Raw genomic sequence first — 58946 nt, 5'->3', positions numbered from 1 at the left:
TAAGGGTGCAGCAGCTTCACTCATCCCAAGTCCAGAAAGCCAGAAATCCCTTTTTTTAAAGGTCCCATCTGGAAAAGACCCTTATTAAAAAAAAACCCACACAACACAGTTTCCTAGGAAGTACAGAAGCTAACTGGGCCCGGCATCTGTTCCCCCTTATCCTGTGATCCAACAGGTATAACCCAGGAACGCTTCCCTGTGATCTCAACAGCTGGCACTCTGCACGTGAGCAAGGAATGCCCACAATCAACTGATCAGAGCCCCCTCCACAATTTCAAACATATGCAAGCGGTCCAGTTACTGAAGTTACTCACAAACACGGATTTCCTTCCCTGTCTCATTCTGGGCAAGTGCACCATTTTTTCTCCAGAAGAATAATTCCCCCTTTCCCCGCCCGGTGGCCTCGAGTATTGAAAATACCGGTTAAATTTAGATATAAAAACAGTTGTCACACAATCACACACATGCACGGAGATAGAATTCTGCCTTTCCTTCCCCTCGTTCGTATCAACTTCCTTTTTAAAACAAAAAAAAAACAACATTAATTTCCCAGGCACCTCACGAAAGCTGGCAGGATTCTGAAATCTGGCCGAAATGCAGAAATAAGCATTTTTGTTTGTTTGTGTGTTGTTGTTTTTTCAAAATGGGGATGGAAATAAAAAGCTGCTTGGAAAGACTGGGAAGAGATTTTGGGAGAAACTATTCTTTAAAAACAAAAACAAAATAAAACAAAACAGCCAACATTTAAAAAGAAAAAAAAAAGGAACAAGAACCCCACCCCCCACCCCCAATTTAAAAAGTTTGAATTTCAAACAGTGAATCACAAGGAACTAATCTTTTAATCCCTGTGGATGGGAATCAGACATAATTAGCCAAGCTGGAGACAAGCAGCGCCAAGAAGCAGAGAAGGGGTATTTACACAATGGGGAGGGGGCATCCAGAGGACATCCAGTGAAAGACTCCCAAACCCTTTGTTCTGTGAGAAGCCAAAAAAGACAAGGTTAATTCAATAAAGGGGGGAAAAAGAGAATAGGGGAAGAGGAAGAGAGGGAAAAAGAGGGAGGATCACTAGCAGAGAGAGAGCGCGAAGCTTTCAAACAAACGCCAAAATTCATTTGCCAAGCCAGAAACAAGAGACATCCATCCCACCCACCCCTCAACGCAGACCTTCTCCCCTTCCCCACGTTATGTACAGAGGCCGATCCGTTTATCAAAACCACAACCACCACAGGATGATGGGCTCTCCCTCTCCCACCCCCGAACCTGCACTTGACAAGTTTTATTCTTTTTTTAAAAAAAAAAGAAAAGAAAGAAAGCAAAATTTCAATGCTCCACATTAAAGCTACTTGGAAGCTGAAAACTGCCCTGCTAGCACAGATTTTTCCCTATATACATGTCAGGTGCTAACAGCCAGAAGACCTGGCAGAAACCCTGAGAGGTTTTTAAAGTTCCTTTCATTCCAGGCAAAAAAAAAAACCCAACTAAAAAATAAAAAATAGGAGAAGAGGAGGACGTAGATTCTATATATAGAGATGATCGAAAAGGGGGCCGGCTAAGTCTCGGGAGAGGAGAGGAAAGACAGCAATGGGCTTCAAACAGGGGCAAGGGGCTGGCTTGGTGGTACCTCAAGAGGGATGGTGCTTGAAATGTCGATGGGAGGGACGGCATGGGAAGTTGGCCTCCAGCCTGTGGCACCCAACATCTAACAGGCTACCCGGCAATTCACTGTCTGAAAATGCAGGCTGGATTTTAAACAAGGTGGAGAGGAGAAGGCTTAGCTTTTGCCCCGGGGGTATACCCAATGCCAAAGGATTCCTGGTGCCCATCTTGGGGAAAAAAAATGAGTGACAGGTTGACGACACGACCGATCTGGGTTTAAAAGATGATGGAGGGTGCTTAACCGCCCCCCCCTGCACCCCGTCTTCCTCGCATCGCCCCCCCCCCCAGGAGCCCTGCATCCCCCCCTCCCCAGCCCCAAAGATAAACTGCCAGCCCAGCCGCTCTACCATGTCTATTTTCCTATCCGATCATAGACAGCCTTTTAAGTGCTGCTGCTGCTCTCTCTCTCTTTTTTTATTTTCTTCCCCCCCACGCGAACCATCGGGGATTACAAAGGTCTAAACTAGGTTCCGAAATGCGGTGTGTTTTTTTTTCTTTTTCTTTTTATAGAATAAGACAATATTTTTTTTTTTCGGTTTTTTTTTTCCAACAAACTTTTAAAAAAAAATTTACAATTTTCGTTTCGGTTTTCAACCTCCCACCCCCTTGCCCACCCCCTNCCCCCCCCCCAATCTCCCTCTTTGTCGAGCCTGGCTGCTTGGCTGAAGGGTGGAGGCGGCTAACGGGGTTTCACCGGTACCCCTGGTATCCGTAGTAATTCCTGTAGTATCGGTCTCTGTCTTGATAGTAGTTCTGCCACTGAAAGAGACCAGGGGATGAGTTAAGCAGGGGGCTGGTGGAGGATGTCCCAAGTTCAGGAACAGTTTTCATTATCCATGGGCTGTCAGGCTTTTGAATAGGACATAATAATTTCATGCATGACAGACCCGTGAGGCAGGCGTGCTGTGCAATTAGCTCACAGGATGTTAATAAGTTGGGGGTTTGTAGTCACTGTGAGTTGTGGTGGGGAAGGCACGGAGGGAGGCTCAGCCAATCTCACTGTATACATGTTATACTTTGATAATAAAGGTCCATTCATTCATTCATTCATCATTCATTCATTCAGAGACCAACGCAAAAACAGCCAGCGAAACCAAGTAAATACAATCTCCAAAATAGATTATTTGACCAGACAATAAGAGCTCCTTGACTGCTATTTGGGGTGCTGAGGACTGGAGATCAAGAGGCCCCTCTACACGCAGTCCTCGACTTACAACCGTTCACTGAGTGACTTGTTCGAAGTTACAACGGCACTGGAAAAAAAACACTTGTTTTTCACACGACCGTTGCAGCATCCCCGATCAAAATCCAGACTTTTGGCAACTGACTCGTATTTACGACGGTTGCAGCAATCCCCTTTGATGACCTTCTGACAAGCAAAGTCAAAGGGGAAGGAAGCCAGATTCGCTTAACGACCGTGTTAGTGACTTAATGTTTGCAGTGATGCTCTTGACAACTGGGCCAATTGTAAAATGGGGCAAAGCTGGCTCAACCGCCATCTCGCTTAGCAATGGAAATTTTGGGTTCAACTGTGGTCGTTAAGTCGAGGACCGCCTATAGGAAGGGTAGTGGCACTTCCAGTTTTGGGCAAAATCACACCTGCATGGAAGGAGGGGGTTCGCTCCACAGCTGCAACGTCTGCTTAAGGACTGCCAGATCAAAAACATCGTAAAATATGTGACCGTCGTAACTTACGACCACGATGGGCAGGCTTCATTACGGCCGTACGTCAGGGATTACCGGTACTCTTTCTCTGGAAGTATAACTGACAGCCTCTTACCTCTCGGTTGTAGTCCCTGTAGTAGTCCCGGTATCTGTTGTAATCGTAATCACGTCCGTAGAAGCGACTGTAATCCCTGCCCCGGTAGCTGTCGTAGAAGTTGCGATAACCCTGTGTGTTAACAATGTTGTCGGTTAGAAGCATCAGTGCCCCAGGGCCATTGCTCAGAAGCTTCAATCTTAGACCGTGGCTTGTTCAAACCAGGGCCGGGCGTCCCCACCCTGAGTTTCACGGCGGCGCACTGGTTAGAAGGCAGTATTGCAGGCTAACTCACTGCCTACTGCCAGGAGTTCGATCCTGACCGGCTCAAGGTTGACTCAGTCTTTCATCTTTCTGAGGTCAGTAAAATGAGGAGACAGATTGTTGGGGGGCAAGAGGCTGACTCTGTAAACTGCTTAAACAGGGCTGTACAGCACTGTGTACAGCCCTGTGAAGCGGTATATAAGTCTAAGTCCTTCCTTCCCTCCCTCCCTCCCTCCCTCCCAGTGATTAGAATGCAATATTGCAGGCTAACTCTGCCCATAGCCAGGAATTCGATCTTGACTGGCTCAAGGTTGACTCAGCCAATTGTAATAGGCGCCTTGGGTGCGATTCAAACTGGAGCACCGTCGGCATTGACCAAGTCCCCCGTTGGTCAATTGCAAAAGGCAGCTTGACTGGGAAAAGCTGACATCCTGCCACAAGACCTTTCGGGCCATCCAACACCCCTATCTGACTCGGTCCTTAGGAAGGATTCGAGGGGTAGATCAAAAGGCCAGATCCAGTCTGAACGCCTGGCTGTGTGACGATCCACAAAATTCAAGGTGTACTCACGCCTCTGTTTCCAGGTTGCCCCCAGTACTGCTGCTGCCCGTAGGCCCGGTTGTTGTAGCCCCGGCGCTGGCCTCCGACTGGGAAAAAGCAGGAGAGAAAGCAAGTTAAGACCACAGGTGAAATCGATCTGGATTTTCTGATGTACCCGCAAGCCTGTCTCGCCCGCCTCCAGCCTCACCGTATCCCTGGCCGCGGTTGCGATTCTGGCGGTTGCGTTTGTTCCGGTTGTTGCGACGGTTCGTCCGTTTCTCGGAGGGTGGGAGGAGCTTCCGGGCCTCTTCCTTGTATTTAGTGACCAAAGGCTGGGCTTCTTCTTTCGCCAACTCTTGGAAGAGGACTTCGTCGATGTAGTCGCACTTGTCCGGAAGGGAGAAGTTGGCTAGGGGTAAAGGAATGCAGAAGACCAAAGAGATGAGGAGGCCCCAGCCTCAATTCCCCTGAATGAGTGGCCTCCCCCCCCACCCCCAAATCCGGACTTTGGAATGGAGCGTACCTTTCATTTCCAGCATCACCGATTCTGGCACGTTCTCCCCTTCGGCTTTCTCCCTCTGCTGCAGTCTGTCCGCCCAATCTTCCTCGCTGGGCACTAGCACCACCACTTTGCGAAGGAAGCCCTTGAAAGGCAGCAGTTTCCTCCGCTGGCCGGAATTGTAGACGTTGCACTGCGAGGGAGGGGAAAGGGAGCTTCAGAAAGGCCGAGGTGGAATCCCAGGGGAAAGCAACCGTGGTGTCTGGATTGCACCCCGAAGCCCTCCAGAGATGCCGGAGCATATCCTTCCGAGGTTGATAAAATGAGGACCCAGATTGTTGGGGGCAAGAGGCTGACTCTGTAAACTGGTTAGAGAGGGCTGGAACGCACTGTGAAGCGGTATATAAGTCTAAGTCCTAGTGCCACTTTCCTTCCTTCCTTCCTTCCTTCCTTCCTTCCTTTCCAGTGCTTAGAATGCAATATTGCAGGCCAACACTGCCCACAGCCAGGTGTTCGATCCTCACCGGCTCATGGTTGGCTCAAGTCTTTCATCCTTCCGAGGTCGATAAAATGAGGACCCAGATTGTTGGGGGCAAGAGGCTGACAACTGCTTAGAGAGGGCTGTAAAGCACTGTGAAGTGGTATATAAGTCTAAGTCCTAGTGCCACCTTCCTTTCCTTCCTTCCCAGTGCTTAGAATGCAATATTGCAGGCCAACACTGCCCACAGCCAGGAGTTCGATCCTGACCGGCTCAAGGTTGACTCAAGTCTTTCATCCTTCCAAGATCGGTAAAATGAGGGCCCAGATTGTTGGGGGCAATAGGCTGACTCTGTAAACTGCTTAGACAGGGCTGTAAAATGCTATGAAGCAGTATGTAAGTCTAAGTGCTATCTATCTATCTATCTATCTATCTATCTATCTATCTCTATCTATCTATCTATCTATCTATCTATCTATCTATCTATCTATCTATCTATCTATCTATCTATCTCTATCTATCTATCTATCTATCTATCTATCTATCTATCTATCTATCTACCTACCTACCTACCTTCCTTCCCAATGCTGAGAATGCAATATTGCAGGCCAACACTGCCCACAGCCAGCAGTTCAATCCTCACCGACTCAAGTCTTTCATCCTTTCGAGGTCGGTAAAATGAGGATCCAGATTGTTGGGGGCAAATATGCTTTTTGTCACCTTTGTTCTCTTCCTGGGACTAATCCATCTGAGGTCTCTGGGGTTTGGTTTTTTGTTTTTTTTAAAAGTATAAATACCTGATCGAGAATAAAATTCCTCCGTGTCCGGGGTGCGATCTGGACCAGCTTGCTCACGCAACGGGCAGCTTGCTGAAGCAGCGAATCACGAGCTTCGATAGGCAGTGGGTCCTCAACCGCAGGGCCATTTGTCTGTCGGGGGGGAAAAAAATTGGGGGGAGATCGGAAAGATTAAAAGGGAGGGAGGGAGGAAACCCCGACATTTGGGAAAAGGGGAGGGAGGGGGTCAATCAAGGGCAGCTCCTATCCAAAAGTTTTGGAAGCTATATATCACTGGACAGGATTGGTTATGAATTTGATGAAATCAGAGGCGTGAGGCCCACGGGATATCTCCCGTCAGTCTCCAAGAATGACGTACAAAGTAATTTCCTTTATTGTTCTCCCCCTATATACAGGTAGTCCTTGACTTACAACCTTTCAGTTAGTGACCATTCAAAGGTACACGGCACTGGAAAAAGTGACTTACGACCATTTTTCACATAGTTGGCAACTAGCAAGCATTTATGATGGTTACAGCGTCCCAGGGGTGATCCCCTTTTGCGCCCTTCTGACAAGCAAAATCAATTAATAACCGTCTGGCTAGCTTAACAGCTGATTCCCTTAACCGCTGTGGCAAAAGAAAAGTTTGTAAAATGGGGCAAAACTCAGTTAACAACTGTCCTGCTCAGCTATGGAATTCTGGGGCTCAACTGGGGTCGTAGGTTCTTGCAGCTGTTAGTTAGGGACACCCATTTTTTATTTTTTTTTACCTTCATTTGGTACAGGATGTTGTCGGTCCCCAAGATGTTGAAACGCTTCTCTTGATTCTCCTCGGTGTGCTTCTGGGCCCAAAATGTTTTCCCACATCCGGGCAGCCCAACCATCAGCACAACCTGGTTCAGGAACACGAGAGAGAGAGATAGTAAGCAAGGCCATCCAATCAAGGCCTGCGTAGGAAAGGAGCTGCCAAAATGCTATTAAGATTATAGGGGTGCCTTGAAATCCTTCTCTGTGCAAAGGTCCAGCTTGGCTGATGCAGCCTTGAGAAGAAGAAAAAAGATAAAAGGGAAACTAAGATACGGTAGCCAAAAATATTGGTAGCTTTTTGACCGGTCCATTAGGAGAGAGATGCACTCAAGAAGAGGAGAGCTTTGCACTGCTGAAAAACCTGTTGGCCCTGAAGGCCAATTAAAAACAATCGCAAGGTATCCCAAGGACTAGTAACATGATTGGCTTTAAAAAAACGTCTGCAGGGATTCCGGGGATAAAGCTATCAATGTCTGCTGGTCAAAATGACTTTTTCCTCAGAAGCAGTGAGCGGAAGCCTCAATTGTTCTGCTTCTATGGTCTTCCCAGGGGCACTGAGGACTAGTCACTGTGGGAATCAAAGGTCTAAAAAAACCAGGGCAGTTAGTTTAGAGAATCAGAGCGACTTAGAACTGTGGACTTCTTGGTGTTCTCTGAGCTTGGTTGTTTTCTTGCAGAAGCTTCATGACCAGACTAGGTAACATCATCACCCCAACAAGGCAGGCCACCTGTACATAAACAGAGAGTAAACCACACTCCCCTCTAGGCACTTGATCATGCTACCCAGTGGGGTCATGAAACGTCTGCTAGAAAACCACCAAGCTTGGAGAGCACCAGAGACCCCACAGTTAAACTCTCAGCTACCAATATTCTCTTCTATTGGTAGAATCTTAAAATTCCAAATGTATTTCTAATTGTCTCCTTTGAAAGGTATAGAGAACATACTCCACTCCCTTCTAGCCCTGATGATGTTACCTAGTTGGGTCATGAAACGTCTGCAAGGAAACCACCAAGCTCAGAGACCACCCAGGGCCCCACAGTCCTCCTTCTCCTCCTCTTCCCTTCTAGCCCTGATGATGTTACCTAGTTGGGTCATGAAATGTCTGCAAGTAAACCACCAAGCTCAGAGACCACCCAGGACCCCACACTCCTCCTTCTCCTCTTCCCTTCTAGCCCTGATGATGTTACCTAGTTGGGTCATGAAACGTCTGCAAGTAAACCACCAAGCTCGGAGCACACCAAGGACCCCACAGTTCAACTTTGAGCTACAAATATCGGTAGTCTTAGAACTTTTAGGAGACAAAAAAACAACAACAAAACCCAGTTTCTGGAGCTTGAGTTTTAAGACAAACCTCTGCCTTTTGGGAAACCAATTCCTTGCCACTGGTCAAACAGAGGGCACAGGGCAATGCTCACACCTACACGAAGGAGGGAGGACGCCCGAGGGCAGGGATCTTCACCCTTGGCAGCTTTAAGACTGGCAGACTTCAAATCCCAGAATTCTGGGCTTTTAATTCTGGGAGTTGAAGTCCACAAATCTTAAAAGTTGCCAAGTTTGGAGACCCCTGCCCAAGGAGAAAAAAATAATTCCAATTAGACTCAAGTGGGCAGTCCAGAGCCAGTATTGTCTTCCTGAGCTATTACTTCCACCAGACACATTTCCCTTAAAGGGCTACAGATTCTTACCCAGTGATAAAATACGCCAACGGATGCTAGGGATCGAATTTAAAAAGACACCTTTTCGCAGCTGCAGCGCAACACAACTGCCAGCTGATCCCCCCCCAAGACTGAAACGATCTAACAGGCTATTATGGGGTTTGTTTGTTTTTTTTTAAAAAAGGGGGAGCGAAACAAAGAGACTTAGCTACCTCACATTTTGCAGGCGCTTTGGGGGGTAGCGGGGTGCGCACGCGCTCCTCCGCAGGGATGGCGTGAATGAACAGGTAGTCCTCGGGAGCTGGGAAAAAGGGCTCCTCTTTCTGGCCGAAGTTCAGCTCCACGGCGCAGTTCTTGCACAGGACGTGGGGCAGGAGGGCCCGGTCGCCCAGCAGTTCTTTGCTGATTCGGAAGGCCACGCCCAGGTCCTCCCCATTCTTGGAGAAGGACAGCTCCACCTCTTCACTGTCGAAGTTCTGCAAGGCAGGGGGTGGGGGAGGGAGGGTTATCAGCCCTGCAAGTATTTGGGCTGTATTTTGGGGGGGGGGGGAGTCCTCGCCATTCAAGCAGCAAGCAGTGATGCTTTGCTGAAGGGTCAGCAAACCGATGGGGCTCTTTTCTAAGGAGATTAGAGCAAAGGCTGAAGATGGCACTTAAAACAGATGGCGGTCTCCTGAATGAGACCCGGATCAAGGAACAAAGGAGTTCGCTTGTGCGGCACCTGGTTCCCGCCCAAAACCAGGGTTTTCTCCAAAGACACCCTCCCCCCCCCGCCGCCATCGAGTCTTCTCTCACGGCACTTACGGCAAAGCAACCGATCACGTCATTCTCCCCAAAGGCCTGGCCAAATTCTTCAAACTGCCCATTTTCAGCCTTCAGCCCTCGTCCATCGTAGCCGTAAGAAAACTCATCCTCACCTAGAAGGCAGCAGCGCTTACTCAGGCAGTGCTGTGGGACATCCCCTTGCTGCCCCCCCCCACCCTCACCACCACCACCCCAGGATCAGGATCGGCTGAGCTGTCCCCCAAAGGCTACCTCGAAGGGCGACTTACCGAGCTGGGAACGAGAGAGATCGACAGACCATCCCACCCGGAGCAGCTGGGTCTCTGTGCAGCCTTCCTTGAGTTGCAGGTTTTGTGCCACCTAAGGGGGGGGGGGGAGGGAGGAAGGAGAAGAGCAAACCACCAGATGACAAACGGGCCGGGGGAAGGTGTGAATCTCCTTCCTGGCCAGTTTCCCCTTCTGCAGACTCGATTCTGATAAAGTTCTGTGTGAATAGCAGTTGAAACAACTGGACTTCCGAGCCAATTTATTCACAACGCAGATAATCGACTTGCAAACAAAGTTCAAAGTCACGGTGGCACTGAAACAAAGGGACTTACAAGCAGACTTATGACTGTTGCGGCGTTGCAACAGATGGCTGCAGCGTGCCGGGGTCGTGTGACCGCCCATTTGCAATCTTCCCAGCTGGCGTCCGACAAGCAAAGTCAATGGGGGAAGCCGGGTGTGCTTAATGACTGCATGATTCACTTAAGGACTGCAGTGATTGGCTTAACAGCTGCCAAATCGTAAAACCAGGTGCAGCAACTCACTTAACTAACAATCACCTTGCTTAGGAACGGAAATTCTGCTCGAGGACTACCTGTGCTAAACGTGCTGCTTGGTGCCCATCGTCTAAATCTTTCAAGCAATTATAAATCTACATTTTTTTTTTCCTAATGATTTTCGGCCCTTTTGCCCGGTGAAGATGGGCCCAGTTAGAGCTCAGCCCCGTAAATTCAATAGACTGCACCCCTCAATTGGCCCCGTCCCCACTTGTGGTGACCCAAAGGGTCTCACGTGGACCGCCAGCCTCCTCACCTTCACCTCGAAGCAGACTTTGCCTCCTTTCACCCCATGTGTGCCTCTCGCCCCAGACCAGAGATTGGGGAACTTCTCAGAAAACAGAGGCTGCCCTCCGTAGCGGTCCTTGGTGGCTTTGAAGTGAAGATCGCATGTGTCTGTGTGAGAAAGAGAAGCGAGGCACGATTAAAAGCGGAGTCTGCTAACTCCATGACGAACAAAAAAATAAAAGACTTGAGGCCTGCGATGGTTTTACTACATCGTTTTCCCTGCTGAATCAGAAGCGGGGGATTAAATATGGGAAAAAGCTAAGAGATTGTACAGCAAGAAGGAATCCCACTGGATTCACAGAATTATTCCTGAATAAAGAACAAGGCTGCAGGCTCCCCTTGTGACAGGGGTGTCAAACTCAATTTCATTGAGGGCCGCATCTGCATTGTGGTTGCCTTCAGGGGGCCGGGTGGGTGTGGCCAGGGTAGGTGCGGCCTACTGGGTGGGCGTGGATGGAATGGGTGTGGCCTACTGGGTGGGTGTGGCCAGCTCTACATCGTTCGCGTCAAGTGGGCCTGTAAGGGCCTGGGCAGGAGTGGGACAGATCTGAGGGTCTCTGGCAGAAGGGGGTGGGACCAGGGCAAGTGCCAAGGCATGGTCCACTGGAGGAGCCTCACTTTTCCTCTCAGGCCATGTGGGGGGGGCTTATAGAGCTAAGACTGAATGCATTTCAGCATAGATGGCCACCACAAAATTGTACATTGGCTCCCAGCCGGCCTGGGCCAAGACAGCGGGGGCCGTTCCCTCACTGTTTCCAGGATGGCTTCGCAGGCCACATGAAACCACTTTGCGGGCCGCATCCCGGGCCTTATGTTTGACATGTCTGCCTTATGAGCTGGACTACTGAAGGGAGGATTGGGTTATGACTTAGATTAGGGTTCTGCCTCGAAAGGACCATTAAATATAAAAACCACAGACGCATTCAGATTTCAATCCTCTTCTTCAGGCAACTGGTGCTGCCTTGATCGGCACCGAGAGTCGTCTGGTGGTCTGGAGTGATACATATTTCATCTCGCGGTTATGTTCACCTATGGCCCTAGAGAGGGGCGCACAGAATCGGTACGTACATGTGTCCAGCGTCACGAGAGTCTCGTCATCCTCTGCCTTAGCCTCCTCTTCTGGGGGGGGTGGAGACTTAGATCTGTGTCGAAAAGGACAACCGAGAAAGTCATCTTTAAAATTTGCCTTCCTGAAAAAGGTACAAGAAAGCAACCTCTGCTCTCCCCAATGGCGGCCTCTGTTCCTTGGAGTACAGGCAGCCCTCGACGTACGACCACAATTGAGCCCAAAATTCCTGTTGCTAAGCGAGGCGTTTGTTAAGTGGGGGCTGCCCCGTTTTACGACCTGTCTTGCCCCAGTTGTTAAGGGAATCTGGCTTCCCCCATGACTGGGCTTGTCAGAAGGTTGCAAAGAGTGTTTACATGTCTCTTGGGATACTGCAACCGTCATAAATAGGAGTCAGTTGCCAAGTGTCTGAATTTTGAGCGTGTGACCGTGGGGATGGTCATAGGTCCCTTTTCCCAGTGCCGTTGTAACTTCAAACGGTCACTAAATGAACTGTTGTAAGTCGAGGACTACTGGTTTCCCCTAGACCAGGGGTAGGCAACCTTGCCTCTTTTATGACTCGTGGACTTCAACTCCCAGAATTCCTGAGCCAGCCACGCTGAGGGAAAAGGGAGAGGTTTCCAAGCTGAGCCATGCTGGCTCAGGAATTCTGGGAGTTGAAGTCCATGAGTCATAAAAGAGCCAAGGTTGCCTACCCCTGCCCTAGACAAAGATAAGGAAGTTGCCCAGGGAGCTTCCATAACTAAAGTCAACTTGAACCCCGGTCTGCTCCAACATCCTAATCCAGTGTTTCTCAACCTTGACAATTTTAAGGCATGTGGACTTCAACTCCCAGAATTCCACAGCCAGCATTGCTGGCTGTGGAATTCTGGGAGTTGAAGTCCACATGCCTTAAAATTGTCACGGTTGAGAAACACTGTCCTAATCACTGTGACATCGTGTAGTCTGTGTTCCAATGAAAGGTGAGGGCCAGCCACTCACTCCCTGGCACCTCAGTCATTATCAAGGGCTGCAAACTTTTGATAATGTTGTTTTATTTGCTTCTAAGCCGCAGAAACCCGCCTTCCAAATTCTCCATTCCACTTCTGCTTCCCTCCTCTGGCGCATGGCAGATTAAATTCCCAGCCCAAACGATGATGATGCGTAGCTCACCGGCTGTTATAAGCCTCCTCTCGGAATTCAAAATAAGCACGCCCGTGCTCTTCCTTCTCATCTCTCTGTCTTTTGAGGCCGTGGCGTTCAGCATCCGGCCCAGCCTGCTTTTCCTTCTCATCCTCATTTGCTGGGAAGAGGCAGAAAAAAAAACCAAGCAGGCAGATTTTGTTTAAAAAAAAAACCAAACATATACAGAAAACACATAAGTCCTTTTGACTACTTCAAATATTAGACTATAAACCTCGCTTGGCGTTTAGCCTTTTGAGTAGCCCAAATCCCTTGGTGCCCAGAAAATAAATAATTATGATCAAACCTCACATCACACCCATCTACTTTAGGTACCTATCACTCAATGCAACTGCAGGAAATCAAAATGGCATGTTTCATTTTCCACTTTGGACTTCTAGTCTTTCTGTAATGCTCTCAGAGGGAAGCCCTTTTAACAAATGAATGATTGATATGTACGTTATCCCTGATTCATACTTTCTGGAAAAGCCTCCACATTTTAAAGATGAATGTGGATGCTTATATATTACAAAAGCTTTCTGAATGCAGAAAATCAATCTTGTGTAGCTTAAAATCCCCCAAAGACCTCGTCCCATATGTACAATCTAAACTTCAACAGGCCTGTGTAGTCAGCTATGCAATTCATTAGGTCATTAGTATGCTTCCTGCAGATAACTGTGAAATTTTATTTCAAATTCTCCAATTAACCAAGCCCTCACTGGGTCTGGGGAACTGACGATTTTACAAACTAAAGGAGAGCAATTTGCTAGAAAAAACTGATTAAATATTATATTTGGGACTTGCTATTTGCTAAATCAAGCACAAGAAGCACTTCAATTTTTTGCAAAGACATAGCGAGTATATCAGATTTGTACTGAAAACTGAATAAATCTCACAACATTGTTAGAATGTGACAATTAAAATATGCACTGCATTCCAAGATCAAATCTTACTGCCATATTTAAACGTTTATATTGCTCATATGACCATCACCTCGAAGCAAAAGGGAATAATAATACAGGAGAGTGCTGTTGAGAATATAAAGAAAATGTTCTGGGCTACAAAAGATTAAATACCCCAAAACATAAATTTCTTGCAGCTAGCAAAGAAGAACAGAGCAACTGTTCAGGCAACCATGCCCTCCTATCTACTAAGCACACAAATTGAAATAATAACAATTATTCTATAATTATAATTATTCACACAGTATCATCCACAACATTATTCAACTTATGCTGTAGATGGCACTCAACTTTATTTCAAACACATTATCGCCTTAAACTACTTTAGTTTTATTAATGCCTATGATGTTTATGAATGATTTCTGTGGATATTTAATTGTTTACATTGAGTTTTTGTTTTAACTTTATTGTACTCCCTCCAGAGTCTGCCAGCAATGAGGAAAATTATAGATTTTACTAATATACCTCAAATTCAGATAGTTTTAACCCACCCCATTACCTTCTTTGAGGTGGAATACTATGCCCCCTTTTAACCTAGATGAGAAAGCAAGCTAAAAGGAATTTATTTAGAGATTCTGGGAATCCCTAACGATGGGAGAGAACACAAGCTTGGGAATGGGGACCACATTTTGTGACAAAACAAAATCAGAACCACAGTCTGTGTTTCACAACATATTTTACACAAATCACTGCCGTGCATATCCTACCAAAGCAATTTTACAGTATGTTGCTGTAAAATAGAGCAGAATTCTGCTCTAAGGAGCCCAATCTAAGATTCAGCACAAAGAGAGAAAAAAAGAAAACTATACTATAGATTATTGTGCTACAACAGCTTTTAAGGGATACCCCCCCAAAAAAACTTGAGGCTGCCACAGCATTAATACATTTGTAGAGGAAGACTTCCGCAGAGCAAATGTCCCTATTTTCAAACACTGTTTCTATTTACAAAACAGTAGTTGGCAAAATCAGCCATTTTTTTCCTAGTCACCAACGAGAGTCTTCAATTTCAGTTGGCTCACCATAACCCTGATGATCTTTTGGCAAACTAGAGGAAGGGGTCATTTGGGGTCACTATTTTGCTGTGCGGATGCTGCAACGGTGGCCCTAAGTGTGAGGATCCATCCTAAGCCATTTTTTCAGCACCGTCATAATCTCAAAGGGTCACTAAACGAACAGCCATACCTTGAGGACTATCTCTAGTCTTCAAGAAAATACCCTTTGGCTGCTTCTAACCCATTTGCCCCTCTCTCTCTCTCTCAGTCCATCCCCACCTCTTGTCGTGGGGAAATAGAAGGAATTAGTCTTACCTATGTTTGCTGCCTTGAGTTACTTATAAAGTGATAAAAGGCAGGATAAAAAGCAAGCAAGCAAATTGCTGCCCAATTCTCTGCCTGCTCACTGCGGGAAGCCAAATAGGAAATAAATAAATATACAAACAGACAGGTAAATAAATAAATAAATAAATAAAACGGTATCTCAATTCTCTGCCTGCTCACTGCAAGAAACCAAAAATGAAATCAACAAACCAACAAACAGATACATAAAAATGGGAGCCCAATTCTTTGCCTGCTTACTGCCAGAAAGCATCTTCTAGGATTACCAAGGAGCCCCCAAGAGCCCCCCCCAACCATGTCATTACCATATTTCCAATGAAACAAGCCCCGCTCATTGCAAAAAAAGGGGGGCGCCTCCACCGCTCTAGCGAGGACCCCACCCACAACCAGCAGCAGCCAGGAGGGAGAAGAGAGCAAGGCACTAACAGGTTGTACTTAGGGTGGATAAAGGGGGCACCTGGTGGGGGGGGGGAGGCCGGTCTCTCTAATTAGAACACTTGATATATCAACCCATCGAGTGTGGCTGTAGTATTCTTTATGCCTTTTATTTCTCCATTTTATTGGCATTATTATTTTTATCATTATCATTGTTATTATGATTCATTGTACAATCAGCAAGATGTTCAAACTGGATTTGGCATTTTTATCCGCCTCTCTTTCCCAAGGACCTGAGATAGGCAGATGTGGATGTTTGATGGCATTACAAACATAATAGGATGTCAGCTTTATTTATTCTAATTTATTTATTACGATCCCACATCTGTTCAGCCTGGATTCTTCTTCATCATCATTGTATTATTATTAATCTTCAATTTGATTCCCAGTCTGGGACAGGTAAAAATTTAACAGTTCAGGTCTTAACCAAGGACCCAAGAAATCTTAAGGTAGCATCTGAGTATATAGGCATATATAATATATGGGTATTATTATTGTTGTTGTTAAATTCACAATCTGGCCTGGTAAAAACTAAACAGTTCAGGTCTTAACCAAGGACCCAAGAAATGTTAAGGTAGCATCTGAGCATATAGGCATATATAATATATGGGTAGTATTATTATTATTATTGTTGTTGTTAAATTCACAATCTGGGACTGGTAAAAAATTAACAGTTCAGGCCTTAACCAAGGACCTAAGCGCTGCTAAAATAAGATTTGATATATAGGCATATATAGTAGATTATTATTATTATTATTATTATTATTATTATTATTATTATTATATTCGATTCACAGTCTGGGACTGGTAAAAACTTAAATTAACAGTTCAAATCCTAACCAAGGACCTAAGAGCCGTCTGAGTATATAGGCAGTCCCAAGTAAGATGGGTTGTTTGCTTTTTTTTTGCAAAGTCAGAGTATTCAGGTCTAGCAAGTTCAAAATTGCTATATATTTGTATTTTTAATAATATCAATAACAATAATAACAATCTGTTGCTTTCCAAGTACACTCAGTGCTTCTGAACCAGAAACCAATTCCTGGCGTGTCTAATAATAATCCCACTCGGCCCAATAAAGCCTTCAATTCAATTCAATTCAATTCCATTCCCCCCCACCCCACCCCACCCCTCCCCCCACCCCACGAGGAAGGCGAGGATCGGGGGAACCCGGGGAGGGGGGGGCTGTGGGAAGAAAAGACCGAGCCAGCCAGCCAGCCAACCCCACCGTTAACGCCGCCTTTACCTTCCTGGTCGCCGCCCTCCTCGGCCTCGCCGCCCGCCGAAGCCTCCGCCGAGACCGAGGCCTCAGCCTCGGCCTCCTCGCCGGTCTCGGCGGCCGGCTGAGCGCCGTTGACCCCGCCGGGCTGCTGCGCGCGGCCTTCGCCGCCGGGCTCGCTTGGGGCCTCCTCGCCGCCGGCCGTCGCCTCAGCCTGCGGGGGCTGTTGCTGCTGCTGCTGAGGCGGGGGCTGCGGCTGCGGCTGCTCCTCCTCGTCGGCCAGCAGCGCCTCCTCGTCCTCCTCCTCGTCTTCCTCCTCGTCTTCTTCCTCTTCCTCCTCCTCCTCCTCTTCCTCCTCGTCGTCGTCGTCGTCCTCCCCCTCGACGCCCAAGCGGGCCCGGGTGAGGCTTTGCCCGCCGCCGGCGGCCGCTCCCGCTTCGGCGCCCGCCTCCTCAGGCCCGGCGGCCAGCATCTCGGCGTCGAGGGCCTCCTGGAGCCGCTGGACCAGGTCGAGTTTGAGGCCGCGCGAATCCAGGCCCCGCCGCCCGAGCTCGGCCCGCAGCTCCGTCACCTTCAGCCGCTTCACGTCCATGGCGCGCGCGCTCCGCGGATGAGGGAGGGGGGGAGGGGGGCGCGCTCCGACGCCAACGCGCCTGCGCGGGCAGCCCCGCGCGCCAAGGCCGCGCCGCCCGGCGGCTACACCCTTTGCGGAGCGGAGCGGGGGCCTGNAGAGAGAGAGAGAGAGGGGGGAAAGGCCCGCCAAGGGAAAGGAGCCCCGCGCGCACGCGCACCTGAAGTCTCCTCCGCGCATGCGCGGAAAGCCCCGCTCTTTTTATTTATTTATTTACTTTTAAATGTTTCGTTTCCTTCACCTTTGGATTTGGATCGGCGCTTCTTTCTTTTTTTTTTTCCCTCTCCTTTCTCTCTCTCTCCTCCCTGTCGGTAATATAATAAATAAGGATAACGTTCTCTTCCTTGAAAGGCAACCGCAGCGGGAGTAGTCTTTTGCGTTTTGTGGTGTTAGTTTATTTTATTTATTTTTGAAAGGAGAGGTTTGGCTCGCTTTTTTTTTTTTTTAAATCGTTGTGGCGCATGCGCGCGCGGGCCTTGAGAGAGGGGCGCATGCGCGCGCGGGCCTTGAGAGAGGGGCGCGCGGCCGCGCGCAGGCCCTGCGTCGTGTCGATTTTGAGCGGGCGTAAGGCGACTGGTCGATTTTTCTGATTGGCCGGCGCTCCACCAATCCGAGTAAAAAGAGAGAAGATGTTGCTCTCCTGGCTTGACAAAATGGGTGGGGGAAAAAAAATGTCTAGCCATCTTTAGGAAAAAATAAATCCTAAAATAAATTGGACAGTCCTTTATTTAAATCCTTAAATACGGAGAATTGCGCATTTCATGTATACCATTCATTTTTATCAACTAAAAATTAATGTACAGCATGCACGTCTTTGCCTATGTATTGTCCGAGTTGGCTAAAACAATAAAATGCAATTTAAGGAAACCAGTAAAGTCACTAAAATCTCCTTTACTCTATTTTGGCTCAAGAAATTCACTATAATTAAATCTCTGGGGAGGAAAGCTTGACTTTCCAAAGGATGAACAGACAGAAAGGAAATTGGATTTGATTTCCAATTTTACTGGCTATTTGTGAAGCTTTTTTCAGATAAATCTCTGCAGTTCAGTTTCATGCAGGCAAATATAACCATGACAGCTATTCTTATTCTTTTGGTTATGCACCTATTTCTTTGACAAATGTATATAACTTCCTGTCCCATATACATTTGATATCACTGTAGTTTGCATCAGACACCTATAGATCTATTTTTATGTAATTGTTTTTATATCCTGATTTTACTGTGTTGCAAGGCACTTAATAGAAGCATAGAAACCTAGAAAACTGACAGCAGAAAAAGATCTAGCAATCCATAAAGTGGACTGTATTTGATTCTAAAGCAGTCTGCTCTTTGAGGTTTTCTATTTTTTTATTTTTTGTCGGATGATGGACATGTGTTTATCCCAAGCATAATATAAAAATATAAATGTAATAAAAAAATAGAGGCTACCATTTTAACAGGTACTTTGATTGCTATATTCTATCTTGTTTTTAGCAGCTATATTTTCTTTCAGACACTAAGAAAAACTAGGATATAATTTTGAACAATTTGTAGGGTAGTTTTGATTTATTTAGGGTCTTCTTAAAATGTTTTGCAGTTTTCAATCATAAACAACTATGAATAAAGTTCCTTCTTTGTTAACCGCATCAATATTCATCCCAACATTCTCCTTTTTAATTTTTTTCTAGAACCTCTTGCTTGTATAATTCAATAATGTGACATTGGAATCATAGTACAGCAAAGAACATAGGACATCAAGTCCACTCTATGTTTTATGAACAAATCCCAAAGTCTATTCCTAAATTCAGACGTGGCTCTAGTGTCCGACTCTTATTCTATAAAATGTGATCTCAGAAAAGCACTTGAAATCATGTTGCTGTTTCAGCTGTTGGAAAATCAGGAATATTTGCATTGTCTGATCCAGATCCGGTTTTGCCTCTAGATGCATCTATACTCCTTTTCCAGAAATGTTATTGAGTAGCATGGACCTGAAAAAGGAACAAAAAAATTCTCTACTCCATCTATGCCCCATGATGGCTACCCCAATATTGTCCGGTAATAGATTTAAAAATTGGGGAAAAAAGTAAATAGAATAGAATCGAGAATATAGTATAGAACATAGAATGTAGAAAGTAGAATCGAGAATATAATATAGAATACAATACAATATAGTATAGAATGTAGAATATAGAAAATAACAGAACAGAATAGTATATAGTATCAGGGCTTTTTTTCACATAGAACGCCCAGAACGAAGTTCCGGCACCTTTTTTGGATGGAACCTTGTAGGGTAGGCAAGGCGGGTTGTATGACGTGTGAGTTCCGGCACCTTTTTTTTTTTTTTTTACAAAAAAAGCACTGTATAGTATAGTATAGTATATAGTATATAGAATAGAATACAATATAGTATAGAATGTAGAAAAGAGAATAAAATAGAGAATAGAATAGAATAGAAAATGAATAGAACAGAATAGAGCAGAATAGAAAATAGAATAGAATGTAGAATGTAGAATATGGAATAGAATAGAATAGAATAGAATAGAATAGAATAGAAAATATGGAATAGAATAAAACAGAATAGAATACAAAATATGGAATAGAATAGAATAGAATATGGAATATGGAATATGGAATAAAATGGAATGGAATGGAATATAGAATAGAATAGAATAGAATAGAATGGAATGGAATTGAATATAGAATAGAACAGAATGGAATGGAATGGAATGTAGAATATGGAACAAAATAGCTTTATTTGGCCAAGTGTTATTAGACAGACAAGGAATTTGTCTCCAATGCAGAAGCTTTCAATGTACATGCAAACAGAGAAAACAACAACAATAACAATACTAAAAAAAGTGCAACCAGTAGAAAGGGGAAATAAGAGGTAATAAAAAGACGGATCATCCTACCGCCACCTTCTATGGGTTAGTAACGTCCTAGCTTACAAACCAAGGCTTCCCCAAAACAGCCCATCCAAACCTGCAAAAAGCCATGGTAGCTTTGCCCTAATAATAATAATAATAATAATAATAATAATAATAATAATAATAATAATAATAATAATAATAATAATAATAATAATAATAATAATAATAATAATAAAAAACCAACTCTTAAACGCCAGCCTATCTGCTGGAATCCAGCGGGTCACGTGGCAACGTCCGCTGGCCATTTTGGTAGTTTTTTTTGGCCGGCCACTCGGCTTCCGGTCCCGAAGGGGGCGTGGCAGCCCCGGGGAAGCAGCAGCAGCAGCTATCTCGCTTTGCATGGCTGCTTGGCGCGAGCCGGTGTTCTTCCCGGGCCTCGCATGGCGTCGGCGAAGGTACCCCGGGCAGCCAACCCCGGGCAGGGGGCAAAGGGGGGGTTCCCTTCCTCCTTTTCCTTGCATCCCTGCCAGGGAAGAGCCCCGATTCAAAATTGGGGGGCCAAGGGGACGGTTGGGGTGAGTGGGGGCGGGGGGGCTTTCTTGAAAAGCAGGGGTGCAATTTGCAATGTGCAGCAGAAACAAAACAAAACAAATGCAGCCAGAGGTTGCACGGGCTGCATGCATTTGCATCCCCTCGGTGCAATGGGAAGATTGATCAGCCTCTTTCCGTGTCCTCCCAAATTTGGTACTTTTGGTATTATTATTAATAGTTATGGCGGGTTGCACAGCCAGCCAGATGTTTGGCTGGATTTTTGCCTGTTTGGCCAGCCAGCTGTGGAGTCCTTTCCAAAGGCTTGGGAGAGACAGATGTTTAATAATATGAAAGGTCCTGTGGTGGGATGGCAGCTGTTCCAAGGCAAGCTGCCTTTTGCAATTGACTGATGGGGATCTTGTCAATGCCGACAGTGTTAAACGGGTGCTCGTGATTGTTATTGTGGTTGATTGTACCGTTAACCAGATGTTTGGCTGGATCTGGCATTTTTGTCCACTGATCTAGTCCTTCCCAAGGACCTGGGTCAGGCAGATGTTTAATAGTAAGCAGATGTTTAATAATTCCTCCAGGGATGGCAGCTGTTCCAAGTCAAGCTGCCTTTTGCAATTGACCAATGGTGATTTTTTATCAATGCTGATAATTCCAACGTTATTCTATTATATTCTATATTTCTATTCAACTCTATTCTATTTTCTACACTCTACATTCTATTCTATTTTCTACATTCTATTCTATATTTCTATTTTACTCTATGTTCTACACACTACATTTTATTCTATTTTCTACGTTCTATTCTATTCTATAGTGTTCAAAGGGTGCTCATGATTATTATGGTTGGTTGCAAAGTCAGCCAGATGTTTAATTGGATTTGGCCTTCTTATCCACCTCTCCAGTCCTTCCCAAGGACCTGGATAAGCAGACGTGCATGTTTGATGCTATTAAAAGTCTCCTCGCAGGATATAAGTAGTTCCAAGCTGCCAGTCCTCAGGTTAAACATCCTGAATGACTGTATGAGAGTAAGGGGAAAGAATTAAAGATGATCGCATATTTATAATGATTGTCAAGGTCATTGATTTAAAGATATCCTAAAATGTAAAAAAGTACATTAATAAGCTGTTGTAACTTTGAACGGTCCCTAAATGAACGGTTGTAAGTCGAGGACTAGCTAAAATTTATTTCATTCTCTTCTTCAGGTTTCTTCCGAAGCAATCCCGGAGCAACGTCTACAACAGGCCAGCATTTTCAAGGAAGAAGGGAACCGCTGTTACAAAGGCGGCCGTTTCAGGGATGCGGTGAGCCGTTACCACTGGGCCTTACTGCAGATTAAAGGCCTGGACCCCAGCATGCCTTCTCCCCTGCAGGAATTTGGGGCTGAAAAGCCCACCGTGACCCCAGACCAGGAAAAACAGCTGTATAGCATCCAGTGCGATTGCTACAATAATCTTGCTGGTAAGCCAGATTTTATTTTTATTTTTCTGAGGCGTCTTCCTCTGTGGCTAAACTTAACCAGCCAGCGATACAGGTAGTCCTCACTTTATGACCACAATTGAGCTCCAAATTTCTGTGAGACATTTGTTAAGGGGGCTTTGCCCTGCTTTACGACCTTTCTTGCCGCAGTTGTGAAGTCAGTCGCTGTACTGCACTGTATTACGGCTGCAACCTTCGTAAGTACGAGTCAGTTGCCAAGCGGCTGAATTTAGTCAGTCAGTCACACGGCTGTTAAGTGGATCTGGCTTCCCCCATGGACTTTGCTTGGCAGAAGGTCGCAAAAGGGGATCACGTGAATGACCCCGGGACGCTGCGACTGTCATAAATATGAGTCAGTTGCCAAGTGCCTGAATTTTGATCGCGTCACCACATGGGGATGCTGTAAGTAAGTGTGAAAAACGGTCACAAGTCCCTTTTTTCAGTGCTGCTGAAACTTTGAACAGTTACTAAATGAACTCTTGTAAGTCATGGACTACTGTAGGATAAGTCGAGCTGCCATCTTGATTTCCCACAATGCCCCAGATCATTGTGCTGAACCAGGGGAATCTGTGGGAAGCCGTAGCAGATTGCCTTATAACTTTTTGAGTTTTCAGGAGAGATCTTTGCAGGCAGTTCTACTTTTGTGGCCATAATCAAGCCTGCCAATTATAGTTGTGATGGCCGTAAAGTGGGAGCAGGTCTGATTTTACAACTTTTTTGCAGCCATTGTTAAACGAGCCATCCTGGCTGTTTTAAGCGAACCCGTTGTTCGGTGTGAGGTGTCTTGGCCAAAAAGCAGAAATTAACATTGCACTTTGGCAAAAATATCATAAATCATAAGTCTACGAGGAGGGGGAACCTATTATCTATTCTATTTTCTATTATTCTATTCTGCATTGTCTGTTCTATTCTATTCTATATTCTATTCTATATTCTATTCTCTATTCTATTCTATTCTATTCTATTCTATTCTATTCTATTCTATTATATTATATTATATTATATTATATTATATTCTCAATGCAGGCTGATTGAAATGCAGTCACACGATGCAGTGATGGCCAGCTTTGCAACCAAGCTGTCCTAATTTTGAATGGTTGCTAAGCAACTGTCGCAAGTCGAGGACTGCCTGCATTTTAACTGGAAAATGAACCTTGGTCAAATTGTCTAGCTTTCACTCCNAGAGAGAGAGAGAGAGGGGGGAAAGGCCCGCCAAGGGAAAGGAGCCCCGCGCGCACGCGCGCCTGAAGTCTCCTCCGCGCATGCGCGGAAAGCCCCGCTCTTTTTATTTATTTATTTACTTTTAAATGTTTCGTTTCCTTCACCTTTGGATTTGGATCGGCGCTTCTTTTTTTTTTTCCTCTCCTTTCTCTCTCTCCTCCCTGTCGGTAATATAATAAATAAGGATAACGTTCTCTTCCTTGAAAGGCAAGCGCAGCGGGAGTAGTCTTTTGCGTTTTGTGGTGTTAGTTTATTTTATTTTATTTATTTTATTTATTTTTGAAAGGAGAGGTTTGGCTCGCTTTTTTTTTTTTTTAAATCGCTGTGACGCATGCGCGCGCGGGCCTTGAGAGAGGGGCGCATGCGCGCGCGGGCCTTCAGAGAGGGCCGCGCGGCCGCGCGCAGGCCCTGCGTCGTGTCGATTTTGAGCGGGCGTAAGGCGACTGGTCGATTTTTCTGATTGGCTGGCGCTCCACCAATCCGAGTAAAAAGAGAAGATGTTGCTCTCCTGGCTTGACAAAATGGGTGGGGGGGGGAAATGTCTAGCCATCTTTAGGAAAAAATAAATCCTAAATAAATTGGACAGTCCTTTATTTAAATCCTTAAATAAGGAGAATTGCGCATTTCATGTATACCATTCATTTTTATCAACTAAAAATTAATGTACACCATGCACGTCTTTGCCTATGTATTGTCCGAGTTGGCTAAAACAATAAAATGCAATTTAAGGAAACCAGTAAAGTCACTAAAATCTCCTTTACTCTATTTTGGCTCAAGAAATTCACTATAATTAAATCTCTGGGGAGGGAAGCTTGACTTTCCAAAGGATGAACAGACAGAAAGAAAATTGGATTTGATTTCCAATTTTACTGGCTATTTGTGAAGCTTTTTTCAGATAAATCTCTGCAGTTCAGTTTCATGCAGGCAAATATAACCATGACAGCTGTTCTTATTCTTTTGGTTATGCACCTATTTCTTTGACAAATGTATATAACTTCCTGTCCCGTATACATTTGATATCACTGTAGTTTGCATCAGACACCTATAGATCTATTTTTATGTAATTGTTTTTATATCCTGATTTTACTGTGTTGCATGGCACTTAATAGAAGCATAGAAACCTAGAAAACTGACAGCAGAAAAAGATCTAGCAATCCATAAAGTGGACTGTATTTGATTCTAAAGCAATCTGCTCTTTGAGGTTTTCTATTTTTTTATTTTTTGTCGGATGATGGACATGTGTTTATCCCAAGCATAATATAAAAATATAAATGTAATAAAAAAATAGAGGCTACCATTTTAACAGGTACTTTGATTGCTATATTCTATCTTGTTTTTTAGCGGCTATATTTTCTTTCAGACACTAAGAAAAAAACCAGGATATAATTTTGAACAATTTGCAGGGTAGTTTTGATTTATTTAGGGTCTTCTTAAAATATTTTGCAGTTTTCAATCATAAACAACTATGAATAAAGTTCCTTCTTTGTTAACCTATAGATTTGTAAATAAACCGCATCAATATTCATCCCAACATTCTCCTTTTTAATTTTTTTCTAGAACCTCTTGCTTCTTTAATTCAATAATGTGACATTGGAATCATAGTACAGCAAAGAACATAGGACATCAAGTCCACTCTATGTTTTATGAACAAATCCCAAAAAATATTCCTAAATTCAGACATGGCTCTAGTGCCCGACTCTTATTCTATAAAATGTGATGTCTCATAAAAGCACTTGAAATCATGTTGCTGTCTCAGCTGTTGGAAAATCAGGAATATCTGCATTGTCTGATCCAGATCTGGTTTTGCCTCTAGATGCATCTATACTCCTTTTCCAGAAATGTTATTGAGTAGCATGGACCTGAAAAAGGAACAAAAAAATTCTCTACTCCATCTATGCCCCATGATGGGTACCCCAATATTGTCCGGTAATAGATTTAAAAATTGGGGAAAAAAAGTAAATACAGTCCTGAATAGAATAGAATCGAGAATATAGTATAGAACATAGAATGTAGAAAGTAGAATCGAGAATATAATATAGAATACAATACAATATAGTATAGAATGTAGAATATAGAAAATAACAGAACAGAATAGTATATAGTATCAGGGCTTTTTTTCACATAGAACGCCCAGAACGGAGTTCCAGCACCTTTTTTGGATGAAACCTTGTAGGGTAGGCAAGGCGGGTTGTATGACGTGTGAGTTCCGGCACTTTTTTTTTTTTTTTTTTTTACAAAAAAAGCACTGTATAGTATAGTATATAGTATATAGAATATAGAATAGAATACAATATAGTATAGAATGTAGAAAATAGAATAAAATAGAGAATAGAATAGAAAATGAATAGAATAGAATAGAGTAGAATAGAAAATAGAATAGAATAGAATGTAGAATGTAGAATGTAGAATATGGAATAGAATAGAATAGAATAGAATAGAATAGAAAATATGGAATAGAATAGAACAGAATAGAATACAAAATATGGAATAGAATAGAATAGAATAGAATATGGAATAAAATGGAATGGAATGGAATATAGAATAGAATAGAATGGAATAGAATGGAATGGAATTGAATATAGAATAGAATGGAATGGAATGTAGAATATGGAACAAAATAGCTTTATTTGGCCAAGTGTTATTAGACAGACAAGGAATTTGTCTCCAATGCAGAAGCTTTCAATGTACATGCAAACAGAGAAAACAACAACAATAACAATACTAAAAAAAGTGCAACCAGTAGAAAGGGGAAATAAGAGGTAATAAAAAGACGGATCATCCTACCGCCACCTTCTATGGGTTAGTAACGTCCTAGCTTACAAACCAAGGCTTCCCCAAAACAGCCCATCCAAACCTGCAAAAAGCCATGATAGCTTTGCCCTAATAATAATAATAATAATAATAATAATAATAATAATAATAATAATAATAATAATAATAATAATAATAATAATAATAATAATAATAATAATAAAAAACCAACTCTTAAACGCCAGCCTATCTGCTGGAATCCAGCGGATCACGTGGCAACGTCCGCTGGCCATTTTGGTAGTTTTTTTTGGCCGGCCACTCGGCTTCCGGTCCCGAAGGGGGCGTGGCAGCCCCGGGGAAGCAGCAGCAGCAGCTATCTCGCTTTGCATGGCTGCTTGGCGCGAGCCGGTGTTCTTCCCGGGCCTCGCATGGCGTCGGCGAAGGTACCCCGGGCAGCCAACCCCGGGCAGGGGGCAAAGGGGGGGTTCCCTTCCTCCTTTTCCTTGCATCCCTGCCAGGGAAGAGCCCCGATTCAAAATTGGGGGGCCAAGGGGACGGTTGGGGTGAGTGGGGGCGGGGGGGCTTTCTTGAAAAGCAGGGGTGCAATTTGCAGTGTGCAGCAGAAACAAAACAAAACAAATGCAGCCAGAGGTTGCATGGGCTGCATGCATTTGCATCCCCTCGGTGCAATGGGAAGATTGATCAGCCTCTTTCCGTGTGCTCCAAAATTTGGTACTTTTGGTATTATTATTAATAGTTATGGCGGGTTGCACAGCCAGCCAGATGTTTGGCTGGATTTTTGCCTGTTTGGCCAGCCAGCTGTGGAGTCCTTTCCAAAGGCTTGGGAGAGACAGATGTTTAATAATATGAAAGGTCCTGTGGTGGGATGGCAGCTGTTCCAAGGCAAGCTGCCTTTTGCAATTGACTGATGGGGATCTTGTCAATGCCGACAGTGTTAAACGGGTGCTCGTGATTGTTATTGTGGTTGATTGTACCGTTAACCAGATGTTTGGCTGGATCTGGCATTTTTGTCCACCCATCTAGTCCTTCCCAAGGACCTGGGTCAGGCAGATGTTTAATAGTAAGCAGATGTTTAATAATTCCTCCAGGGATGGCAGCTGTTCCAAGTCAAGCTGCCTTTTGCAATTGACCAATGGTGATTTTTTATCAATGCTGATAATTCCAACGTTATTCTATTATATTCTATATTTCTATTCTACTCTATTCTATTTTCTACATTCTACATTATATTCTATATTTCTATTCTACTCTATGTTCTACACACTACATTTTATTCTATTTTCTAGGTTCTATTCTATAGTGTTCAAAGGGTGCTCATGATTATTATGGTTGGTTGCAAAGTCAGCCAGATGTTTAATTGGATTTGGCCTTCTTATCCACCTCTCCAGTCCTTCCCAAGGACCTGGATAAGCAGACGTGCATGTCTGATGCTATTAAAAGTCTCCTCGCAGGATATAAGTAGTTCCAAGCTGCCAGTCCTCAGGTTAAACATCCTGAATGACTGTATGAGAGTAAGGGGAAAGAATTAAAGATGATCGCATATTTATAATGATTGTCAAGGTCATTGATTTAAAGATATCCTAAAATGTAAAAAAGTACATTAATAAGCTGTTGTAACTTTGAACGGTCCCTAAATGAACTGTTGTAAGTCGAGGACTAGCTAAAATTTATTTCATTCTCTTCTTCAGGTTTCTTCCGAAGCAATCCCGGAGCAACGTCTACAACAGGCCAGCATTTTCAAGGAAGAAGGGAACCGCTGTTACAAAGGCGGCCGTTTCAGGGATGCAGTGAGCCGTTACCACTGGGCCTTACTGCAGATTAAAGGCCTGGACCCCAGCATGCCTTCTCCCCTGCAGGAATTTGGGGCTGAAAAGCCCACCGTGACCCCAGACCAGGAAAAACAGCTGCATAGCATCCAGTGCGATTGCTACAATAATCTTGCCGGTAAGCCAGATTTTATTTTTATTTTTCTGAGGCGTCTTCCTCTGTGGGTAAACTTAACCAGGCAGTGATACAGGTAGTCCTCACTTTATGATCACAATTGAGCTCCAAATTTCTGTGAGACATTTGTTAAGGGGGCTTTGCCCTGCTTTACGACCTTTCTTGCCGCAGTTGTGAAGTCAGTCGCTGTACTGCACTGTATTACGGCTGCAACCTTCATAAGGACGAGTCAGCTGCCAAGCGGCTGAATTTAGTCAGTCAGTCACACGGTTGTTAAGTGGATCTGGCTTCCCCCATGGACTTTGCTTGTCAGAAGGTCGCAAAAGGGGATCACGTGAATGACCCCGGGACGCTGCGACCGTCATAAATATGAGTCAGTTGCCAAATGCCTGAATTTTGATCGCGTCACCACATGGGGATGCTGTAAGTAAGTGTGAAAAATGGTCACAAGTCCCTTTTTTCAGTGCCTCTGAAACTCTGAATGGTTACTAAATGAACTCTTGTAAGTCATGGACTACTGTAGGATAAATCAAGCTGCCATCTTAATTTTCCACAATGCCCCAAATCATTGTGCTGAACAGGGGCATCTGTGGGAGGCCGTACCAGATTGCTTTATAACAATTTGACTTTTCATGAGAGATCTTTGCAGATAGTTCTACTTTTGTGGCCATAATCAAGCCTGCCAATTATAGTTGTGACGGCCGTAAAGTGGGAGCAGGTCTGATTTTACAACTTTTTTGCAGCCGTCGTTAAACGAGCCATCCGGGCTGTTTTAAGCGAACCCGTTGTTCAGTGTCTTGGCCCAAAAGCAGAAATTAACATTGCACTTTGGCAAAAATGTCATAAATTATAAGTCTACTGGGAGGGGGAACCTATTATCTATTCTATTTTCTATTATTCTATTCTGCATTGTCTGTTCTATTCTATTCTATATTCTATTCTATATTCTATTCTATTCTATTTTCTATTCTATTCTATTCTATTCTATTCTATTATATTATATTATATTATATTATATTATATTATATTCTCAATGCAGGCTGATTGAAATGCAGTCACACGATGCAGTGATGGCCAGCTTTGCAACCAAGCTGTCCTAATTTTGAATGGTTGCTAAGCAACTGTCGCAAGTCGAGGACTGCCTGCATTTTAACTGGAAAATGAACCTTGGTCAAATTGTCTAGCTTTCACTCCGGTGAAAAAGACGCTACTCTCTTCATTTGCATTATTATTTTTTGGGGCGGGATTTTTCTTGACACACTTGTGTCTTTAGCCTTCTGTCTCTCCAGCTTGCCTCCTTCAGATGCAACCCGTGAATTACGAGCGGGTCAAAGACTACAGTCTCAAAGTCCTAGAGAGGCAAGCCGACAACGTCAAGGCGCTGTACCGGGCCGGTGTGGCCTTTTACCACCTGGGGGATTACGACAAAGCACAACACTATCTGTTGTCGGCAACCAGCCGGCAGCCCAAAGGTGAGTCATACAGGCAGCCCTTGACTTACGACCGCAGTGGAGCCCAAAATGGATGTTGCTAAGCGAGACGGTTTCTTGCAGACATTTCATGACCCAACTAGGTAACATCATCAGGGCTAGAGGGCGATGGCATTTATGGAGAGGAGAAAGAGAACTCTCTGAGTTTGGTGTGCTTCTTGCAGACATTTCATGACCCAAGTAGGTAACACCATCAGGGCTACAAGGGAGAGGGATTTGCCTCTGCAAGCAAGCAAACCCCATTCCTTTCTAGCATTGGTGATGTTACCTAGTTGGGTCTTGAAACGTCTGTAAGAAAACCACCCAGCTCAGAGAGCACCAAGGACCCCACAGTCCTCCTCCTCCCTTCTAGCACTGATGATGTTACCTAGCTGGGTCTTGAAACGTCTGCAAGTAAACCACCCAGCTCAGAGAGCACCAAGGACCCCACTGTCCTTTTCCTCCTCCTCCTCCTCCCACTGATGATGTTACCTAGCTGGGTCATGAAACGTCTGCAAGTAAACCACCCAGCTCAGAGAGCACCAAGGATCCCACAGTTCTCCTCCACCTCCTCCTCGCATCCCCCACTTCCTTCTAAACACTGTCGATGTTCCTTAGTTGGGTCATGAAACATCTGCAAGAAAACCACCAAGGTCAGAGAGCTGATAATCTGGTCTGACTTAGAACTCCATACGAGCAAATCTTGCACATTTTAACTTTTTAAAAACTTTTCTCTTTCCCGTCTTATCTCCCCAGATGCCAACGTCAAGCGTTATCTGCAGTTGACCGAATCACAGCTCAGCAGCTATCTTCAGAAAGAGAAACAGTTATACATGGGGATGTTTGGGTAGCAAAAACAAGCCGTCGCTGGAAATCCCCGGAGGCTGCTAACCATCATTTCTATATTTTTTGTGTGTGCTGAACGACACGCGGTTGATCAATTTTGGAGTGAGGTAGTGCCTTGAAAAATGCAAAATAGCCAATCCATCTAGGAAAAGCGTCTTCAGCAAATTATCCTCCTTATTCGTTTCCTTCTTCCCTCCCCACGTTTGTTCATAAAATCTTTTAAGAAGTTCACTTGGCTGGATGTGATTTCTTTGAATTCAGGGGAAACCAAATGCTGAAATCTGAATTCCTTGCGAATCTGTTTTGTTTGCCTGTCTCCAGAGGGGGAAAGAGTTTTAAATCGTAGCCTAGGATCGCTCGTCACTTAAATGCAATCTTATGGAAATGGAGATTATTTTCAACGAAACAGGCAAAGCCCGAAGCAAGCAAATCAGGCTTTGCACGCATCTGAATATGGACTCTGTTAGTTGCTGGGGCAGTTTGGATCGATCTACCTTGGCCAACGAAGTAAAAATACTCAAAATGTGTCCTCTTAAAGAGCTTTGTGGTTTGCTTAAAAGGTTGATCTAGGTTCATATAGCAGCAGAACCTGACATTAATAAAGGGGAATCTTTGTAGTTCAGGATTGAAGTGAGGAGCCCTTGATGCTCTCTGAGGTTGGTGGTTTTCTTGCAGAGGTTTCATGACCCAACTAGGGAACATCACCAGTGCTAGAAGGGAATGGGGATTATGGAGGTGGTGGAGAAGGAGGAGGAGGAGAAAAGGAAGGAAGGAAGGAAGGAAGAAAGAAAAAGAAAGAAAGAGAAAAAGAAAGAAAGAAAAAGAAGAATGTGAGTCCTTGATGCTCTCTGAGCTTGGTGGTTTTCTTGCAGACGTTTCATGACCCAACTAGGGAACATCACCAGTGCTAGAAGGGAATGGGGATTATGGAGGTGGTGGAGAAGGAGGAGGAGGAGAAAAAGGAGGAGGAGAAAAGGAAGGAAGGAAGGAAGGAAGAAAGAAAAAGAAAGAGAAAAAGAAAGAAAGAAAAAGAAAGAAGAATGTGAGTCCTTGATGCTCTCTGAGCTTGGTGGTTTTCTTGCAGAGGTTTCATGACCCAACTAGGGAACATCACCAGTGCTAGAAGGGAATGGGGATTATGGAGGTGGTGGAGAAGGAGGAGGAGGAGAAAAGGAAGGAAGGAAGAGAAAGAAAGAAAGAAAGAAAGAAAAGAAAGAAAGAAAGAAGAATGTGAGTCCTTGGTGCTCTCTGAGCTTGGAGGTTTTCTTGCAGACATTTCACGACCCAACTAGGGAACATCATCAGTGCCAGAAGGGAAGTGGGGATTGTGGAGAGGAGTAGGACGAATGTGGAGTCCTTCATACTCTCTGACCTTGCAGATGTTTCCTTGCAGATGTTTTTTAATAATAAAACCAGATCTCTTCTTGCCAGCAAACATCCTTCCTTCTTGGCGTGCAAAGCTGGCCTCCACCCTTAACTTGGGAGCAAATATTTTCTCCTTGTCAGCAGCTGGGAAACAGGGCTGTTTGAGTTTCCCAGCTGTTTTTTCTGCCTTTATCCTTTGCAAATAAAAATATGGTGGGTTATTGTTTTTTTTTTGGTTCAGTTCTTTGTGCTCACGGAAGGTCAAAATCCCTTATGAGCCTCTGGAATGTACATTTTGGGGGAGGGGAGGGCAGAAAGTCCAAAACTACACAAGACTTTGTCGTCTTGGGAATCTTTTGTTTCCGTTTCTGCTTAAGAAAATCAAGTTGCTAGTCCTTACGGCGAGAGCATTTGCCTGTTAACCGCCATGGGTTTGTCTCCCGGCTATCATGGATGAATAAAAGCCCAATTGCTTTGAGTCAAAACAGAAGAGCCCCCCCCCTTTTTACTGACCGCGTGCTGGCCAATTCGCAATGCAGATAGTCCTCAACTTATGACAGTCCGTTTAGTGACTGTTTGAAGTGAACGACGGCAGTGAAAAAAGCGATTTAGGACACTTTCTCAACACAACCGTTGCAGCTTCCCCCGGGGTCAGGTGATCAAAATTCAGATGCTTGGCAAACTGACTCGTATTTATGACGGTTGCAGCGTCCCTGGGGGGGGTGTCATGTGATCCCCCTTTTACGACCTGACCAGCAAAGTCCATGGGGAAGCCGGATTCACTTAACAACCGTGTTATTATAACCAGATTCACTTCACAACAGTTGCAAGAAAGATTGTAAACGGGGCAAAACTCCCTTAACCGATGTCTCGCTTAGCAACATCAATTCTGGGCTCAATTTGAGGTCGTAAGTCAAGGACTACCCGTATGTAGTTTAAACATGGTTTGTTCAATAAACTGCAACCGGGCACGGCTCCATTAGTGACGGAGGTTCCAGTCCCAGTTGTGAGGAGTTGAGGACCACCTAAAAGCTCATTTCGGATTGCATCACACGGAACGAAGCCCAGACACAGCCAGCTTGTTCGGCCAAGGACACCGCGCGTGACTCAAGTTTACCCATTGCAATAAGCCGTAAGATGGTTTGTTTGCTTCTGGATTAGTGCTGTCTGGACAGAGAGGCCATGTTATCAGTTTCCTTCTCCCCTACAAAGATAGGACTCTCCCCAGAGAGTTAAGCATACTGTGGCTCAAATGCTCTCCTAATCTCCATGAATGCGGCACGTAAAATTCAGCACGAACGGAGCATCTAAAATCTTAATTCTTATTAGTGCCGGCTAAAATCACCACCACGTCTTTGGCAGCTGCCTCAATTGCCGGCTGCTGAGCCTTCCACCACCACAAAAGTTGTCGGCGGCGACTGCCAAATAAATCTCACACTCAACTACCCCAAAATAATTTGGCTCAGAGCTATTAAAATTCACAGCTGGCTCCATTGCGGTGGATGAGAGAGCCAATTTTTCCAGGTGGGAAAACTGTCACCGCCTTTACCAACAGCGGAAGGAGTCCTCGGCTTAACAACCGTTCGTTTAGGGACCGTTCAGAGTTACAACAGCCCTGGAAAAAGGGACTTGTGACTGTTTTTCACTCTTACGACCGTCGCAGCATCCCCATGTGACGTGATCAAAATTCAGATGCTTAACAACTGACTCATACTTATGACGGTCGCACTGTCCCTGGGGGGGGGTGTCACGTGATCCCCTTTTGCGACCGTCTGGCAAGCGAAGTCAATGGGGGAAGCCAGATTCATTTAACGACCGTGTGACTAAACAACTGCAGCAAGAAAGGTCACAAAACGAGGCAAAACTCAACTTAAAAAGGTCACCTAGCAACAAATTTTGGGCCCCACTGTGGTCGTAAGCTGAGAATAACCTCTAATTCTATACCTGACCACCGTCTTGCTTACCAACGGAAATTGGGGGGGTCCGTTACGGTCGTTCAGTCAAGGACCTCCTGTAAAACACATATCACGAGGGCTAGAAACTTGAGAGAGAGAGAGAGAGAGAGAGAGAGAGAGAGAGAGAGAGAGAGAGAGAGAGAGAGAGAGAGAGAGAGAGAAATAAAAGAAGGGATATTTCAGATGTTTATATATGCGAGATGTATAAAATATCTTGAATATTTTGCAAAAAAAAAAAAAAGGAATTCAAATCATGTTTCATCCAGTTAAGTTCATCTATGTCAATTCAATAAAAAAAACGATTGCCAATTTTTTTTGTTTTTTAAACGGTTGGGTTAGGCTGCAAAGTTGTCGAAGCAGCGTTTCTGGCCCAGGAAAATAAAACAGGTTTAAGGACCGACTCTTCGCCAAGCAAGCTCCAACTTGCTGGCATGCTCCTTGCTGTCTCCCAGCCTTGATAATTACAGTCATTTGCAACGTGGTGCCAAGGAATCGAATCTCGATGTAAACAGCAATTGGTGGAGCCTTTTATACTCTTGGAAGAAAAAAGAAAAGAGAAGAGAAGTAACAGGTACCAGTTGTGCAAAATTGCATAGCTGGGGGGGGGGGAGGAGAAAATCCAAGGTCGTGGCACGGACTGTGTGGCACATACATTTTAATTACAGAAATCACGCCGTCTCCTTTGGGGTCCCTGAAAACGGCTCTTTTTGCCCCACGGCAAACTGAACGGAAGAGTGAAGCCATTCTCCCATCGGCTACCAAATCCTTCTTTGGCTGCAGTGACAACCCCATCATCCCCAGCCAGCCCTGTTCCTCCCTGTTGAGGAGGATGGGAGCCATAATCCAAAGAGGGGGGTAGTTGCCAGCTGAGGCTCAGAAACGTGTCTTCGGTTGACCCCACATCAGATAATTTCAGGGTGGCCTGCTCAAATCCAGTTAAAACTGGGATCAGCCCCAAACCAGTATTTCGTTATGGTTTGGGGAAATAAACCACAATGGGTTATGGATGTGGAAATAGACACGGCTCCATTTTGGCCATTAAAAAGCCATGGGTTTGTAAGAATTGGAAACGCAGATAGCTCTCAGCTTATGACCAGAATTCAGCCTGAAATTTCTGTCGTTAAGCGAGGCAGTTGTTAAGTAAATCCTTACTTGCAGGCAGTCCTCCACTCACAACAGGTCATTTAGTGACTGTTCCAAGTTGCAAACGGCACTGAAAAAAGGGACGCGATCGTTTTTCACACTTGCGTCCATGGCAACCTCCCGGTGATCAAAATGGGGCAACTGACTCATATTTACGACGGTCGCAGCGTGCCGGGGATCATGTGATCCCCTTTTGTGACCTACAACTGCAGAGATTCGCTTAATAACCGTGGCTAGAGCGGGCGTAAAATGGGCAAAGTTCGCTTAACAACTGCCTTGCTTAGCAACGGAAATTTCAGGCTGGGTTGTCGTCATAAATACCTGTAATAGAAGATTGTGCTGGCTCGGAACTAGCTTCAAATCCAGCTGATTTGGAGGAAGGGGGATAGTATAATACAAACAGGCTCTCCTATCTACCCACGGTTCTTGGAAACTCACCATCTTTTTGGTTTTATTGTCCATTAACAACCCAAAAACAACACCTGGCATTCACTGATGCGGCATAGATTACCTAGCGTGGATCCCCCTGTGGCAAACAATAAAGAACTACACATTTTTTGTCTTTTGGTCCCTGATATCAAAACCACTCCAAGATCAGAAGCAGACTTCAACCAAAGCGACGTTTTTTTGACCCCTTTCCATGCTCCCGCGGCAAAATTTAAAAAGCCAGTTCAGAACGAGGAGAAGCAGCAGCAGCAGCAGCAGATAGAAAACACCTCAGGGCTTTTGACAGAGATCTTGAGTTCAAGTTCAGCTTTGGTTTGCGTTTCGGGCCCGTGAGTGTCCTACGGTTCGAGAGGTTTACATTTGAATTCAAGACATCCTTAGCCAAGTTCAGGACACTGCAATGTGGAAGGATGCCCACGTGCCGGAGGCCGTCTCGTCATCCAAACTTAAGAGAAACTTTTGCAATACGAACGCGACAAAAACCGAACCCCCAACGCGTTCAGAAGCGAATTCCTCTTTCACGCCACGTCCCCAAATGATTGTCTGGGTTTTTTTTTTTTCCTCTAGTATTTGGCAGTTCGGGAACTCTTGAAGGAGCGAGACACCATCTTTTTCAGCTCTTTGAAAGAACGGCTGCGTCGAAGCTTAAAGTTGTGAGGGGGCAAATCGGACGAATCCAAAGTGGCGGAGCCGTGCAGCCATCGGTCTCCACGTTGGTGGTGGAACATCCAGTCCCCGTTCAGGCTGACAGCGCTGGTCGCTTCCACCTCGCTCAGCCTGCATCCATTGCCGGGACGTCTGGCCCGCTGCCGAGGTGGCAGGTCAAAATGGCTGTCCTCCGGGAAGCAGAAAGTTGCCGGAGCGTCGGAGGAAAAGGCAAGGTTGCGGTTCAAAATCACCGGCGGAAGGAACGTCCCCGCTTTGGCACGATGCCGTCCGGAGGACTTGCTGGAAATTTCCAGGACCGACGTCCATTTTGGCTTGATGGCCTTGCCTCGGTTGGTTTGAAGTTGGCTGGCACACACCAGCCCGGCGGCTGCGTGAACGTTCATTTCCGAACTGGCTCGGGCCCTGCCTACTGGGCGGGACGACGGTTTGCGCCGGAGACTTAATCTGCGCAGCAATTCGCGGGGACTCAACCAGCTTCTCTCGGCTGCTTTCTCTCCTTTCTCCGGAGTTTTCACCAATTCCCGCGAAGCGTGTTTGCCTTTGTATAGCTTGTCAACATTTATCGTGGCCCGGGGCAAAGAGGCCTCTTTTCTGAAAGCGGTCTCTGTCTTGGTTATCTGTTGCTGGGGCCCTGCGGCCCAAATTTTTCGATCCGGCGTGGCCGATTGCTTGTTCAGGACGAATTTGACCGAAGGATCCTGGGGCGAAGAGAGGGAAGTCACAGACGACTCGCTCGGTTTAACAAGGTTGGCTGTACTTGACTGAAACGAGCTGATCTCTGGGAACGGCGGGAAGTCCCACAACCCATCCAGGACCCGGGAATCTCGTGCTCCGTCTGAACCTTCTGGAGAACGCAAGTGAGAGCAGGTGGAGATGCGCCGTCGAATCTTCCATCCTGGAATCGGACCGAGGACTTGACCGGCCACCTGTCCAGAGCTACAGATAGACGTCATGGATAAACTCTTCTGATTCCCCACGAGGTATCCGGATTCGGTACGACTTGCCGCTGTGCGGCACTTATAACGCAGCACTAACTTCGCCATGTATTGGTCCAAGCGGACCCTCGGCAGTTCTCTGGAGCAGTGGGGGTCTTTCTTGGGAGAGTCGGATCGGGGAACCTTTGTGGGCGTCTCGTCAAGATCTTCCTGGGACGAACTTTGAGAGAGTCCATTGGTGAAGAGAGGACTCTGTAAGGCTACGGCGTGCAGAGGGCTGGGGTAGTGGTAGACTTCGTTGGTGTTTCGGGAGACTAGGTCAGATTTGTACCGTAGAAGCTGAAAATTCGGAGGCCTCGGGAGGGGCAGGGACCCAAGGCCCAACAGGAACTCAAGGTCACCTGTCCCAAGAGACACAATGAAAAAGAACTTGTGAGGTACAGGAATCTACAATTCTGCGCAAGAATTTGGCCAAGTATCTAGGACTGCTTCCGAGTGTCTGTCCGATTCTTCATCATCGCTTCAGATTTGTTTCTGAAGATATTTTTAATGAAACAAATGGAGAATCGGTAGCACCCAAATAAGAGTTTTGAATTCTAGAATTATAGACCAGGACGGGGACATCTGAGTATCCACTTAGAAGACCTTCCTACAGGTAGTCCTCTACTTACAATGGTTCGTGGAGTGAGGGTTTGAAGTTACAACGGCACCGGAAAAAAGTGGCTTGTGACTGTATTTCGACAACCGTTGCAAGCACCCCCACGGTCACGTGATCCAAATTCAGAGGCATATTAACTGACTCATCTTTATGACGGTTGCAACATCCCGGGGTCGCGCAGTGCAAAAGCACAAACCCTAGGCACCCCCCACCAGCGTCCACCTGGAAACGACTTCAGACTGAATGACGTGCTGAGGGTTTTGTTTTTAAGCCGTAATTAGGTGGGGTATTTTGTAGGTTGCCTTGAGGGGACCATAAAACGGAGGCAAGTCTGCGTAAACAAACAGGTTGGAACAGGGCAAGCTGCCTCAAAGCAAAAAATACAATTAAACTCTGGTGCCTGATCTCATTTGGATTGATTTCCTGGATCGACTGCTTGGGGAGTGCGTTCCAGTTTTACTCATTTGGAGGGGGGGTGTTGAATCCAATCTGACTGTCTAGAAGATGGAGAAGGCACCAAGTACCCCAAAGGACACACACACACACACACACACCAAAAGACCAGGAGGATGTGTTTATTAACACTTGCTTCCTTTAGCTTTGGCATAAAGTATTCAAAAGATCGACTAACTTGCTGCTCCCAGTATCCTTGAAATATTCACAGACTAGAAGAGGGACTGAAATTGAGAATGAAGCTTCTCTTTGGAGGCTGGTTTTAGGATGCTTTTACAACAGCCCTGTGAGGTAGTCCATGCTAAGAATGACAAGAGAAATACTCACCATCAGAGATCCGGGTCCAGCTCGGCCAGATAGCTCCTGAGCTGCTTCAGGTAAATCTAATCATGGCTTGTTACACAAACCCTACCGCAGTGTTTCTCAACGTTGGCAACTTTAAGATGAGTGGTCTTCAACTCCCAGAATTCTCTGAGTTGAAGTCTATCCATCTTAAGGTATGCTGGCTGGGGAATTCTGGGAGTCCACCCCTCTTAAAGCATGCTGGCTGGGGGATTCTGGGAGTTGAAATCCACCCCTCTTAAAGCATGCTGGCTGGGGGATTCTGGGAGTTGAAATCCACCCCTCTTAAAGCATGCTGGCTGGAGGATTCTGGGAGTGGAAGTCCACCCCTCTTAAAGCATGCTGGCTGGGGGATTCTGGGAGTTGAAATTCACCCCTCTTAAAGCATGCTGGCTGGGGAATTCTGGGAGTTGAAGCCAGGCAGGAGTCAGCCAATGAAATCAGCCAAAAGTTCACTGTCATTCATAGCATGGGCTACCTTACAGGCCTGTTTGTAAGACTTTCGAAAACCGGCCTCTTAAGAGCAGTTTCATTCTCAAATTCAGTACCTCCTCTTGACTGTGGCTGTTCCAAGGATGCTGAGGACTAGAAACTTTCTTTGCTTCACATCAAGGAGAGGCTCAGAATGATAAATGCAGGGCAGGATCGATTTATTTATTCAGTTTATATTAAATACTTCATTCCAAAGCTAAAGGCTGGCAAACGTTAACACATCCTCCTAGTGTCTTTTTTCCCCCTGTAAAAACCCTATGAGGCAGGCCGAGTTGAAAGGGAGGGGATTTCAAAATCTCCCAGGGACCTTCTATGGGCAAGGCGGGACTCGAACCCAGACCTCCGTGCTCTGCAGCCATCACCGTTCGACCACAGACTCTCGCACTGTGTGTTCCTATTCATGCTGCTCTCTCGTACGGGCGGGAGACCACCCAAGTCACCCTCCCCGCACAAGGAATGTGGCCTTACCGGTGGATACCGGACGTCGGTTGTCGGTCCCGGCGATGTTTGCCAAGGTCAGGCGCTGCAATCGGAGGTCAAGGAGCCGGACGGCCGCCTCGTCCGTCGACCGTGGCCGGATTAAGCCGTTCTCGCGCAATCCGGGGAGGTGAGGGAGGGATCCGATGCTACATCGCGAGGCCCCAGGTCCGTCGCTGTGCACCGAGGCGCATGAATCCGAGAGGGAACCCATGTCGCTGGTTTCGTAAAACCCTGAAATGTGCAAGAGCCCCCCGGTTACAACAGGCTGGGCTGCCAAATCCAAGTAGTCCTCGATTTACAGCCACAACTGAGCCCCCCAAATTTCTGTCGCTAAGCGAGACATTGGTGAAGTGAGTGTGACCCGGGGACACTGCAGCCGTCATAAATATGAGTCTGTTTTTTTCTGCCAACTGTTTTCTATGTTTCTATCACAATAGAACCTCAATGGATAGGAGCAGCCTATCCCAAATGCCAAATACCAGACAAAAACAGGGGAGGGTGGTGGTTTTTCTGCTCAATTTTCTCCAAGACTGACTGGATCTGTCAGACTACAGTACCCATCACCCCCAGTTTGCACATGCTGATTAAATGTACTAGCTGCGTAGGATGAGCGACTGAAACCTTGAATCGCTAACCAACCTGTGGATTCAGCCACAAACTAGGATTTGTCTTGTACTTAAACTTAAACTACAAATCCCTGTGATAGATTGTGGTTCACAGTTGGCTGACATATCTTAGCTTGCATTAACCATGGCTTGCTGGGCCAGAGATGAATAAAATGCCATGATTATTTCACTGACCTGTCAGAGATTTTGGAATGGTTCAACAGACCCTGGTTTACACAAACCCTGGTTAGGGAAGACAAAGGCAGACATCCAAGGAGGACAGAACTGAAAATGAAAATGTTAGGATCTGCATTGTCTGAATGTAGATGTACCTGAACTGGGTCTGGAATCGGCTTCCGGCACCTCCGAGGTGTCTCCTCCATTGATGCCTACTTTCTTGGTCTCCTCACCCATCATCCTTAGCCCCAGACCTTCCTTGTCTGGATCATCTTCAGTGTGAACACACAACTCCATGTTCTCTGACGAGGTGTAGAAGCCACAGCGTTCCTCGGCGCATCCAAGGACCGGTCCCGCTTTGTTCTGGTCCAGCTTTGCAATGTTGGGATGGGTCAATTTTCCATCTCTGAAGCCATTTGAGTCCTCCTGTTTGGCCAGGTGGAAGAAGAGAGAAAGGTCAAAAGATCTCTTTTTAATCACAGGGATCCCATGTTTGTGAGAGTAGATCCCTCATGCACCCTGTCCATCCTTCCCGCGTTTCAGGCTCCTGTGGGGTTGCCAAATTTGATGGCCTGGAGGCACCATATGGATTCGCACGAGGCAAATATTACGACGGTCCTGAGAAGCAAAACACCTGATATTAATTTTTTAGAATGGGTAGATGGGCGAAGTTCATGAGGAGAATAGTATAAATTCCATTTGAGGAGAATAGTATAAATTCCATTTATTTTCGTTGCTATTGTCAGGACCTCAAAACAAGCGAGACTGAATCGTTTATAGGACATCCTGTTTCTCACAAGAGAGATCTAAGCCGGGAGACACAGCTCAAGTCCTATCTATAGCAAGATATATTAGGGGTAATCCTTGACTTTTGGTCAAAATTGGGACTGGAACATCTGCCATTAAGCAATGAGGTTATTAGGTGAATAAGAACCCGCCCAATTTTACAATCTTTTTGGCCCTAGTTGTTTGGCAAATCAGTGAAGTTGTTAAGTGACGCACATGAGTATTAAATGATTCTTGAGGATTCTTGTTTTTTTCTCAAAAGCTGGCTGGGAAAGTCACAAATGGCAATCATATGCGCCCGGGACATGGCAACCATCATAAACACCTGCCATGCCAAGGACCTGAATTTGGGTCATGTGACTCTGGGGATCTGCAATGGTCATAAGTGTGAGGACCAGTCATAAGTGTGAGGACCAGTCATAAATCACTACTAGAGTACATGTACTGTTTTTTCTGTTTTTTCTTTTTCTTCCTCCCTTTTCCTTTCCACCCTTTTCTTTCTTTTCCTTCCTTCCTTTTTTTCCTTCTCTATCCTTCCTTTTCCTTTTTCCTGCCTTTCTTCCTTACTTTTTTCCTTCTCCATATCTTTTTTCTTTTCTCTCTCTCTCTCTCTCTCTCTCTCTCTCTCTCTCTCTTTCTTTCTTTCTTCAATTTATATTACCTGCCCATCTCGCAAAACAAGTGACTCACATCAGTCTTCCTGGTTAATCGCTAATGTTGGATGTGAAACAAATCAACAAGCGAAGTAAGCAAAACATAATCAACCCGATAGTATTTTCTAAGCCTAGCAACTTTTCTAGATGTCTCGAGCAAAACACATTCCATCATTTCACGTGGTATGATCCAAACACTTCCTCATGCCAAGCAACGTTTTCAGTTTAGGACACTCAGCAAACCAGTTTTACAGCCACCCACTTCGTTTCCTCTTTGAGTGCCTACCTGAACTGGATCAATAGACACTGTCTTGTAGAGTTACAGGGAAGGAAGGCTGAGATAGGAGAAGTTGCCCGAAAGAGAGGGAAAAAAGTACCTTAAAAACCCAAGACACATCACCGTTGAAAGGTGGATTTATGTCAAAATGCCCTCGGGGAAAATCCAAGCAAGAAAGGAGAATCTGGGTTTTAATTTTGCATCTGACCAACTTTAAACACACACACACACACACATACCTGAAAGTATCTTTAGAAAATATTAACTGTCAAGGTGGGCAGGAAGTCAAAATGGAGGAGAGAAGCTTTCTGACCACAGGAAAAAAAAATAGATTTACTGGCTATTTAATGAGGCCTCCAAGCCAGAGGCAACATAACTACCTTGCAAATAATTAATCCACACCTTGAACCAACAGAAACCCGGCCAGTCCAAAAGTGTCAAAGATTAGGGTTTATAATGAAGCTATGTTATAAAGATATCCTGAAGTGGCTTCCAATTTTCTTTATGGCAGTTATAAATACTTTGATATTCTCCCTTCTCTCTCTCTCCACCTTGGCAGCTGGGAGATGGTGGACTTCAACTCCCAGAATCCTCCTGGCAGGGGAATTCTGGGAGTTGACGTCCACATACCTTAAAATTGCCAAATTGCCTCTCTGAAACGACTATATAAAAAAAAACCAGCCATCCATACATTTTTTCAAATTGTCTATCCGTTAATCCCAGCCAGAAGAGTTCTGCCTTCAATGGAGTATTTAAAATTCTTGGCATCAGTCTGCAGATTTGAACCCAACACCTTCGACTTTGAGGGGTCCTTGCTGCTGTGTGAGCTTGGTTCTAATTACCCAATTAGACAGCGTGATCAGGGCTAGAAGGGAGTGAGTTTGCAGAGAGGAGAAGGAGGACGACGACTGTGGGGTCCTTGGTGCTCTCTGAGCTTGGTGGTTTTCTTACAGATGTTTCATGACCCAACTAGGTAACATCATCAGTGCTAGAATGGAAGAGGAGGAGGAGGAGGAGGAAGAGGAAGAGGAGAAGAGGAGGAGGAAGACAACTGTGGGACCCTTGGTGCTCTGAGCTTGATTTCCTTGGAGACGTCCCACGACCCAACTATGTAACATCATCAGTGCTAGAAGGGAGGAGGAGGAGGAGGAGGACAACGACTGTGGGGTCCTTGGTGCTCTCTGAGCTTGGTGGTTTTCTTGCAGACGTTTCATGACCCAACTAGGTAACATCATCAGTGCTAGAAGGAAATGGGGACGATGGAGAAGGAGGAGGACGACGACTGTGGGGTGCTTGTGAGTGTAGTTGTTTTCTTGTAGATGTTTCTTGACCCAATTAGGTAATATCAGCGCTAAACAAAAATGGGGTTTGTGGGGGGGAGGAGGAGGAGGAGGAGGAGGAGGAGGAGGAGGAGGAGGAAGACTATGGGGTCCTTGATGTTCTCTGAGCTGGGTGGTTTTCTTGCAGACATTTCATGACCCAGCTAGGTATCATCAATGCTAGAAGGGGCATTTGCAGCAAAACCCTTGCAGCACTGGTGATGTTACCTAGTTGGGTCATGAAACGTCTGCAAGAAAACCACCCAGCTAAGAGAGCAACAAGGAGCCCTCATCTCAACCCCGAGCTAACAGATATTCTCCTTTATTGGGGCTTTCTAGCTTTTTTACACATCTGCCAAACACAACAGAAGGACCGTGACTCTTTGATTGTGCTTTCCTGACATTGAACCGAAACTGAGGGGGAGAAAAAAAAAATCCGCCTTCATGCAGGCAAAATTTGAAAACCACAGGAATGCCGAGCGCTAAAGCTGAGCAAAGAGAAAATATTTATTTGTTTTACAAAAATGTAAGCGTGTCAACCTTAAGCCTCCGGTCGAGAGGTAGCCGGTGCCAAGAGGAAGCCACCGCCGACGCAAACAGCAGGTGCATTGTGTTGGTGAGTGCACCACCTCCCACCCCAGTTCAAAAGCAAAATGGACGTTCCACGATGAAGGATTTTATTTATTTATTTAGTTGGTCAATAGCCAGCAACATGAAATAATAAAAAGGAGAATAAAAGATAAGAAATACAGGAAGGAAGGAAGGAAGGAAGGAAGGAAGGAAGGAAGGAAGGAAGGAAGGAAGGAAGGAGAGGAAGGAAGGAAGGAGAGGGAGGAAAGGAAAGAAGTGGGAAGGAGAGAGGAAGGAAAATGAGAGGGAAGGAAGGAAGGAAGGGAAAAATGAATAGCAGAATAGCAGAGTTGGAAGGGACCTTGGAAGTCATAATAATAATAATAATAATAATAATAATAATAATAATAATAATAATAATAATAATAAGAAGAAGAAGAAGAAGAAGAAGAAGTAGTAGTAGTAGTAGTAGTAGTAGTAGTAGTAGTAGTAGTTGGAAGGGATCTTGGAGGTCATCTAGTCCAACCCCCTGCTCAAGCAGGAAACCATGTACCATTTTCAGACAAATGGCTGTCCAATCTCTTCTTGAAAATCTCCAAGAGTCGGAGCACCCAAAGCCTATGGAGGCAAGTCATTCCACTAATTGCTCTAATTAAGATAAGTAAGGTGGCAATTGCAATCACTCATGACCATAAAAAGAGACTCACACACACACACACACACACACACACACAAACACACACACACACAGGTTTTCAAGCATGTAGGATCAAATTAAATGCTTGAGCAGCCTGAGCTGAGCAGCTAAGCCGAAAGAAAACAATCCGTGTCAGGCCGAGAGAGCTTTGCAAGCTACAACAGCTAGCTCGCCTTTTAAAGCATATATTTTTTAATGACACTAAAATCTAAAATTTTCCCCCCTGCTCATCTATTTTGTCTAATTTATACCAGCCCAACCTTGACTCTAAAAATCCAAGGAGACTGTTGGAGAGGAATGAAGGAGAGTTTCCACTTCAAAGGGCCGAAAACCAGCAAATTTTATTTTGCAAGTAAAATTTTTAAGAAGGGATTGGAACGTCGATTGTCTGGAATGGGGTAGGGTCTCCCGCTTGAGCAGGGGGTTGGACTAGAAGACCTCTAAGGTCCCTTCCAACTGTTATTCTGTTTTCCTTCCTTCCTTCCTCCCTCCCACCCATCCATCACTGGTGGTTTTTAAGAAGTGTGTAAAATGGCATAGGGTCTCCCACTTCAGCAAGGGGATGGACTAGAAGATCTCCAAGGTCCCTTCCAACTGTTATTCTGCTACTCTTTTTTCCCTCCTTCCTTCCCTCAATCCTTTTTTCCTTCCTTCTTCTCTCCCTTCCTTTCCTTCCTTCCACCCTCCCTCCCTCCCTTCCTGTGTTTGTTATCTTTTATTCTCCTTTTCATTATTTCATGTTGCTGGCCATTGACCCAGTAAATAAACAAATAAAATCCTTCATCCTAGAACATCCTTTTTTTTTTTTTTAAAGCGGGGAGACCTTTGAAACCTGAGTTAATTAAGGATTAAAATGAATCCTCGCAGACCCTTTTGGTAAACACATTAGGTCACAATAGCTGCAGGATCCTTCCTGGGCAATCTCGGAACACAGCCCAGGTGTAAAGGTTCAGCACACACAACGGTTCCCCACTTTTTTTTTGCTGCCTGTTCACACCCAATGCTTCACGTAACCCCTTTTTGCACCCCAGTCAAGCAAGCTAAATTTCTGCACCAAAGGGTCAGGAAGGAAAACCCAATTCCCCCCAAATCACGGTGAAAACCTGGATTTTAATCTCCGTTTCTGGTTGTGAGTTCAGACAAGGAAGCATGGGTTTCTGGAGAAGGTTAAAACAGTGGAAGTGTTCCCATATGTTTGCTGTCAACATTGTGCACTCGGAGTCCTAGTGGGATGTGGCTGTGATTCGCACACATCCCCCTCTTTCCAACCCACCCCTCACCAGCTTCCCCGCCCCTTTTCAAGGCTTATCTTTCCTATTAATTGCCCATCTGCCACGTTGCCCAAGTTTGTTTGTTTCTCCCACTTTTATAGACCGCCTGTTCCCGTCTTCCTGGTTCCTAGTAGTTCAGCCTTAAATCCAGTCCTTCCATATTTGGGAAGGAGGTGTGAATTCCTATTTTTCTGTCTTCATCCTGATCCATGCTGAAGCCCCCCACCACCAAATTTTCATTTTTTCCCCTCCCACTCCGGATCCTAATCTTCCCCACACCTGTCTTTTACAACCTGCCTTGATTGCCAATTTATAATCTGACTTTCCAAGGTTCCAGAGGCAGCCTTGAACCGGGGAAAAACCCGCCTATGCTCTGTTCCCGTCTACAGGAAATCCTTGACTTATGACGGTTGAGGCCAAAATTTCCATTGCTAAGCGAGACGGCGGTTAAGTAAGTTTTGCCCCAATCAGTAAGGGATTCGCTGCAGTTGTTTAAATTAGCAACACGGTTGTGAAACGAATCTGACTTCCCCATTGAATTTGGTTGTCAGAAGGTCTCAAAAGAGGATCACGACGGTTATAAATATGAGTCAGTTGATAAGTGTCTGAATTGTGATTAGGTGACCATGGGGACGCTGAAACGGTCATAAATGTGAAAAATATTCGTAAGTCACTTTTTTCAGTGTTGTTGTAATTTTGAATGGTCACTAAATGAACTGAAAGCTCAAATTTTACCTGTATGGCCAACTAAATTTGTTAATCCCTGGATTTCTTTCTTTCTTTCTTTCTTTCTTTCTTTCTTTCTTTCTTTCTTTCTTTCTTTCTTGCTTTCTTTCGTCATGGTTCCAATTAGGATTGGATTAGGATTTAATGTTCTTGTTTTGACACTTTTTCTTTCTTTCTTTCTTTCTCTTTCTTTCTTTTTCTTTCTTTTTTTCTTTCTCTTTTCTTTCTTTCTTTCTTTCTTTCTTTTTCCCTTTCTTTTCCTTTTCCTTTTTTTCTCCTTGAAAACATTCCACTTCTTATCCAAGACACTAGATGATTTGAGACTCTCCACAGACATAAATTTGCTGTTGGGCAATTTTCCGTCTTATGTGTATGGTTTAATAGCCAAGGAATCGAATAATACAAACATTAAAAACATGCATGATTTTGCTTGAGCATGGAAAGGTGTACAGAAGACACTAGCCAGAGATTAACTCCTAATTTCTTTTTTGAAATATCCGTAAGTAAATAAAATGTCTGTTTCTGGGTTTGTTTGTTTTTCCAGATTCTCCATTATAGCCTCATTTCCTGGTGGTCTTCCATCCGAGTGTTCACCAGACTCCGTTTCCCTTCTCAGACACGGAACAATTTTTTTCTCTGATTAAAGTAAAACCTACCCAACATTTGTACGTTAGCTCTATTTTTCTGTAGTTTCACAATTTGACTGGACATCCAGACCAGGTGAGGACTATATACCACCCCAATCGTTTCCATCATCTAAGTCTCCCGGGGGTGTGACCAGGCTGGAAAAGCAGCTGAATATTTCTAACTAAACTAAGCCTTTAATTGCAATAAATCCTGATTTCTCTCCCCCCCCCCTTCCTTCTACTCACGTGCAGCCAATTTTAGCTTACAAGCAGTTTCAGGGGTTTTTTTTTAAAAAAAAGATTTTTCATTTAAAATTCCCTGCAGAGATTTGCTATCAACTCCAGGTAAAATTAAAACCGCGGTGGTTTGATGACGTATTGAATTTTTTTTTTTCTTTTGTTTTTCTCTTTGCTCTTGATTTAGGGTTAGGGTTAACTTAGAACCAAATCCAAGCCAATAGAGTTAAATGTCTCACAGAATAATCGGTAATTCCCCCCCCCCACACGTTCTACAGGAATATAATTCAGCTATATAATATAATTCTGGTTTAGGGAAGGAGGCAAAGCCAAAGAAATCCTTCCTTTAAGCTCAGCTTTTTGAAATTTAGGAGCGGAACAGTCGGGAAATATTTTAAATAGCAATCGGGATCAAGCTGAAAAGATGCTAGCCCCTCTCTCCATTTTTCCCCCTCTTCAAATCTGCAAATCCCAAACATGGATACTGGCCACATGGCAGAGGGGACACCCCCCCCCTCAAACAACAAAAGCCACTCGCCTCGCTGCTGAAAGGATGGGAGTTGTAGTTAATGCTTTTAGAGCACCCCAACAGAGCACCTTCCTTCCCCCAGATTTCCACTAGATCAGACCGAGAGACCAATTTGCTTCAGGTCTCTCAGCAACTTCTGGGTTCCAAGAGATCCTTAAGGGTGGATCCTTCCATTCACAGGGCCAAACATTCAGAGAAGCTTGCAATCAAGGGGGGGGGGGAACCCCTATAAATCTCTTATTGCACAGGTGATCGACCCTTTCATAGGCAGCTGGATTCCTCAAGAGTCAGGGCTCCAGGGATGGTGGTGGCAGATCCAGAGAAGCAGAAGCAATGGGGAAATCCAGATTTCAAAGCAGCTGCTTCTTCCCTGCCAGCCAGACCCACTGGCTCCCACCCGTGGGCTCACCTGCTTACCTGCGAATGGCAGATTATTATTTTTTTATTTGATTTGATTTGATTGTTGGTCTGGCACAGTTGACTTAAGGTTTGTAAGTGGCTTTCCAAAGAAACCCACCCATTCCAGCCAGGTTTACTCACAGGGGGAAGGGGACGGGGAAGGAAGGAGAAGCTAGGGCTGGAACCGCAGCCTGCCCCCCCCTCTCGGCCACCCACCCACCCAGCCCCCCCCCCAAAAAATGTAACCCCTCTCTCACCGAGGGCGGCTCCGACCCAGCCAGGGCGCTTTCCACGTTGGCTTTCTGCATTTCGCGCAAGAGATCCAGTTCCCAAAGACCGGCCAGGCTGGCTTGGAGACGCTCACCGATGCGCAGTCGCTCGTGGCCGGACCAGAGCGAGGGGGGCACGGCCCGGCGGCTGGCCATGGGGACCCCAGGACGGGGCGCAAGAGACCCCAAGATCGTGCGCCTTTGGAGAGGTGGCTGGCTGGCTGGCTGGCTGGCTGGGGAGGTGCCCAGGTGCCCGGAGCTGGGGAGCAGCAGGTGGGGAAGGCAGGTGTGTGTGGGGGGGTTAAGCCCCAAGGGGGGGGTCCAGGAGAGGGGCAGAGGGGCCCAGATGGGGGGGTTTACGAGGTTGCTTCGTCCCCAGCCAGGAGAACTTCAGCCGCGCCGAAGCTCCAGGGCGCAGCGGAGCGCAGTTCAGACAAAGGAGAAAGGTTTGAACGCGTCACGTGCACACAGGGCTCTTCCCCTCCCTTTTGGGGGGGGCCCCGCCCCTTCCCCTCCCACCCGCGTCGCCGGCTCCTGATTGGCCCAACCCACCGGGAGATATTCTCCCCCCCCCCGCACAAAGCCCAACCAAAGGAGGGGGGGAAAAAACTTTGCAAAAAGTTGCGCGCTCCGCAAGGAAGGCGGGCGCCAGGTAACTCAACCAGGGTGGCAACCTACGTTTATGACTGTATTATTATTATTATTATTATTATTATTATTATTATTATTATTATTATTATTATAAAAAAACACAAGAGAGAGGGTTGGTTTTTTTTTTTAAGTTTTAAGCACCGGGAAACCAACAGAGGTTGCCCTAGCCTAGCCAATAGGATGGACCAACAGGTGTATTTCTTTTTTTTTTAAAGGATACATTAGTGATAGGGTTTAGTGATAGACGCCAGCACAGAGACACGCGTTCGCCCGAAATTAAGGCTTATTACGTTGGAGAGAAGATTAGAAGTCTGATGCCTGATTTATTATCAAAACAAAAACAAGAAACAGGGCAGGAGGAAAAACAGACGGGGTGGGAAGAGGGAGAAAAAAAAGCAGAAACCTGGCAAACAAACAAAAAAGAGAGTGGAAGAGCTGCGCGTTAAATGTAGCCAAAGGAGAGATAAATCGAAAATTTCCCCGCCCGGGGGGTGGGGGGACTTACAAATTAAATTATAAGGCCCGTAGAAGCGAGAAAAGGAGAAGGACGGGGAGGAAAGGCAGAAACTGGCGAGATTGGTCTTGCTGCCCCTGTTCACACGACGCGTTTATCACTAGAACGCTTCATCTTGCGCAAAAAAACCCCAAAAACAAAAAAAAGCGCCAGGTTTGCAAAGTCGGTTAGGATTCTCCTTCCCTACAGGGCGGGTGGAAGACCTTTGAAACACCCCCCCACCTCCCAAGCCGCCAACAAATCTCGTCTCTCCCATTCGACACCTAGTGGCGGAGAGTTCCCACGACCCGTGGACCCGCGAAACTCCTACCAGCCTTCCCCAGATTGGGTTAAATTCCAGGGGTGGGTGGGAAAACGCCTCTGGAGCTCCATCCCTGACCTGGATCCACCCTTTTCTCTCTCCCCCACCGCCCCCACCCCGCCGCCCCCGGAAGCAGAAGCGGGCCCGATCCTGAGAGCGGCGTGGGAAAAATGTGCGCACCTTGCGCTATTTAAGGTCCGGGCGGGCGAGTGGCGGCAGAGCCGTCTTGGGATCTCGGCGCGCCCTCCTCCTTCTCGTCTGCCGCTTCCTTTGTCCATTTGGTTTGATCTCCCGATGGCCTCCTTTCCTCCCTTTAAACATCGAAAACCGTTTGGTAAGGGATCCCCGTTTCTCTGCTGCCCCATGTAAACGCTTGCAGTGTTCTCCTCCCCCCCATTGCTACCGCCCCCTGTTGGCCCAAGGAGGCAATTCAACCCCCCCCCCCTTTTTTAGGGTTATCTTCTTCATTATTAGAGCTGTACTGTGGTTAATGAGCAGGTTGCGTTCCCACGATAGGTACGTTTCTCCTGGTTAAGTAAACCCGAGTGGATTCGGTTAATTCAGTTTTCCGGATAGACATAACCTAGGTCGGTGTTTGTGGTCCTAGGACCCTTGGGGGAGTCCCCCAAGACCCCTCTTAGGGGTCTCTGAAATTAAAATTATTTGCTAGCCTACATGGGAAAATACGTTTATTTAAAAAACCCTATCATATAATTGGGAGAAGCCGTAATAGCAGCAGCAAATGCATCCATTTTAATAAATATTAACAAATATCCATACAAACCAAAAATACTTTGGGGTTCTCTGTAATTTTTAAAAGGGGTCCCAAGAGAGAGAGAGAGAAAATTATATCCTAGCATAAAATGTGAATGGTTAGTTTGTGTTCCTACTGTAAAAATGCAGGAAACTCCATTTAGGGGCTCTAACTACCTTTCCAACCTCTCTAGAGAGGGAGGTATTACAGATCCCATCGTTCCCAGCCAACATAACTTTGCTGACTTGGGTTTAAGGCTGCTAAAAGACCAGAAGCCATTCCCCTGCAGACAGACAAACTTTAGATGTTGCCCTAAGCCACAATTAAACCACCTTTGACAGAGATGGTTTGGTTTTAGGAAAGGGTGGTTGACTAGAGTCACCCATTTTGGGGTTGCGTGTGTGAGACAGGCCTAATCCCTAACTAAACAACTCTGTTTTCTAAGTTTTTTTGAGTTGTAAACACAGGTCTTGTGTGCTGCAAAGTCCCCCTTTACGGCTTAGTGGGAAGTGGATTTTGCTGATCGGGATTCCTTTCACAAACCACGGTTAAACTGAGGCTTAGTGTGATGTGTGAACTCGCCGGGGCAGGAAACCCAGTCTCTGAGAATTAAACCTGGGAATGTCCATCCGCAATCCATCGTAATTCTTTCCAATTTTTGAAAAAAAAAATTATTTTAGCTTCCAGGAAGAACGAAGTGGCTGCAATCCGGATCAGATTTCCGTATAAATTGCCGGTAAGTGTGTTGTGAATTTCTTGCACTTTGACCGTTGCACAATGGGAGTGGACTTGGGTCTTTTTTTTCCCCCTTTTTCTTTTGCTTCTGCTGTTTCTTGAGGGGTGAGGAATCCGTTTTAACCTCCCTCTTGCTTTGTATGCATACGTTAAAACACACACGTGTTTGCATGCTGGCACAAATACGCACAAACCCCGGGTTAAAGTGCACACTTATCCTTTCCAGCTTCTCAAAATTCCGCTCTTGGTTAATTGCAGGTGATCCTGGAACGCTATGCGAAGGAGAAAATATTGCCGGCTTTACACAAGGTGAAGTTTCTAGTCCCTCAAGAGTTCACCATGGGCCAGCTTGTAGCCATCATTCGGTGAGCATTTCAAACCGGTGTCAAACTAACTCAAGGATGGGGTGGGAAACTAATTCAAGGATGGGGGGTGGAATTCCATCTCCGACAGGAAAGAAATGGGCCCTTCCAGGATTTTAGTGTTCAACAGACAAAGACGTTTTAAATGGGGTTTAAATGAACCCACAATTAACTAGATTAGCATTTGAAAAACCAAGCCATTAAATCGTGATTACCAAGGAGGTGTTGGAATTCCCCTCCCCCCCACCCAAGAGCAAGCAAAACCACTTTATGAGGGCCATCACCGATGGGATTGAAGTACAAGGTGGCTCTACAGGCAGAATAACCCCATTTTGATTGGGGTTGGTCTAGATGACCTCTAGGTCCCTTTGCAACCTCACGATTCTATGGCAGTCTTTGTGCATCTGCTCCTTGGGCAGGATGAGCAGTTTAAAACAGGACCAGGGAGAGAAAGTTGGAGTGAACATTTTTTTTTCCAATCAAACCGGTTTCCTCGACTATTTTAACCCGATAGGCTGCTTTAAAATAAATCAATCAATAAAAAAGATTTATGGAGAAGCTGCGTGAAAAGCAACCTGTTCCTGCAAGCATTTATCAAGACTGGTTTGATCAGGTTTTTTGTTTTTTTCTGTAGGAGGCCAAAAATTCTATCACGTTTATGCAGAAAAGGGCCAAAATACATAAATTAGGATGATGTTATGAAAACTGGGAAATGGCTCAGCTCCAGCACCCCAAATAAAGCAAAATCTTGGGTTTGCCTAGGCTTACACTGATGCTCTTTGGGCCAATCACCAGGAGACCGTGAGTTCTAGTCCCACCTTAGGCAGGAAAGACTGCTAGGTGACTTTGGGCCAATCGCCAGGAGACGGTGAGTTCTAGTCCTGCCTTAGACATAAAAGCTGGCTGGGTGACTTTGGGCCAATCGCCAGGAGACGGTGAGTTCTAGTCCCACGGTAGATACAAAAGCCGGCTAGGTGACTTTGGACCAATCGCCAGGAGACGGTGAGTTCTAGTCCCGCCTTAGGCCTGAAAGCTGGCTGGGCGACTTTGGGCCAATCGCCAGGCGACGGTGAGTTCTAGTCTCACCTGAGCCCAGCTTGGACAACCCTTGCAACTGCACAATCGCAGGAAACTTTGGAAATTGCAAGCACACCCACACGGGTACACAATCCGCGTCCAGCAGCTTGAGATCTCAAAAATTTGACTTGTCCTTCTTCTCCCCCCAGTAACCGGATGGGCCTGAGGTGCACGCAGGCGTTCTACTTCCTCCTGGACAGTAACCACAGCCTCGTGAACATGTCCGCCACCATGGGCGAGGTCTACACCACGTACAAAGACGAGGACGGCTTCCTTTACATGACGTACGCCTCCCAGGAGATGTTCGGTTGAGGGCCTCCAAGCCCATCAAGTCCTCTTTGAGAAGATGGACAGGGAGGGAGTCTTTCGTTCTCCATCCTGGCCACCCGTTTTATTCCGGTCTTCGGAACGTGTTTCTAAACGTGGAGAACTTCTCGTTTTCCCCGTTGCGCAGAACTGATTTGAGGGAAGATGATTTGGGGTTCCTGAGTTGCAGGAACCACCCGGCGCAATTGTCTTCTGCCCGGTGGTCTTCAAAAGATCCCTCACTAAGAATCTGGCTACTTCATTCACTTCCTCTGCCGGTTTTGGGATAAATGTCTTGTGTTCCAGGTTCTCCTGCACCCTGTTTCAGTTTGGGGGTGAAGGCTGAGCCCTCTCCTATTCCCAATGTCCAATCCCCAAACCTTGTTTTTTTATCCCCCCCCCCAAAAAAACGAAGACAATTTTGGGATCTTTCCAGCTTAGCCACAAAAAGATGGGTGGACTTCAACTCCCAGAATCCTCCTGGCTGGGGAATTCTGGGAATTCAAAGTCCACCCATCTTCAAGGTGGCCAAGCTTAAGAAAGGGTGTTAGGTGGAAAGTCCCAGCATCCCATTCCCTTGGCCGTACCAGCTCAGGCTGCTGGGACTTGTAGTAATTCAGCTCCGCTCAACGGCGGAGGGAACTCGACACTCAAAAGCTGTGTGAACCGGAGGACTAACTCCGGGCACCGCCGAAGGAATCGCACAACCACGCTGGTGTGGGTCAGATCAGCAAAGGCTTTGCCGGGAGGGGAAAAACTGCGTCCATTGCTCACTCATGAATTTAAATGGAAAATGTTTAAAAATTTGCCACGGAAAATGTTTCATTGCTACTCATGAATTTAAATGGAAAATGTTTAAAAATTTGCCAAGGAAAATGTCGGAAATGGCTTCAGTCAAAATCAAAAGTAAACTGCGCGTGGTCAGCCAGCCCCTGGAAAAGGGGCAAAAAAAATAAAATAAAATGTCACAATTCATTTTGAGTATTTCATAGCTTGTTTTTCTCGGCTCGTTCACTTTGAGGAGCATAAAAAAAAGACTTCTTTCTTCTTTTGCTTCTAATTTCGGAGTGAAAGGGGGGAGGAAATTGTTTTTCTTAAGTGTCCTCTAGAACAGTCCTAATAAGGAGACTTCCCCCCCCCCTGCTCCAAATCAAACTCTTAGCTTAAAATTAGGGAGGGGGGAGGCTTCCTTAACTGGGTAAGATGCTAAATCTTGGTTTTGACCTCGGTCTTGCTCAGTGGCTGTGTGTTTTCAGCCAGGTTTCCACAAGCAGAATGAAAATTAGAAATTGGAAGTGCAAGTGGCCGAAGAAGGGAAAAAAGGGAAAGATTTCTGATTCACAAGGATGTCAGCAAAACGGGTACCACGTTGGCTTACAAGGTGAACTTGTTCATAGGGTGAACGTACACAGGTCCCTTGTTTTAAATCTACACCTTTTGACTCAGCCAGTGTGGTGATCGATGCGAGGCTGTCTAAAACCATAATCGCTTCCTCCTTTTTCAAGACTTACCAGGGAAAATTCAGTTTTCAGGCTTTTCAGTGACCCTCACCCGATTCCTATTTCTGAAAAACGGGCTTAATTTCGGCTCCAACAAAGGGCTGAGATTTCTCCCAGGTAGCAGCTCAACAGGTACCGAGGGTTAAAAAAAAAGGGGGGGGGAGGGGGGATATCATTTGGTTAGCCGCCCTTCCTCCCAAGAAAATAGAGGTAGTCCTTGACGTACAACAACGGTTCATTTAGTGACCCTTCAAAGTTGCAATGGCACTAAAAAAAACGGAGTAGGACTGTTTTTTAAGCTTAGGACCATTGCATCCCCATGGTCACACGATAAAACATTTGAACACTTGGCAATGGATTCATATTTATGACAGTTGCAGCGTCCCGGGGTCACACGATCCCCTTTTGTGACCTGACAAGTCCATGGGGAAGCCGGATTCGCTTAACGACCGTGTAACTAATTTAACAAGTGCAGTCGTTCTCTAAACAACTGTGGCAAGAAAGGACGTAAAAAGGGGTGTTATTTGTAGCTTGGGGTTTAAATGAGGGGTCCTTGAGGCTCTCTGAGCTGGGTGATTTTCTTGCAGACGTTTCATGACCCATCTTGGGAACATCATCAGTTCTAGAAGGGAGTGGGGTTCATGAGGAGGAGGACGACGACTGTAGGTTCTTTGGCAGTTACTCTATTGGATGTCCATACACTACTAAAATCTCTTGAGTTTGGTGGTTTTCTTGCAGACATTTCATGACCCAACTAGGGAACATCATCAGTGCTAGGAGGAGGTGGGGTTTGTGGAAAGGAGAAGGAAGAGCAGGAGGAGGACTGTGGTGTCCCTGATGCTCTCTCAGCTTGGTTTTCTTGCAGACGTTTCATGACCCAACTAGGGAACATTACCAGTCTCACACAGCGCAAACTCCACTCTTTCCTAGCACTGATGATGTTCCCTGGTGTGGCTCATGAAACATCTGCAAGAAAATCACCAAACTCAGGGAAGGCCGAGACACCCCCCCCCCCAACATCCTCATACAACTGAAACTAAACACATTTCAATGGGATAAGCGTGCCATTGAAGGCGGACAAAAAAGTCCCCATGCAGCACAAAAATTCAGATGCTTATTTTTTTTCCACGTATCTTTGTTCTTTTTACTGCGGAATATGCATTTTGAGCAAATAAGGCTGCCGCGGAACTACTTACAAAGAGGTTGAGAGTTTCGCAACGGGGCTGATGGCAGTGGTTGCTGCAAAACGGGGAAGAAAAAGAACATCGCTCGGAGGTGGGGAAGGAGAGTTCTAGGGTGCCCCCTCCCCAATTGGAGTGGGTGTAGCTCTCGGACCTGTTCCTTGTCCGCGAGATCGGAACATCCAGGTGTGCCATTGGCCCCACGCTCACTTTAGGCAGCGTTGTGGATTATTCTGTACTTTTCTGGCAATCGGGCTTGCCCAATAACAGATCCTGGTGCCCCCAGGCAAGCAGAGCACCATTCATCTCCCGTTGCCCGCAAATAAAATTCTTTATTGTCACCGGCATGGAGAGAGACACCCCCAAATCAGCAAGGCTGCTCTCTTGGAGAGCTAAAACAAACCCAGAAGACTCGCTATTATCGGCAGTTTGACCCACAAACACACAAACAATCTAAGGATGGTTTACAGTGGTTTCTTTTCAAATCGGACACAGGGAACGGCCGGAGTCGCCTCTGCATTGGTGCAAAAACTCCCCAATAAGGAGAAACTGAACCGTAAATTTTTGCCGCAGTACAAACAGGACAGTTTGGATAAAATGTCAGGCAGAGCAACCTGGCTGAGGAGGAATGGGAAAACTGGACACCAGTTGTGGCTTCTGCCAGGAATGAGATAACCGGAGAATTGGGGTCCTGGTTTGGGGAACCGACCGCGAGTCCTAGGAAGGATTTTCCACGTCGTGTTTGCACCGTTTCACGGCCAGATCCTCGTTGTGAGCCTTCCGGATGTGCCGGTAAAGGTCTCCGGATTGAGTGTAACTCCGCATGCAATAGCGACATTCGTATGGCCGTTCCCGGGTGTGGACGGTCGCGTGGCGCCGGAGCGTGTAGGAGCAGGAAAACGTTTTCCCGCAGGTCTTGCAGGTGGGGACGTCCTCGGTAAAGAGGCTAAAATTGGAGTGGGAATCGTAATCCTGCAAGTATATCTGTTCATGCAACGGAGGAGTTGCCAGGGTGGAAAAAGTCCCGCTTCCAGGCATGTGGATCAGGGGGTACGGCGCATTTTCTTGGGGCAGGAAGCTGCTCTCCGAAGAGACCTCTTCCATCCCTCCAGGCTCTTCAAAAGCATCCGGGTGATGCCCGCAGCCTCCCCCCGAGCCTACCTCCCCACCAGATTTCAGAAAGAGGCTTTCTAGCCTCAGCTCCGAAACAGGAGGGATCTCCAGTTGTTCAACCCCGTCCGGTTCCTCATCAGAAATCACGATAGCTTCCACTTTGACCTTGATGGACTGATTTGTGGACGCCTTGTGCGCAACTCGCTGCTCTCCGTACCTCTCTGGAGGAGGGTCCAAGCCGGATCTCCCCTCGGCTCCTCTGTTTCCGGCAGGGAAGGAGCTGCACAGCAGAGTTTCGGTGGAACTGCTCGGGCTGGAGAGAGAAATGTCCACCATGGGTTGCAGGCGAGGCCGAGCAGATGACGGAGCCTCCATTCCTGGTTGCGTGGTGTCTGCGACGTCTGACCTGGAGGCCGACAATTCCTCCAGAGGCACTTTCTGTCTGGCGTTCCATTCTTCTTTTTTGTTGTTTTTCTCGAGGTCGCAAGAGTGAGGCGGGGGCAAGGACACAGGCTGGTTTTCGGGGGCTGGCAGCAGACCTTCCTCCTCCTTCTTCGTGCTGTCGGCTTCGGCCAAGGCCCGGGCTTGCAGCTTTTTCTTGCACACCTTGACGATGTCGTTCATGTGCAGGTAACTGGCGGCAGCTAAAATGTCTTCCACCGGCATGTCGGCGAAGGAGAGGCTGCCTTTGTACATGAACTCAAGCAGGAGCCCAAAGGCCGGGGCGGTGACAATCTCGCTGTTGATGCAGACCAAGTCTCGCTTATCCAGCCGTTCCTTGTAGAACATCTGGAAAAAGGCACTGCAGGAGGCGAGGACGGCCTGGTGGGCCAGGAACTGGGTGCTGCCCACCAGGACGGTGCAGTCACAAAGGAAACCCTCGTGTTGCTGTTCCCAAAGTTTTCGGAGTAAGTTCTTGCTGTGATCGGGGAATTCCATCATGTTGTCTCTTTCAGGACAACAGGGAGGTTAAAGGCATAGTCCGTCCCCCTGGAAGCCGCCGGCAAGAGAAGGAGAGAAGCAGCGTCATTGTTGGAAAGAAATAATAATTGTAACAACAACAATAATAATAAAGTTGGAAGGACCTTGGAGGTCATCTAGTCCAAACCCTGCTCAGGCAGGAAACCCTATCCCATTTCAGACAAATGGCTGTCCAGTCTCTTCTTAAAAACTTCCAGCGTTGAAGCGTTCACCGCTTCTGGAGGCAGGCTGTTCCACTGGCTAATTGTTCTGTCAGAAAATTGTGTGCCAAAACAACTAGACATGGGGACATTTCCCCCCCTCCGCCCTCCTGCCATCCTTCTGCTGAACACCTAATTCCCACACTGCCTCCTTATGTATACAGGTAGTCCTCAACTTATGACCACAATGGAGCCCAAAATTTCAGTTGCTAAGCGAGGCACTGGTTAAGGAGTTAAGGTCCTCCCTTGCCGCAGCTGTTAAGGAAATCACTGCAGCTGATAAATTAAATTAACCGGGTTGTTAAGTGAAATCTGGATTTCCCCATGGACTTTGCTGGCCAGTTGGTCGATCCCCTGACCTTGGGACACAGCGACGGTCGTAAGTCTGAACCAGTGGCCAAGCCGCTGAATTTTGACCACACGATCGTGGGGATGTTGCAAAAGTCATTAATTGTGAAAAACGGCCAGAGCTCTCTCTTTTTTGGTGCCGTTGTAACTTTGAACTGTTGTAAGTTGAGAATTACCTGTATTTACTCCTGTTGTATGGCTGTAGTATTATTATTGTCCTTCTCATCTTCTCTACTACCTGCTGTTTTGGGTATTGTATTATGATTATTACTGTTGCTTTGCATGTATGTTGAAAGCTAATGCAAACAGAGACAAATTCCTTGTGTGTCTAATCCCATTTGGTCAAACAAAATTGCTTCTCGTTATTCCTCTGCGCCCCCCCAGCTTTCCCTTACTGTCCCCCTCCCAAATACTGAGTAAATTGGACCCCCAGACTCCACATTGCAGCCCCCTCCCCAACACTGTCCTTAATTGGCCCTCCAGCCCCCTTTGCTGCCCCCTCCCCAATACTGAGTCAATTGGACCCCCAGACTCCCCATTGCAGCCCCCTCCCCAATGCTGAGACCTTAATTGCCCCCCCAGCCCCCTTTG

At 45.9% G+C, this 58946-nt stretch overlaps 5 protein-coding genes across 6 annotated transcripts; 2 read left to right on the top strand and 3 right to left on the bottom strand.

Annotated features, from left to right (window-relative positions):
* Nucleotides 1-2291: 2291 nt before the first annotated feature.
* Nucleotides 2292-17096, bottom strand: HNRNPUL2 (heterogeneous nuclear ribonucleoprotein U like 2). Its single transcript, XM_015821506.1, has 14 exons — nucleotides 16532-17096; nucleotides 12549-12678; nucleotides 11399-11472; nucleotides 10299-10438; nucleotides 9491-9581; nucleotides 9243-9355; nucleotides 8651-8914; nucleotides 6746-6868; nucleotides 5997-6128; nucleotides 4746-4914; nucleotides 4431-4631; nucleotides 4253-4329; nucleotides 3440-3550; nucleotides 2292-2418 (listed from the first exon to the last, which is right to left on the bottom strand). The coding sequence occupies exons 1-14, from the start codon at nucleotides 17094-17096 to the stop codon at nucleotides 2350-2352; spliced, it is 2259 nt and encodes a 752-aa protein (XP_015676992.1). The 3' UTR covers nucleotides 2292-2349.
* Nucleotides 17097-20347: 3251 nt separating this feature from the next.
* On the top strand, nucleotides 20348-30482 carry TTC9C (tetratricopeptide repeat domain 9C). 2 transcript variants are annotated; one of them, XM_015821521.1, is made up of 4 exons: nucleotides 20348-20440; nucleotides 21731-21986; nucleotides 29228-29410; nucleotides 30164-30482. In XM_015821521.1, exons 1-4 carry the CDS (start codon nucleotides 20426-20428, stop codon nucleotides 30256-30258), a joined length of 549 nt encoding a protein of 182 aa, XP_015677007.1. In that variant the 5' UTR covers nucleotides 20348-20425; the 3' UTR covers nucleotides 30259-30482. The 2 variants fall into 2 exon arrangements, with proteins under 2 accessions (XP_015677007.1, XP_015677006.1); XM_015821520.1 differs by lacking the exons at nucleotides 20348-20440; nucleotides 21731-21986 and adding exons at nucleotides 26323-26419; nucleotides 27686-27941.
* A 5234-nt stretch (nucleotides 30483-35716) lies between these two features.
* On the bottom strand, nucleotides 35717-40289 carry LOC107292433 (dapper homolog 2-like). The gene is made up of 3 exons (XM_015821519.1): nucleotides 40130-40289; nucleotides 39181-39423; nucleotides 35717-37168 (listed from the first exon to the last, which is right to left on the bottom strand). Exons 1-3 carry the CDS (start codon nucleotides 40269-40271, stop codon nucleotides 35727-35729), a joined length of 1827 nt encoding a protein of 608 aa, XP_015677005.1. The 5' UTR covers nucleotides 40272-40289; the 3' UTR covers nucleotides 35717-35726.
* Nucleotides 40290-50093: 9804 nt separating this feature from the next.
* Nucleotides 50094-53056, top strand: LOC107292419 (microtubule-associated proteins 1A/1B light chain 3C-like). Its single transcript, XM_029285145.1, has 4 exons — nucleotides 50094-50133; nucleotides 51174-51289; nucleotides 51547-51653; nucleotides 52877-53056. Exons 1-4 carry the CDS (start codon nucleotides 50094-50096, stop codon nucleotides 53037-53039), a joined length of 426 nt encoding a protein of 141 aa, XP_029140978.1. The 3' UTR covers nucleotides 53040-53056.
* Nucleotides 53057-56345: 3289 nt separating this feature from the next.
* Nucleotides 56346-57797, bottom strand: ZBTB3 (zinc finger and BTB domain containing 3). Its single transcript, XM_015821503.1, has one exon. The coding sequence runs from the start codon at nucleotides 57766-57768 to the stop codon at nucleotides 56431-56433; it is 1338 nt and encodes a 445-aa protein (XP_015676989.1). The 5' UTR covers nucleotides 57769-57797; the 3' UTR covers nucleotides 56346-56430.
* Nucleotides 57798-58946: the final 1149 nt, after the last annotated feature.

Source organism: Protobothrops mucrosquamatus, unplaced genomic scaffold, assembly GCF_001527695.2.
Source record: "Protobothrops mucrosquamatus isolate PMUCROS unplaced genomic scaffold, P.Mucros_1.0 scaffold1339, whole genome shotgun sequence".
NCBI classification, from domain to species: Eukaryota; Metazoa; Chordata; class Lepidosauria; order Squamata; family Viperidae; genus Protobothrops; species Protobothrops mucrosquamatus.
This window is presented reverse-complemented; position numbering and strand designations above follow the sequence as displayed.

Excerpts from the sequence above, each read along its gene's own strand:
- ZBTB3 (XM_015821503.1), bottom strand. The coding sequence starts at position 57,768 with ATGATGGAATTCCCCGATCACAGCAAGAACTTACTCCGAAAACTTTGG.
- TTC9C (XM_015821521.1), top strand. Across the intron at positions 21,987-29,227 it reads TTGCTACAATAATCTTGCTG|CTTGCCTCCTTCAGATGCAA; the intron begins GTAAGCCAGATT and ends CTGTCTCTCCAG. Across the intron at positions 29,411-30,163 it reads AACCAGCCGGCAGCCCAAAG|ATGCCAACGTCAAGCGTTAT; the intron begins GTGAGTCATACA and ends TTATCTCCCCAG.
- HNRNPUL2 (XM_015821506.1), bottom strand. The coding sequence starts at position 17,096 with ATGGACGTGAAGCGGCTGAAGGTGACGGAGCTGCGGGCCGAGCTCGGG. Across the intron at positions 11,473-12,548 it reads GAGGAGGCTTATAACAGCCG|ATCTAAGTCTCCACCCCCCC; the intron begins GTGAGCTACGCA and ends TTTTCGACACAG. Across the intron at positions 3,551-4,252 it reads GGCAACCTGGAAACAGAGGC|GGTTATCGCAACTTCTACGA; the intron begins GTGAGTACACCT and ends GTTAACACACAG.
- LOC107292433 (XM_015821519.1), bottom strand. The coding sequence starts at position 40,271 with ATGGAGTTGTGTGTTCACACTGAAGATGATCCAGACAAGGAAGGTCTG. Across the intron at positions 39,424-40,129 it reads CGATTCCAGACCCAGTTCAG|GGTTTTACGAAACCAGCGAC; the intron begins GTACATCTACAT and ends TGCACATTTCAG. Across the intron at positions 37,169-39,180 it reads CCGACGTCCGGTATCCACCG|GTGACCTTGAGTTCCTGTTG; the intron begins GTAAGGCCACAT and ends CTCTTGGGACAG.
- LOC107292419 (XM_029285145.1), top strand. The coding sequence starts at position 50,094 with ATGGCCTCCTTTCCTCCCTTTAAACATCGAAAACCGTTTG. Across the intron at positions 51,290-51,546 it reads GATTTCCGTATAAATTGCCG|GTGATCCTGGAACGCTATGC; the intron begins GTAAGTGTGTTG and ends GGTTAATTGCAG. Across the intron at positions 51,654-52,876 it reads CAGCTTGTAGCCATCATTCG|TAACCGGATGGGCCTGAGGT; the intron begins GTGAGCATTTCA and ends TTCTCCCCCCAG.